The sequence below is a fragment of the Amphiura filiformis genome, chromosome 3 (assembly GCF_039555335.1).
Source record: "Amphiura filiformis chromosome 3, Afil_fr2py, whole genome shotgun sequence".
Classification (NCBI taxonomy): Eukaryota; Metazoa; Echinodermata; class Ophiuroidea; order Amphilepidida; family Amphiuridae; genus Amphiura; species Amphiura filiformis.
Window position 1 is genome coordinate 6,199,807 of NC_092630.1, and position 72,089 is coordinate 6,271,895.

General features: G+C 36.6%; 2 protein-coding genes across 2 annotated transcripts in view; both read left to right on the plus strand.

Annotated features, from left to right (window-relative positions):
- Positions 1-8,970: 8,970 nt before the first annotated feature.
- Positions 8,971-51,010, plus strand: LOC140147931 (sentrin-specific protease 8-like). Its single transcript, XM_072169725.1, has 6 exons — positions 8,971-9,120; positions 16,617-16,705; positions 32,893-33,001; positions 33,930-34,045; positions 34,860-34,910; positions 50,395-51,010. The coding sequence occupies exons 1-6, from the start codon at positions 8,990-8,992 to the stop codon at positions 50,574-50,576; spliced, it is 678 nt and encodes a 225-aa protein (XP_072025826.1). The 5' UTR covers positions 8,971-8,989; the 3' UTR covers positions 50,577-51,010.
- A 20,450-nt stretch (positions 51,011-71,460) lies between these two features.
- Positions 71,461-72,089, plus strand: part of LOC140147932 (solute carrier family 22 member 15-like) — a 30,201-nt gene continuing 29,572 nt past the window's right edge. Inside the window, exon 1 of the mRNA XM_072169726.1 lies at positions 71,461-71,984. Coding sequence (XP_072025827.1) covers positions 71,643-71,984 — 342 coding nt within the window. The 5' untranslated portion in view covers positions 71,461-71,642. The remainder of the gene's footprint in view (positions 71,985-72,089) is intronic.

The following is a 72,089-nucleotide window of genomic DNA, read 5'->3' on the forward strand; positions in this document are numbered from 1 at the left end:
GTTTAGAAAAGTGTTTAATTCCTAAACACACTTTTTGCAGTGTATTAGATCAGCTATATATACTAGCTACACTCTAAAATATTACCGTTATTTTACGGCACTTACCCGTGATTTACCGTGAAATTGAATTACTATTTCACTGAAAATGGGCATGTTAGTATACCGTTAGACTGTTTTATTTTGTGTTTTTTTTTAACCGTATTTTTTATACCGTATTTTATACAGGAAGGGCATATACCGTATACTTTACGGCAATAAGTAGAATGCTGACAATTGAAATTGCCAGGTAAAAATTACGGTTAAATTTTACAGTGTAGTGTTTCTTCTTTATCTCCTCCCCCTCCCCTTCCTCTTTTTGTTGTTGTTCTTCTTCTTCCTTCTTCATCATCTTCTTCTTCTCCTCCTCCCCCTCCTCCTCCCCCTCCTCTTCCCCTCCTCCTCCTCCTCCTCCTCCTCCTCCTTCTTCTTCTTCTTACAGTTGCATCATACAAGACATAGAGACTGTATGTGTTCGAGCTTCCAAAAAAGGCTTTATTGCGACGATGTGCGCGCGTAGCACGCAAAATTGGGTATTTTACACTATTTTCGCCCATTATCAGGATGAAATGGGCTTTATCAGTAAAAATTTTGTTTTTTACACTATTTTGACTTAATTTTGGTAGAAAAAGGGCTCCTTGCTCTTTTCCTTTGCCCTGCTGATTTTCTCTTTCATATTTTGTCAGAGGGGCACTTTTATCTTTCATTTTTGTCGGGGGGCACTCTGCCCCCTGGCTCTCCCCCCCCCCCTCCCGCTGGCTACGCTACTGCCTTCTCCTTCTTCGATCAAACCTAAATTGGGCGGTAGCGCACTCTTTCCACTTCCTGCCATACCTCATTGAAACAATTTACATTTTGTCACATCATTATGCTATTCATCACTTTATCTTCTTTCAATGCAATGGCCACGTCTAACATTTCTTAAAATTTCTTAAAAATTTAAAGTACAATGTAATTAGCTTTAATCAAGAACATAATCAATTTAATAAGGATGATGATGGGAGACACACGTCAAGAAGTTGAAAATACTACAAATCGCTCAAATAAGCTCAAATATACAGGCCTCAAGCTTCGAACGAACATTTATGAAGCCTTTCATAAGATGCCTCTGGGTCCGAATCATGGTGATCATGGCATCACTTTGCATTCCGTCATGTCCACTTACTTTTATCGGATTTTTAAAATATTCAACCTGTCACGGGGACCAGGAGAGGGAATTTGCCTGGAGGGATTTGGTTTCAGTGGATCTCATGATCCATCACATGAAAGTGACCCTTTCAAAAAAAAGGACCATTTTACCCGCCATTTTAATAGGCAATGAACTTCAATAGGCACTCGAACGTCACAAATCAATTGGATTAATGATTTCATCACATACAGCCTGTCTCAAAAAAAGTTGTGCAAGTAAAAAGCGCCCTCTTTGGCGATTAGGAAATACCGTTGTGACATGATGCTTACATCAACGTCAAGGGCACAGTCGTAGCTCTCAAATACCGTTTGTTCTGTTCAATTTGCTCTTTTTAATCTCGAGATATGTTTAGTTAAGAACGAAAGGGTAAAATCACAATTGTGCCACTTTTACTAGGGAATATGGCTGTACATGTAAATCAATGATAGCTGATGTTGATGCGCCTAATGCACCCCCCCCCCCCCCTGTGGCTCGTACATTAGACGCATCAACACCAGCGCGCGTGCATTATTTTGTCTAATTTCATTAATTTGTCAAATTTCATGAACTTGTCAAAGTTCATTAACCCATAAGTGTGTAATATTTGTCTTTTAACATGTCTTGAATGACAAAAAGAACAGTATTTACCATGGTAAAATCATTGACATGCACATGTCTTTAATTTTGCAGGAGTGAAATATTTATTTATCATCGTTTAATTTGTCGTAAGAGGAAAAAGAGAGTCATTATACCTTTATCATGATAAAACATTAAAAACAATTTTGTATTGTTGTGTAATTGGTGCATTCTTTTGATATCACGAAGGAACTCTTGATATACTTGATGCTATCATTGATTTACATGTACAGCCCTCTTCCCTAGTAAAAGTGGCACAATTGTGATTTTAGCCTTTCGTTGTTAAGTAAGCATATCTCGAGATTAAAACAAGCAAATTGAACAGACTAAAATGCATTTGAGAGCTAAGACTATGCCCTTGACGTCAATGTAAGCATTATGTCACAACGGTATTTTCTAATTGCCATAGAGGGCGCTTTTCACATGCACAATTTTTTTTTAGACAGGCTGTATAACAAGCAAAACATCTTTTCCCGGTGACGGTGTATTAAATAAAAGATGCTAATAAATTTATTTTTAGGATATTTAATTAAATCAGAATTTATATCAGTATGTAATTTTGGGATGATTACTTTTGTACAATAATTATAACTCTAAAATTGATGGAGAGTTCTTCACTTCAAGTTCAAGGAACATGAATTCGAGAATTCTAGGTTAGATTCTATCAGGAGTTTTTCGGAGGGGTGGTGGTGGCAATGTGAATTTAAAATCTTTCCAAGGCGAATATTTTGTCGAAATGGGCAAAAATGGGTAAACAAAGATTTTAATAATATATATATTTAAAAAAATAATAATAATACCCGTTCGGCGTCCAGTATCCCGTCCAGAGAGCAGGATGTTGGGGGGTAATATCCGCCGGTGGTAGTATCCCATACCCTCCCCCTCCCAACGACTACGCCACTGATAACGCAATTCAACCTCTTATCTCAACAGGCCTGCCTCTCATAGACCTTTCATTGCTCCCTCCCTGTTTCGTAATCCTCTTTTTATGACATTTTTCGAAAAAAATCCGATTTTGCGTTTGCGAGTTATGCATGATTATGTGACACTGTAGGCCACTATGTGTTGAATTTCGTTCTGTGATGTTACACCACCAGAACGTAATTCAAATTGGACGATATTTTTGCTAAACGAAAAACTCAACCGAATTTTTTTGTACATAAACATTATGTACCCAGAGTATAAAAATCTCAACAGGGATGAGGGTGTGAATAACGAAATGCCCTAAAGATTTTTCTAATTGAATAATAATAATGCACGCAGGGCGAGCTAAATGAGCTATTTGTATACTAATTTGGCTACTTTAAGGGATATAGAATGGGCGTTTATGGCGTTTCGACAGTATTTTTTTGTGGGACATGAGAGCACCTCAGACGTATCGAATTGCATTCTGAATACGAAGCATGTCTTTCTGATATCAAATAATTTTCATTTTTGAAATTCACGATATAATACAAATTTTATGACAAATTATTAAAATTTGATATTTTTCAAATTTTGATATATAACAGTCCTCGAAATAAATTTTATAAATCTAATGATATATTCTTAAAGTGTATGTAGCTGGGAGGAAAAGCCGACGATCAATTGAAAATTTTGACCTTTTATATTGAAGATATGGATTTTTCCCCAAAAAGACCTATTTTTTTTTTGGGGAAAAATCCATATCTTCAATACGAAAGGTCAAAATTTTCAATTGATCGTCGGCTTTTCATCCCACCTACATACACTTTAAGTATAAATCATCAGATTTATAAAGTTTACTTCAAGTACTGTTAAATATCAAAAGTATCAATTTTAATGATTTGCCATAAAATGTGTATTACATTGCGAATTTCAAAAATCAAAATTATTTGATATCAGAAGGACATTCTTCGTATTCAGAATGCAATTCGATATGTCTGATGTGCTCTAATGTCCCACAATAAATACTGTCCAAACGTTCATACCCCAGCCCTTAAACATGCTCTGAAAAAAGCGGCCAATACTAACTTGGCAATATTTACACTGATTTACCATAAGGTATTTTTGTCCCATCACTCCCTTCCATTAAAGCACTAAGTTTATTTGATCCTCTTTTGGGAAGTGAAACTTTTTCGAACCCCCTTCATGCCCTTTATTTGAATACAAACCCCACCAAGGTATTTAACACTCCTTAAGAATACGTTTTCCCAAATAATAATTGTTCATCATCGCACCTAGTGACATTATCTGTATGCCCCTAGTACTTAATAATGGTGTTTAATGAAGTTTTAAAAATGTTCACCATCATCACATGTCTAACATTTCTTGCATGTTTCTTCAATTATGAATTTATACAAAACGTGATGGTGGTAGACTGAGAGCTTGCAACAGAGGTCCGAGACTTGGGCCGGTCATGTCAAGAAGAAGAAGCTGAAGAAGGAAAAAAAATACATTGAAGCTCAAAAAGACAGGCCCGAAGCTTATAACGAACATAATTATGACCCGGGATTATGACATTAAACATGTTATTTATTATGATGTGCCTGTGAGTCAATTCGTGGTGATCATTGCATCAAAGTCAATCACAATGTCGACTTTAAAACATTTATTGAATTATTAAAATATTCAACCTGCCACGGGGCCTGGGAGCAGCTGTATTTTTACATTATACTAGTACATGTTATAGGCTTTTACATACCCGAATTTTTATCTCAACAAAAAAGCAATCCCCGGAGAAACAATCATATCATACTTAACAATTAACGTTTGAAAATAATTTCCAAACTTATTTAGGTAGGCCTATATTCAAGGCCGGGGGGCACTCACTAAAAATGTGTGCCCAGCAATTAAACAAACACAAAAACGTTTTAAAAACATTTTAAATAAGTTATATTTTGGCTTTTGGTTTAGGTAAAAACGTTTTAATAACATTAAAATGTCGGGTTATATAAAGGTCATGATAACGTTTTAAAACGTTTTGTATGAAAACACACTACAACAATATTTTAAATGTTTTCAAAAAATGTTTTTGCAAAACTATTTTTGCAAACATTTTTGCCAAATATTGTGTCAATACTTAAATGACATTATGTTAATATATTTGAACCCAGCAAACACAGAAATGTTCTTAAAATGTTTTTTCAAAACCTTTTAATAACATTTAAATGTCGGGTTATATAAAGGTCATGAAAACGTTTTTAAAACGTTATTGAAAATATTTTTGGCAAACGTTTTTCGCAAAATATTTGTTCAACCCCAAAATAACATTCTGTTTAGAATGTTTTGTATCAAGTTTTCAAGAATGTTTTTGGAATAATATTAAAACGTTTTTATACCTTTTATATAACCCCACATTTAAACGTTTTCTGTAAAACATTTTTGTTTGCTGAGCAGTAGATGATCAAAAAATGTTTTTTAAGATTATGAAAACGTTTTATACTCTTAATATACCCTTTATATAACCCGACATTTAAACGTTTTCTGACAACCTTTTATAACCTTTTGCGAATGATGTCGAAAACTTTTAAGTTTTTAAAAAAACATGTTGTGTTTGTGATGTAAGTGATTATTTAGCAGCAAACACATACGGTGTCTGATCTCCGCCAAACTCCCCCTTTTATAATTCATATCCCCAAATTTTTAGTTTTCCCCCTTTTTGCGAAATGCTTTCCCCTTTTTCAAATATTTCCCCTTTTAACTTTCCCCGTTTTCAAATAGTTTCCCCTTTTCGACTTTCCCCCCTTTTCGACTTACCCCCTTTTCAAATAGTGTCCCCCTTTTCGACTTTCCCCCTTTTCAAATAGTTTCCCCCTTTTCGGCTTTCCCCCTTTTCAAATAGTTTCCCCCTTTTCGACTTTCCCCCTTTTCAAATAGTTTCCCCCTTTTCAGAATCCCCCTTTTCAAATAGTTTCCCCTTTTTAATTTCCCTTTTCAAATAGTTTCCCCGTTTTCAATTACCCCTTTACAAATAATACCCTTTTTATTTTCACCCATTTTGTAAAATTAATAGTTCCCCTTTTACAAATAATCCCTTTTAACTTTCCTCCCGCTTTTCACAAATAGGTTCCCATTTTAAATAGTTTCTCCCGTTTTAAATAATACTCCCTTTTTGTTTTTAATACTCCCGTTTTTGTTTGGGTACTCCCCGTTTTCCGTGCGTAGGCTTTACCAGTAAGCCTGGACCCTGGAGAGTACCGTGCACTCACTAGAGCTCATTTCGCTACATCCATTATTGGAAAGGCGTTCTACATGAATTTGGATACCAACGTAGGTAGATTTATAGCCTGTTGTGCAAGCGCCGCTAAATTCAATGGGTTAGGGATCCGTCAACTTTTATGCACGTTTATAGAGGGGCTGTACAAAGAGCAAATCCGATATGATTGATAAACCAAATGATGTTCAGAATGTTAAACGGGTGAAATGGCATGCATAAATATTTATGCTGGTCAAATTCATAGCAATGATGTTTGAAAGTCTGTGAAGAACTTGTCTATAAACAGGGATATGTCAGAGACAACAAACAACTGGCTGCCATTGTTACAGAAGCCTAGATAATAAGAATTGTTTGTGCTATATAATTATTCAAAAGTGTTTTTTAAAGTTAGCACCAAAGTTTAAAACAAGCGGTCTTAACAGTGAAATGACAATAAAAGGATACATTTATAAAACGGGCCTGGACAAAATGGGCATTGCATATTTATAACAAGTGTGGCTGTGTGATTTTATGCAACTTTATTTTTAAGCCAGTTCCAAGTAATTTTCGCTATTCTTTGTTTGTCAACAATCCCGTTAACAATAAAAATGTGCTTTCTAATCAAAGGCTCTTTGGCGTATATTCAATTGACCAGACAAATGAACCAGGGACTTCGGTCAGTGGTGCACGCCTCAAAAATCCAAAAAGAATTAGTAGGCCCTATATGTTAGATGAAGAATTAAGTAGCAATGGGGTACTACACCTGCCCAATTTTGTGCCTATTTTTGCATTTTCTCAAAAATTATGGCGCATTAGGGACAAGTAAGATATGTATATTATAGGGCAAGGACTACAACTACTGCACTGGAAATTTTATTTCAGCACAGCTAACAGTTGTGGAGTTACAGTCAAAAATGAGGGAAACCAATATTTGATCAATAAATCAATAACTACTTGCTTTGTGTTGCTGTATTTTCAGTACAGTAGTTGTAGTCCTTGCCCCTATAATATACATATCTTACTTGTCACCAATGTGCTATAATTTTTGAGAAAATTGCAAAAATAGGCGCAAAATTGGACAGGGGTGTAGTATCCCTTAAGCCTAGTCTTTTTAAAAGTCGAGACAAGTCCAAAATAATAACGATTAATAAGCCAATCTAATTGATTCGAATTCCAATCTCCTGGCCTTTTCCTGGGTCTTTATTTAGTTGCATGATATAATTCAGATTATGATTTTTCTTAAATGTAGATCTATATCCGATAGAATTCATAAATTACATAATAAGTATCATTTTATTTATTTTATTTAGCTCAAGAATTTGTATCAGACAATCACGTGCTTTCAACGTGTAGGCCGGACCTATTTCAATATCGAAGTACATGGGACGTGAATGCACGGTACTATAGATGGTCCGTGCCTACTGGTAAAGCCTACGCATCGTGAAAAGGGAATAAAAAAAAAGGAGTAAAAAAAGGGAATAAAAAATAAGGGAGAAACTGTTTTAATGGGGGAAAAATCTGTAAAATGGTATTATGTAAAAGGTGAAAAGAAAATTCGAAAAGGGGGAAACTATATGAAAAGGGGGAAACTATATGAAAAGGGGAAATTCGAAAGGGGATACTATATGAAAAGGGGAAATTCGAAAAGGGGGAAACTAGGCCTATATGAAAAGGGGGAAATTCGAAAAGGGGGAAACTATATGAAAAGGGGGAAACTATATGAAAAGGGGAAACTATATGAAAAGGGGGAATTCGAATATATGAAAAGGGGGGAATTCGAAAAGGGGAACTATGTGAAAAGGGGAAATTCGAAAAGGGGAAACTATGTGAAAAGGGGGAAATTCGAAAAGGGGGAAACTATATGAAAAGGGGAAATTCGAAAAGGGGGGAAATTATATGAAAAGGGGGAAACTATATGAAAAGGGAAAACTATAAGAAATGGGGAAATTCGAAAAGGGGGAAACTATATGAAAAGGGGGAAATTCGAAAAGGGGACCTATGTGAAAAGGGGGAAATTCGAAAAGGGGAAACTATATGAAAAGGGGAAATTCGAAAAGGGGAACTATATGAAAAGGGGAAATTCGAAAAGGGGAAACTATATGAAAAGGGGGAAATTCGAAAATGGGGAAACTATATGAAAAGGGGGAAATTCGAAAAGGGGAACTATTTGAAAAGGGGAAAGTCGAAAAGGGGAACTATTTGAAAAGGGGAAAGTCGAAAAGGGGAACTATTTGAAAAGGGGAAAGTTAAAAGGGGAAATATTTGAAAAAGGGGAAAGCATTTCGCAAAAAGGGGGAAAACTGAAAATGTGGGGAGATGAATTATAAAAGGGGGAGTTTGGCGGAGATCAGACACCGTACAAACAACCATTAAACAACCCATTCTAGCATTAATACTAGGCCTACGATGCAAGATTCTAGTCATACTGCAGTAAAAGGTAAGACACAATTGTTCTTTAGTGGAAAACGAAAAAAAACAAAACAGAAATCGTCCAATTTGTAACACGGAATGCTCGGAGCCCTTGTCTACTCGGGGGGGGGGGCAGGGCACTCAACTTTACGGAAACTGAGTCAAAAAGGGCCTATCGCGTTTCGGGGGTCATTGAATACAAACAAAATGAAAGGGGTCATTGTGTATAATTTAGTGAAAAAAGGAGATTATTGGATATGTCAGAAAATGGGTCACCGGGTAGGGCCTATTATATAGGCCTATTGGGCCTTAGAAAATTTCGAGAAAAAAAAATGAGCAAAAAATTCTATTCTTGTCCCATAACTTTGTTGAAATAACATAATTTGAAAGTTTCTGCATTATTTTGTGGCATTTTGATGATACAATTTTAGAAAAAAAGGGGTCCGGTCATTGCAACACTAGGGTCAACCCGGGGTCAACATCCCGGTCAACATATATGCACAGTGGCTTCTGCGGAAATACAGTGTATGTGCTCCTGCTCAAATGAGGAATTTTCAAAGAAGAAGCCAAACGACCACGAAACAATGGCAGCGCCCGCAGAAGAAAAACAACGTTATGTTCTCAGTTATCACAATACTTTACTTCGAAAAGATGACGTATTACTTCTTAATAGTGGTCAGTGGTTGAACGATCAAATAATAGGGTTTGTCTTCGAGTAAGTTTCAGACATCACACGGAGGTGTAAAGTATATGCATGTATGTTTTTTAAGCTTAACTTATTCATTGTTGAACTGCTGAATTTGGCAACCTTTTAGTCCAGTGATGCCAACGCCGCGCCTTAGGCGCACAATTGGGCTACTTGGCGATCACTTGCCGCTACTCAAAAAAGCATGCCGCTACTTGTCTAAAATTGGGCTACTTTGCCAGTCTCAGGCATGGCACTAATTTGATGTATTTTCCTTTCAATTTAGCCGATTTATAAAGGTTTTGAGTCTTTGAAGCTCCAAATTGAAATTACAATGGGTTTTGTGACCATTTATCGGGCCATTTATTGATCGGTCAGTAACTTCCCAGTAAGTACCGGAAGTTTCAAAGTCAAGTGCTTTTCTGCCCAATTGGGTGTTTTGCGTTCTAAATTGGGTAAATCCGCCCAAATATCCGGTATTAGGCGCTTTTTGGAAGCTTAAAAATTGGGCTACTTGAGAATCCTTTACCGCGGCCTGGCGAGTCAATGCGCCGCGCCTTGACGCGAAAAGTTTTGGCAACACTGCCTTTTACGCTTAGATCAATTGTCATTGCAGTTGCACACACGTCTTGTCACACGTGTGTATACAAAAATAAGTATGAGAAAGGTCGATGTTTTTAATCGTGTCAGAAAGATGAGTATTATGACTGACTCATTGCACATTACACATACAAACACAAGCGGCTAGGGGACGCAGGGGTAACCTTGTCAATCAATGGTTATTCTATTGTCCACCAAAGTTAAGCTTATGCCATCACCAATATGTTTATAGCCATGATCAATCCAATCGATAGGCACTCCAGAGGACCACTGTGCGAAATATACCAAGTTTAACGTGTACGGGCCCGCTACTTTTGCTTGCATGGAATAAAAGTTAAATAAAATATTTAAAACATTTTCTGGCAACCTTTTCTAACCTTTTGCGAATGATGTCGAAAACTTGAAAACATGTTGTGTTTGCTGGGATAATTGAACATAATTCAAAATTGAATAACACAAAAATAATACTAATAAATATGTAGGCCTATTAGGCCTATTCTCAAAAGATGCGTTCCTATTTGTTTGAGAATTATTAAAGTGCTTAGTTTTAACCAAATAAAAAATCACAAAGCGCATTTTAATATAACATTTTTCTGCTAAATTGAATTGGTATAATTTGTATTCAAGTTAGGCCTACATTTTATGACAAGCTATAGTCATGCTGTTCGTGCGGATATTTATAATGCATAACGTTACAAATAATAATAAAAAAAAATCTTATATACCTTATATTCTTATAATTATATTGCTTATAATATTAATATTATTATCATTATTTTGTTTATATTTTTATTATTATTATTTTTTTAAATCGTAACCATAAAGAATAAATTAAGTCATTACAACTTGTTGTTGAGTGCTGCTGAATCCAGGTACCGGGCTGAATCACCTAAGTGTAAAGTATTAAAAGTGCGCCACCGTAGCTTAATTCCATGATCTTGATCCTACTGTTATCGATATACATCGATCACTTATCGGATTAAGTATTGGACACAATAGATGAAGTATTTGATTGACAAGGTTACCCCTGCGTCCCCTAGCCGCTTGTCATACAAACTACTAACTAGGCCTGGCATTTTCGGGTAATTTTGTACCCGGGTACCCGCCGCAATTTTCGGGCGGGTAACCGGGTACCAATAAAAAAAAAAAAAAATTTTTTTTTTTTAAGTTTTATTTTTTTCGGTTTTGTAGTGTCTCTGGACCTAGACCTAAATGCCAGGATCATTCATGGTTGACCTAAAAAAAATTCAAGATATTTTGTTATTTTTAAATGAAAATTGATAATTTGTATTCATGTCATAGTCTATTAATGATTTCAAAATGTATTGAATTTGAATGCATTTTGAAATTATTAATAGACTATGACATGAATACAAATTATCAATTTTCATATTAAAAATAACAAAATATCTTGAAATTTTTTTTTTTTTTTTTTTTAGGTCAACCATGAATGATCCTAGCATTTAGGTCTAGGTCCAGGGACACTACAAAACCGAAAAAATAAAAATAAAAATATTTTTAAAAAAAAAAATAAAAAATTTTTTTTTTTTTTTTTTTTTTTTTTTGAATTTCGGGTACCCGGGAGGGTATTTCCTACCCGGTAATGTAATCTCAGGCGGGTACCCGTTTACCCGACCGAAAATGCCAGCCTTACTACTAACACAACTATAAGGAATGCAAATTAGTTTGGCACTGCCACTGAATGCATGCACTCATCACATGTACAGAACTGACCAATCACATGCATGGGATCTGAAAATTTAGGGGGAAAATCCTTGCGCATATTGCTTCCGGGCAACATGAAGATGGGACTGGGCAGCACAAATTCACACACAGGCATTTACAATAAACTTTCATCTACTAGATTCAAAATAGCTGGACCCCCAGTTTAATTTTTAACTCGAGTTCTAGAAGAATGAAACTTGCATGTCTTCTGTTTTGAAAATTTTGTATGCATTGAGCCAATGCAGAGGTGCATGGAATGTCATGTGATGTCATTTTAATGAGGGGCGCTATTTATGCTGGTTGATCTGGCTAGCATCTGTGGTTGTTTGGCATAATATAATTCACATGTAAATGGTGGCACACAGCTACCACAGCTCCTTTATTCTTAGAGTTGTACAGTGCCAATGGGACAAGTTTGTTTGTGCATTGCTGATCTCAAGACATCAGCAGCAAGAAAATAACAACAAAAAGCGGAAAGCGCAACACCACATCCTGTCCGCGCATCCGGTTGACTCCTTTGAAATAGAAGGGGTGTTGGACAGTATACGTAAAGAAGAAGAAAATTAAAATGTGAACAATCGATCATCACATCAAACTCCTACATCAGCCTGTCCAACGTCAATCACAGCATCTCAATTCAAACGCATATCACAATATCGGCAAGTAACGACTGTATGAAGTGATCATTTTTCCATCTTTGGAAAAATACTGCATAATTTTGTGAAAATGTAGAGCCAATTTTGAGGTGGATTTTGTGTGAACATGGTGAAGTGGGAACCTGTGCGATGGTATATCATCAAGGTTGTAGCTAGGATATTTTTAATGCTGAGTGGCATTTGATGAAAATCTGTCTACCTACCTACCTATCCTCTTCGGGCCCTGTGGCCCATAAGGCTGCAAGTCTCCTCCTCCAGCTGTCCCTTTCTCTAGCTACTGGCTTGGCTTCACTCCATGACCTCCACCCTAATTTCTTCCTTTCTTTTTCCACTGTCCGCCTCCATGTTGTCTTAGGGCGACCAACTTTCCTTCTGCCTTCTGGAGCCCAGGAAAGTGCTGTCATACAGTGGCTATTATCTTCCATCCTTAGCACATGGCCAATCCATTTCCACCTCCTTCTTTTTACTTCTTCACTTGTCCTGTTCATTTTGGTTTTCTTTAGTAAGTCATTATTTGAAATGACATATGGCCATCTAATCTTCAGTATTCTCCTGAGACATTTGAATTGAAAAGTGTCCATCTTCCTGTTATCACTATCATTGATCTTCCAGGTTTCACAGCCGTATAATAATACTGACATTACCAGAGATTTGAACAGCTTCAGTTTGGTTCCTAAAGTGAGTTTGCTTGCATTCCATATTTGTTTGAGCTTCATGAATGATCCCATTGCCTTGCAAATTCTGTTCCTCATGTCTTCACCCCTCCACCTTGGTTGCTGACATTTGCACCTAGGTATGTATACTTTTCTACCTCGTTTAGTTGCTGGCCTGCTAAGACTATCCTGGTGTTGGATTTGCTGTTTATTCTAAGCACTTCAGTTTTCTTGGTATTAATTTTTAAACCAGTTCTTGCTGCAAATTCACATAGCTTTGTTGCCTTATCCTGCATGTGTTGGATGGTAGATGATAGAAGAGCTATATCATCCGCAAAGTCCAAATCCTCTAATTTTGTCATAAATTTCCATCTGATTCCTGTGTTATTTCCTCTGTTGCATGTTTCATAATCCAATCAACCACAATCAAGAAAATAAAGCCAGACATTACATCTCCTTGCTTCACACGGTTTTCACCTTAAACCATTCTGACTCCTCCCTTCATCTAATACTGCGCTTTTCGCTATCTTCATACAAGATCTGGACCATTCTTATTATCTTTGATGGAATTCCATAGCTAGCCATAATTTTCCACAGGCTTTCTCGGTGTACGGAGTCAAACGCTTTTCAAAGTCCACAAACGTAATGTATAAGGTTGACTGCCACTCTACGACTTGCTCAATAATATTCCGCAAAACAAAAATCTGCTCCACTGTACTTTTTCCACTTCTAAATCCAGCCTGTTCATCTCTCAACTTGTTGTCTACCCCATCTCTAATTCTATCAATAAGTACTCTTCCAAATACTTTACTTGGGACAGAAGTCAACGTAATGCCTCGCCAATTTCCGCATTCTGTGAGATCCCCTTTCTTTGGTAACTTGACTATGAGCCCCTGCTTCCATGTTTTGGGTACTTCTTCTTTATCCCAGATTGTGTTAAAAAGGCCTGCAAGCCAGTCTACAGTTGTGTCTATGTCTACTTTCAACAATTCAGCCGTAATTTCATCTTTGCCACCTGATTTTCCGTTTTTCATCTTTCTAATTGCTGCTCTAATTTCTGCTTTTGAGATGTGTTGATCACTTATGTCCTCGATTACCGTTTCATGTTCATTTAACTCCTCTGATACTGGGTTGGTTGGTAGTGGTCTATTTAAAACTTCTTCAAAATGTTCTCACCATCTTGTTCTCCTTGCTGATTGTTCTGTTAATGGCCCATTTCACGGTTAGGCGCCACTTTTTGATTTTCAACATATCTGGCCTGGTGTGTAAAAAATAATGGGGTTACAGAATTTACTGTTGGTGATTTTTCATTGTCTCTGTATGGCCTACCTCCATTAGCTTAATCGGCCTTTCTAGTTTTATCTTTCAGGGCGCACAGGGGTCAGAAGTGGTCAAAAAACACATTTCACTAGCAACCTGGAAACAGACATTTATTTTCCAATGCTGCCACTTTTAACTATGTTGAGCCTACCAGCTGCTTTTGTTGTTTTTATGTAGTGAACAAGTTGCACTATACAGCCATACATGAACAAAGTATTAGTTGTCAGTTAAACTAGCATGAGAACCATTTAAATTTCTGAATTGGATGTGACATTTTCCGTTCACATCTATGTACCTTATTCAATGTGGAATAGATCGACTAATACTTTACATGAATGGCAAACTAGTGTGTTTTAGTAAAGTTCAGAGTCTTGTTACTATTTGTTGAACAAATTACACTTGTTGCTCTTAATATGTAGATACAGCGATATTTTGAATTTTTGCCAACAAATTCCGTTCACAATTTTGTCACATCCGATTAATTTTCCAAATAGTATAATTTATTAACAAAATGTGGCAGAATTTTTCCTCCTTGATTTTTAAAAATCTCCTGCTATGAGCTATCTAATGACACCATTTAATGAAAACTCCTTCATCAACTTAGCTTGCAGATGTCATTTCAAAGTTTCCGTTCACATGTGTCACATCCATGGTACCTGTCACATCCAAAATAGTTTCTTCAAAGAACTAAGACAGGAATGGGACTAGGATGCCAGTTTGAAGTTATTTCATTACAGGTTTGTGGGGGATCAAAAGGCACAACAAATCTTTTAATTCAGTATGCCTTCTTTAATTGTGACAGGAGATTCAAAAAGCTTCAATTTCCGTTCACATGTCACATCCTCAAAATTAGTAGTTTTTAGGCCAAAATACTTAAACAACATAATATTTGACTTTCTAAAAAAGGTTTATTATTTTGTACATGTCATATATGATTATTTCAAAGCTTTGTCTTTGTCTTTAGAGGACAGTTTTGTATACAATTTACAGAAGCGGATGTGACATTTTCAATTGTGAACGGAACATTTAGGTAAATTATAAACATTTTGCTTGTCAAAAATATAAAGGGTCAGGAAAAACGTTTTAGCATTGCTCAATTCAATAGAATCTCACAAAATATATGTGTTAGAAGTGCCCAAAGCTTATATTTTTGACAAGCAAACTGTTTATCATAATGAAACATTCCGTTCACAATTGAAAATGTCACATCCGCTTCTATAAATTGTAAACAATGTTTTAAAATGAACACTAACACAGGTTGATATGTTTCAATATATCCCATTTAATTCACTGAGTGTGTGAAAACTCTTTGAATCATTGTTTTCTGAAACATACTCTGCTTTACAGTGTGTGGTTTCCGTTCACATTGACATCAGTCACATCCAAAATTGCACAAACATCAGAATCTTGAATTTGACCTGTGTTTTCAAACTGGCTGATATTATTTGTGAACATTACCCATATTATGACCTTCAAAGCTGTGCAATATCAGAGTCATTCATTGATTATTAAAATTGTTGAGTAAACCTTTTCATGTCAATTTCCTTTTTACCACAAAATTACATTAAAGTGGCCATAAATTTGTCATTACACAACAAAATTTGCCCAAATTTGGTCAGAAGGGAGCCTATGACATACTCGTTTATTTTAAATATCTATGATATATGTATTGGACAGTCAAAGTATAAATATACACTACTCAATATTGATCAAATTTGTTAAAAAATTACATAACATAAGATAATAAATCATAATTTTCTTCAAGAAGTAGCGAGATTTAAGCTGGGAAATGATATTTTTATGAAAATCTGGTCTTATTTGGAAAAGAAAACCCCTATTAAATTAAATTTAATCCATTTTGAAAATTTCTAGTCTTTTTCACTAAAAGTGGCGCCTAACGTGAAATGGGCCTAATATGTTCCCAGATTTGTCCTTTACAGCGTTGCTTGTTCTGCTTTTATCATTGCTTAAAGTCTTTGTAATGTCATACAATTCCTTCATTCGCCCATTTCCTGCTGCTTGTTCTGCCCGAGCTGCGAGATCATCAGCCCATTCCCGCTTGTCCCTTCTCATACTTTTCTTGACTTCCTTGTCTTTGCTCCGGTATTCGACTTTTAAGTTCTGTTTGATTCTGCTTGACTTTGTCTGTTCAATGTCACTCTTCAGCTTTATCCTCTCCTCTACTAAATCCCATGATTCCTTGCTGATCCATGGTTTCTGGCCCTTCTTTTTGTACCCGAGAACCTTCTGTGCAGTTTCTTTGTAAGCATTCTGATGAAAATCTGTGATATTTGGCAATTGTTGTCAAAATTGATCAAATTCTGGACTAATTGAACAATTTTGAGCAATTTTGGACCCTGAGTGGTTGGCTCCAATGCTAAAATTACAGCCAAGTGGATGTGGTCTCCAAAACTTGAGTGGCCAGTGCTGCCCACCATCGCCCACTGTAGCTACAAGTTACAACCCTGTATATCACAAATGCTAGCTAACATAACAATGGATATAAGCTAGCTACTGGGAGTGTGAATAGTTTCAATGACAAATAATAGTTGTTTTTGTTTTACCATTGCAGGTATTTTGAATTTGATCTATTCAAGACGTTCAGCGACATTGTCACTTTTGTAAGCCCAGAAGTTGTGCAATTTATCAAATTTAGTGAAGGTGAGTTGGTGATGGAGCTTATTATTCAGGCTTTTCAATACATGTGATCATTACTGTGAGTGCACTGTTGAAAAATATATTTTTATACAGAGGAGAATGTTTTAGGAGTATATGTCAATAACATTTCAAATTGTTGTGCAAAGCTCTATAATAAGTCATACTGATGTGCTAGACTGCTGCCCTCATTCGTCAACCTTCTGGATTGACAACTGAGAAAACTATGTGAGGTTTACTTTGAATATAATTTACAGGTGGATGTATGTATAAATACAAGACAGCTTATATAACAGGATATGTGACAACAAGTTTGACAGTTCAATGTGTATTTTTAACTTTTTTCTACTGGACAACAGCACATCTGTTGAATGTGACAGTAATTAATACAGCTTCTTGATGGACTTTTGCAACCAGATTCTGGTTGCACATGAATATTAACTCTCTTCACGAAGATGTCGACTGCAGACGACAAGTTTTTAAAAAAATTCAATAGCTCTTGATATTTTGAGAAAATATTTCAAAACTTTAACTTTTTTTCCCGTTGAAGTGAATGGCTAGCATGCAGAGCATTAAGCAGGTGACAACCTTACACTGAGACTGCGCAGTTGTGTCCAAGACCGAGTTTGTTGTTTTTAGAACTTCAGAGCATGATCTTGTCATGAACGGCGCAGTGCACACAGCGCGGTACACAGGCGTCACTAGCCAGTCGCGCTATGGCGCATTAAGTCGCAAGCATGGGTCCGCCACAATTTGAACTGTAACATAATCAGTCATCACAACGAAGCATAACACAGTACATGCGCAGTGTAGACGGCTGGTGGAATAAGTCTACTGATGTGCCTTTATTTAGAAAAGGTTGTGGCAAGTACTGCTAGAAACCTTTTTGTGACGCCCTGTAAGGCACTTGAAACTTGATTCCGAGTTTAGCGTCCGCCGCCCGCGTTATGAATTTTGTGCCACTTTTGAGATGTAAAATCTGAAAATAATTCATTATTTTGCAATTAAATTACTACTAAACTAGAAAGAAAATTTGTTCTGCAAAATTTTTAAACCCTTTTTTTTCTATTTGAACCCATTCGAAAACTATAGAAAGCCTTGAGAACTATTAGATGAATCCATCTAAATATTTTAGCATTAAAAATATACAGGTTTTTGACCCTTGCTCTATCCAATTATTTCAATTATACCTTTGGGATAATAGACTAGAAAAGAAATCAACCTAGCCAAAATGTTTTTACCACATGGACATTGTTGATGTTGTAAATAATTTAACTAGGAAAGACCTAGTTTTGACAAATTGGTGCCAAAAATTTATTTCATAATGTTCTGCATGATTGTTATTTTGTATTTAATGAGTCAACCCCCCATTTCCCCTATCCTCAAATGTATACGGGAGAGGTTAGTACAAATTGGAGTGAAGAAGACTGGCATGGTATACTTCGGAATACATTTAGTTTCTTTTAAAACTTGAATTTAAACAAAAAGCAAGATAATTATACTTTTATAAATGTTTATGTGTGTTTGTGACATTATATTGCGACTGGCGATACCCAATTAGAATGAACAAAAGCGCATAAGCATTGGTTAAAGGCCGCTGATAATGAAACCTTGAAAATAATGAATAATGAATAATGAAATAGTTGCCTCATTATGAGCTGAAAAAAATGGGACGCTAAACTCAACATCAAGTTTCAATAGCCTAATAGTGGGTCTAACTATAATTCTTTAATTTGCTACATTTTTGTAGGCCTAAGTCTTTCCACCATTCGTTCCTGTGTTGAAGTTTCAATAAATTTACTCCATATGGCTTTGAGCATTCTACTAAAGGGGCATTTTGTCATTTTCAGCCTCATCCTCCACACTTCTCTAAAAAAAGTTGACATTTTTATACTACAGGAAATCTCTAGCTACATAATGTTTATGTACAAAAAATGGTATGGACGCACTTAATGTTGGCTTACCGCGCGTAGGCCTACGCATAGACATACCATTTGTCTGGGGGCCTACATGTGTACGCGACAGACTTCTGAGACAGTGGCGGATCCAGGAATTTGGGGAAGGGGGTGGGGACACACTCGAAGTTTTTGCCGCCACCTTTTTGAATGGCCACGAAGCACCATTGTGTCACGCGCCATGCAGGGAGTTGTGTCCCCTCAGAATTGGAAACTTGGTCAAAGTAAAGAAGCCATTTCGTGGAGATCATTGCATGTAAGCTGATGAAAAAGGGGTTCATTGGGTGACAGATTTGCAAAAAAAGTTCATTTTTTCAGAGGGAATGTTAAAATGTAGCCAACAGGGACAGAACGGTCGTTCAACTGTTCAGTATACCACGAAAAGGTTAAATGTTAGGGGGTGGGTGAAAGTCCACATTTAGGAAAATCTGCGGCCCACCAAGCAATTAAATCCTGGCAATAATATAGGCCTAGCTATTAAAAACACGGAATCGCTTAAAATGTTTTGCAGCTGCTTTTAAACATGTTGCTTACATGTTTTATTCTATAGGCCTAACCCGAAATTGAAAATGTTTTCTAGCAACCTCTTCTAACCTTAATGTTTTATGTTTGTTGGGATAAAGTTAAAATAAATCATTTTGTCACGAGCTGTTTCAAAAGTAATCTAAGGGATTGAGTGGGCAACAACATTATCACAGGTCTGGATATTTATGATTATCAAGCTAACATGATCATTACTATACTGGATGAATAAGATGATCTACACCAAGACACCATGATTATCATCACCGTTTACCATGTTTACTAACCTCTCCCTTTACTAACCGCTCCCATTTACTCAACTAGCGGGGACCAGCTTGCGCTGAATCTCCCGCTAGTACATAATAAAAAGAGGGTGCTTGGATCACAAAATACTCAAAAGGTGGTATTCATGGATTGATTTTTTATAAGGTTGGCAAGATAAGACAGTGAAAACAGAGTTGTGCACATTAATGGATGAAGTCCATTAATGTACACATTGCTTTGAGAAATAGTAAGTAATAAATTTGACAGGAAAACTATTATTTTCACTATTTTTCATTTTATATTGGATATTTGATGTATTGAATATTCAGGTTCAAAATGAGTGTTTTATTTAAATACAAAATATCCAACAGTTTTGCATTGTTATGTAAGTGCAAGGATAATTAAGAGATATATGCAGGTGAATTAACAGCTGCTTCATTCCAAATACATATGGTACATATGGTTCATATCACTAATCGTGATATTACAGTTTTCAACGTAAGGCTGACGAAAAAAAGAAACCCTGTTCTATTGGTCAGCCTTTTTTTTTTTTTTTTTTTTTTTGAAAATGACCCAAAAAATCACCAAAATCTGTAAATAATTTGCAATTTGAGAAAGTACAAAAAAAAATTTGTTCCTGAAATTTCCGAAATTTGGGTCGACATTCATTTGTACAGGAAAAAAATGTTTCCCAATTTGTTCAAAATCTGGATTTTCTTTTTTCGTCGCCTAATGGAAAAATTGCTAATTTTTCATACCCATGCAATCCACTCAAAATGAGTGTTTTATTTAAATACAAAATATCCAACAGTTTTCCATTGTTGTGTAAGTGCAAGGACCGTTAAGGGGGATACAGGTGAATTTACAGCTGCTTAATTTCAAATATATTTTTATGCAGCATATGGTTCATATCACTAATCGCATATAACAGTTTTAAACGTAATGGAAAAATTGCTCATTTTGGGTGGAAACTGACAGTTAACATCAACAATACGATGAAACTAGATGATTTTGATGCCAAATGATCAAAGACTTAACATAGGTTGATAGGTTGACCTGAGATGTTTCTTGTGTTCATGCACTGAACCCTAAACACCAAAAAAATTCAGTGCACCCTCAAAGATGAAAGCTACAATTAGGTAGGGTGAATGTTGACTAAAAACCTGTGCTGTCGGATGAAATTTGGTAATATTTCAACAAGAAATTGTCATAAACACCTCAAAAGAAATAAGTCCCCCTCTGAACATGTCGTCATAACATCGTAAGGTTTCATTTTGTACCAACAAAACTAACTTTGAAATAATTATATGACTGTTTACTAAGTGCTATGTGAAAATGAGAGATTTCCATGACTTCAGGGCTGAATGAGCCTAAATTGAAGGCAAAAACTGCCCTTTTCAAAAGTCACAAAGTAGGCCTATATATGCTTGTCACAAAAGTTGATTCATGGCTTGTTACTAATGGAAAACTCCATGTGTTTGAGCGCAGTTTAAAATCCTCATAGGTCTGTCACACTACGACGGACTGGATCAACGTACATCACCGAATACAAAAATATTTTATTCGGTGGAAAAATCACCAGTCCGGGCGGCAGAAGATTCGGTGGGATTTTGGGTCCGATTCCCGTTCGTCTCTCTATGCGTTGTGGCCGCTAATAATCCTGCAGGCGTCTTATATCCGATCGTTCAATGTCCGACAAATGACCGGATTTGGGGGTCCGATTCCCGTTCGTCTCTCTATGCGTTGTGGCCGCTAATAATCCTGCAGGCATCTTATATTCGATCGTTCAACGTCCGACAAATGACCGGATTTGGGGGTCAACGTTCGACAAATGACCGGATTTGGGGGTCCAATTCCCGTTCGTCTCTCTATGCGTTATGGCCGCTAATAATCCTGCAGGCGTTTTATATTCAATCGTTCAACGTCCGACAAATGACCGGCGAATCCGTCGCAGAAAAGTGAAGGAGGAGAGGGTGTTTGAGAGGGTTTTTGACCCCTTAGAGGCAGTGACGTAGCAAGCACTTTTTCAGAGGGTGAACAAAGTGGGGAAAGACAACTTTAAGGGGAAAACTTTGACGAAAATGGTCAAATATTGGCTAATAAGTACAAAAGGGCTACAAATCTGATATATCAGGGCAACCAGCGTCCGGGGCAATAGAGGTGAGAAACCTTTGGACAATGAAGGCCCAATTGAAGCCATTTGTCATTTTTGGATCAATTTTAGCACTATTATTGGGTACTATTTTAGTTTGAAACAGCCGCAAATTGGTGAAACGAAAGCCTAATTGAAGCCATTGAAAAGTTTTCACCATTATTGTATATTCTATTACCCCCCACGACCCATTATTCAAAATCGCGCACTGTGATTTGTTGAAACGCGTCACGTGACAGACCATTAATTAGCGATAATGTGTCATGGGCAACGAACTCTATTATATGTTCTTCTATCATCACAGCGCACAGCAGAGCGCACAGCACACCTGCTTATGTAGGGGAGAATGGAATGTCAGGGGTGTGTTAGGGACGCACCATTAGATATCAAGGGGGGGGGGCTGGGTAGTTGGGGTCGTGACAAATTTTTTTTTTTTTTTAGCACCTCGGTGAAGCAAATTTTTTTTTTAGCCCCTGGATGAAGCAAATTTTTTTTTCAACACCTCGGAGAGGCAAATTTTTTTTTTTTGCAATCGTAAAGTCTTATAATTTTCAACAATTTGTTTGTCGAGTTGTAAAAATTTGTCCATATTTTTAATCATTTTTACATTTTGTAGCAACTAAATTTCGAGTGCCACAAAAAAAATCATTATTTTTATGTGTAAAAATTTTCTTGAAGTATAATGAACCTCTTTTGGCGCGAAATATTTTGGCATATTAAAGCTAAGGGGTGGTGCACCCTTGATATCAAATTTTTTTTTTTTTTCTGGTTAGAGGTGGATCAAATTTTTTTTTTTTAGTCTGAAGTGGAGCAAATTTTTTTTTTTTTTGCTCAGATGGCGCGACAAAATTTTTTTTTTCAAAAAACTACCCAGCCCCCCCCTTGGTATCTAATGGTGCGTCCCTTATTGTATGTGCATACCTGCTTATAGGGGAGAATGGAATGTTAGGTTGTGTTATTGGAATGTGCATACGCTTTGGCTACGCGTATGCGCTCCACCTTGAGGTAAACAACTTGAAATATTTGGGCAAAAAAATTGATATTTTCTCTTTATATCACACTATTTTGTGGTAATAGAATAGAAATAAAGGGTGCAGCATTATCCTTTACAAAATAATGTGTCCTCGGCAGTAAAAGCGTTTAAATAATGGGTTCGGCTGCGCCTCACCCATTATTTACGCTTTTACTGTCTCGACACATTATTTTCGTAAAGGATCATGCATTACCCTTTATTTCTTAAATATAAACAATTGTTTTAAAAATAACACATGGATGTCCATAGCAGAAGCAAAAGGAAGACTTGTCCATTTTTGAAAATGAAGGTCCAATTGAAGCCATTTGCATGGGGACTGTAGGGCCTATTTACATTATTAGGCATAGGCCTATTGTGTATAAATTTAGTTTTAAAAATGGAAAAGGCCCGATTTGAATTTGCAAAATTTAAAATGTTACACTGATCCACTGACACTTAGATATAAGACTTCAGAATCGTAATTTCAGGTAAAGCATGCATGGATTGATATGTTAAAGTCAGGAATAGACCTATAAGTCCGTCTTAAATACTGACTTTGGTGACAAAATATCACGGGCCCTGCATATGGACTGGCCGGCAGTAATTTTCAAAGGCTTTTGGGCCAAGGAACCACATTTAAGCACTGTCTATAATAATCACAGGCCTATACTTAGGCTTACTAGTACTACTATCCTGGGCCTACTCAATAACGTATACAATAAACCTTTTCCATGTTTTCTCTTCTTTTTCTTTCTTGTCAATCACTAAAACTGGTAGAAATTTGATATTGCGCCTCTACCCTTCAGAAAGTGCCCTCCCTCAATACTACTTACATGCATAGGCCTACTACTAAATTACGTGCAATTTAACTTTTCTCTTCTCTCTCTCTTCAATTTTTCTCACTTTCTTTTCTTTTTTCTCTCTCCTTTCCCCTTTTTTTCTACTTGTCAGTCACTAAAGTACTGGGGAAATATGATATTGCGTCACACACCCTTCAGAAAGCCCCCCATGATCGATGCACATGTTCGCCATAGGCCTACATCCGCACAAGCGCCTATGAAACCTTGTAAACACCTGCGGTATATAAACGAAAGTATAACGAACAAACCCAGGGTATATATACAGAACAGTACGAACACACATCGGACAACTTCCGAACATGCGTATTCGGCACACTCCGTTTCAAGTTTTGTGCATGCACAAAACTTGAAACATCACCTAACACGAAACGCATTTGGCGGATAATAACAGGACATATGAAGAACATAAAACGAACATTGACGAACACTAACGGATTTGCTAAAATACCATCCGTTTCTTATAACGAAGACCGATCCGTGTAGTGTGACACTAACACGCTTTGGGTCAACGTACATCACCGAATGCAAAAATATGCTATCCGGTGGTGAAGGCATCACAGGAACGTAATTGCAACGAACACGGGCCGAGTGCAACGAACAAAGAACATGAACGAAAGGAGAGCGAACAAACTCCGCAATATACAGCACCATACGAACACACATCGGATAAATACCGAACATGTGTATTCGGTACACTCCGTTCAAGTTTTGTGCATGCACAAACTTGCCGACGGACTTAGCGAACATCACCTAACACGAAACGCATTTGGCGGATGATAGCAGGACATAAAAAGAACATAAAACGATCATTGACGAACAACAACAGATTTACTAAAATGCCATCCGTTTCTTGTACGGAAGACCTATTCGGTGTAGTGTGACAGACCTATCACCAAGTGAACATTTACTGTAATGTGTATCGATTCTTGATCATTCAGCCATGCAAATCCCCTTGGTGCAGAGTTCAGCACAGTGAGTTGTAAGATGGTCAGTTCCATTCCTTGTCCCAATACACCTTGCAGTTAACAAGCATAGGCCTACTTTGTGACTTTTGGAAAGGGCACTTTTTGTCTTCAATTTAGGCTCATTCAGCCCTGAAGTCATGGAAATCTCTCATTTTCACACAGCACTTAGTAAACAGTCATATAATTATTTCAAAGTTAGTTTCATGTTTGTTGGTACAAAACGAAACCATACGATGTTATGACGACATGTTCAGAGGGGGACTTATTTCTTTTGAGGTGTTTATAATGAGAGAAAGCATACAAAAATGTACCATTTCAAAGCATCAAAACCCAAAATGTCCTTCTTTTGATATATAACTTGGTCAATTTCAGTAATTTTAAAGCAGGCTTTTCAGATGGCCCGCGGACAAATAGCCCCAGGTTGTATTTTGATGCATCAACCAGGCCTATTAGTGGTATATAGCCAAACTAGCCATATGTGACCGTACAGCACGAATCAGCAGCGATAAAGTCGGATCCCGGTCAATTTTGTTTTATTTCGTGTTTAGAAAATATATATCATAAGCTTTAAAAATGTCAATCAAAAGGTTCTTATTTCTGATCCAATAAATTGCACTTAATTTGCTGTGTACGTTTCGATAACCACTCGGTTATCTTTATCAACACTGAATGAAGACTGCTACTGTGAACTGGTCATCCAATCACCTATTGATTTTTTGGTGATTGACTTGTTGACTGTGTTGCCAGTTGATTTTTTTCCTGTTGGATGTTTTGATGGATTTTTCACAGGATGTAGCAGTTCATCAAAAATGTGAGAAAGCTGATATTGACCTTCATCTCTGTTCATGGTGGCGCCCCTTCTCTTCCTGATCTCTATAGCCTCCTTGACCCAACGTTTATATCTGTCTTGCTCCGTGCCTATGACCTCTGCCTCCCCCCAACCGATGACATGGTTCCTCTCTGCAACATGGTCTGTGATGGCCATTGGGTACAGCACTTCTAGATGGCTGGCTGATATCTTGGGTGGTTTGGTTGGAAATACACAGCATCATGTGAAAAATTCAAAGTATCTAGCAGAAGAACTGGCTGAGTTGGTCATTGAAGAAGACGAGATACTCAATTCCCATGATGTTGTCAGTTTGTTTACAAACACTCCTATTGATCAGGTTCTGGACATAGTGAAACACAGACTGGAAAAAGAAAGCTTGTTGAGAGTATATAACAAAGAAACAGGTTTCAACTTGACTAGTGAGGATGTGGTGAAACTTCTGGATTTTATTCTGACCACCACCTATTTCACCTTCAGAGGGAAGATTTACCGTCAGTTGTTTGGGACTGCGATGGGAAGCCCAGTATCACCGATTATGCTAATATCTTTATGGAAGCTCTAGAACAACAAGCAATTACTACGGCTCCCTGGATTGCAAGCCAAAATTGTGGCTAAGATATGTCGATGACATCCTCGAGGTGGTGAAGAGAAACACGGTACAACAGCTAACAGACCACATCAACAAAACGGATAAATCAGACTCCAGAAAGTTCACCTATGAGGAAGAGTCGGAAGGAACCATCCCATTTCTGGATACCCTCATAGTCAGAAAGGAAGACGGCACGGTTAAGCTTCTCGCTTACCGCAAGCCAACCCATACTGACCAGTACCTGAGTTTCCAGTCCCACCACCCACTGCACCAAAAAATGGGTGTCATAAGAACTCTGTTTGACAGGAAAGATTGCATTATAACTGAAGAGGAAGATAAGATCGCAGAAGAAGAGAAGGTCCAGGAAGCGCTGAAAGTATGTGGTTATCCTGATTGGACATTTAAACGGGTGAAAGACCAGATGCAGGCAGTCAAGCCTAAGAAATCCACCAAGAGTACAGAAGAACAGACAAAGAGCAAAGGGATGGTTGTCCTGCCATATGTCAAAGGCGTCAGTGAAAGAGTGTCGAGAGTAGGCCTGGCATTTTCGGGTAATTTTGTACCCGGGTACGCGCCGCAATTTTCGGGCGGGTAACCGGGTACCCGAAATTGCAAAAAAAAAAAAAAAATTTTTATTTTTTTTAAAGTTTTTATTTTTTTCGGTTTTGTAGTGTCTCTGGACCTAGACCTAAATGCCAGCATCATTCATGGTTGACCTAAAAAAAAAAAAAAAAAAAATTTCAAGATATTTTGTTATTTTTTATATGAAAATTGATAATTTGTATTCATGTCATAGTCTATTAATGATTTCAATGTATTGAATTTGAATGCATTTTTTTTTTTTTTTTTTTTTTTGAATTTGGTACCCGGGAGGGTATTTCCTACCGGGTAATGTAATCTCGGCGGGTACCCGTTTACCCGACCGAAAATGCCAGCCTTAGTCGAGAGTCATGAAATCCTACAACATCTCCACTGCTATGCGTCCACACAACACCCTTAGGAAACAGCTGGTGCACCCGAAGGATAAACACGATCCGCTTAATACAACTCAAGCCATATACAACATTCCTTGCTTGAACTGCGATCTCTCATACGTGGGAGAGACGGGAAGGAAATTTGGTACTCGACTAGATGAGCACCGCACGGAAGCAGAAAAAGAACTTGAAAAAACAGTCACCAGAGCAAGTAGGAAAGCATGTCCATAAATCGCCATCACAGACCATGTTGCAGAGAGGAACCATGTCATCGGTTGGGGGGAGGCAGAGGTCATAGGCACGGAGCAAGACAGATATAAACATTGGGTCAAGGAGGCTATAGAGATCAGGAAGAGAAGGGGTGCCACCATGAACAGAGATGAAGGTCAATTTCAGCTTTCTCACATTTTTGATGAACTGCTACATCCTGTGAAAAATCCATCAAAACATCCAACAGGAAAAAAATCAACTGGCAACACAGTCAACAAGTCAATCACCAAAAAATCAATAGGTGATTGGATGACCAGTTCACAGTAGCAATCTTCATTCAGTGTTGATAAAGATAACCGAGTGGTTATCGAAACGTACACAGTAAGTGCAATTTATTCGCCACTTGCACGGTTCCGCCATTATGCACTATGTGCGGGGAGAGCCTCGAACTGGCAGCATACATGAATGGAAATTGAACCAGTCATATAACATTCTGTGTAAGGTTACGTAATTCTTCCTTTCATGTATGCTGCCAGTTCGAGGCTCTCCCGCATATAGTGCATAATGGCGAACCGCAAGTGGCTAATTGATCAGAAATAAGAACCTTTTGATTGACTTTACTCTACCGATCCTGATGAATTTGTTCAACCAAGCTTTAAAAATGGTATATCATTTGACTTAAATGATATCCAGAAGCGGGGTTACGGTTTGTTGAACTTAGCTCCTTCTACAAAATGGTACCTTTTTTCGGTTCTACATGTGTCTCTTTTTCAACATTGCTGGTAATAAATATCAAACAGTTATAATTGCGGGTCATTTCAAATCATCCCCAAGTCAACGAGGTTCAGGAATGTCCTCTCATCGCTAATTGTTGGTTATACATACCTAGACAAAATACAATGCTTTGTAACCTACCACTTGAACCGGATTTTAAATAGCCAAAGCAAACAAAACTAGCGCTATTTAAGGATTCTATAGAAATAGGTAGAAGCTTAAAATCCTCTTCAGCAATAGGATTATTGAATGGTACAAAAGGTATTTGACTGGCGCTATCAAATGAGATACATGTCGCACCAAATTGAGGTACCTATGAATACGACCTTCACACACATTTTACACTCTAACTCAGAATACAATATTCTGTCTTTACGGCTCATTCGTGGTGTACGACCACATATGTACATGTACTTTATGCAACCATAAATTGTTGAAATTCTCTAGATATTACATTCCTGGTGGTCAGTAACCTGTTCCAAATTACTATTATATTTTACTTGGACCATATCAGAGTTTTGATCTCAAAAATCTGATTCAGACATTTGTTTGTGAAATTTAAAATTAAACAATATGGTATGATCGGGGGGGGTGCATAAATATGGGTAGCATTTTCAGCCTTTTGGTATATCAATATCCCCGTTTTCAAAGCCTATTTTGGTATATGAATGGGTCCTTTTTTTTTAAATGTTCTCAATTTTTTTCTGAAAATAGCCCAGTTTTTCCTTTATCTAGCCAAAATTGTCAACATTTTCGCAAGATTTTGGGAAAATTTGTAAAAACTAAGACAATTTGGGTTAAATTCTGCCGACAATTTTGTCTTTTGGTATATCAATGGGTCCAAATTTCTTGAAAAATTGGTATATTTATGGGTTCACTTTCAAATTCTCAGCGGCACGTCCCTAACAAAACCAAACATAAGTACCCCCCGGTTGTCTCCACTGATCAAGAAGCTACATTACATGTATCAACTGTCACATTCAACTGATGTTGTCAAGTAGAAAACAGTTAAAAATACACATTGAACTGTCAATAATTTCCTATTATATATAAGCTGTCTATGTATTTATACATACATCCACCTGTAAATTGTATTCAAAGTAAACCTCAATGTAAGTTGAAATGATAGAAGATAAATTCCTTAAGTCCATCATCATGAAAAAATAGACTGTCACAAGAGTGATATGTTTAAGTTAAAGAATACATTTTCAACATAAAAAAAGAAGCACAATCTGCCTGGCTGTAATGTATAATCTGTATAGTATTTTCTTGGTGCTATATTTGTCCATGCCTAAAGGTGTCTGAGTCTGCTAAATAATAATAGCAACCTGCCAACTTGATTCACCTTGTGCATGCTAATACGAGGGGGTATCAAAAAGTTTTAGAAATTGCCCAGAAGTGAAAGAGCTATATCAATGAAATTTTGTCAGTGCAATCACTGGTCCTTATGTACATTATGGTGCAAAAATGGTCTCATAAGTATGTTTACTTTTTTTACAGGAGCTAGATGTCACTACCTGCCTATGTAACCGCATAACCAGCAAAATGGAGAAAATTGAGGCATGCAGCATGATTAAGTTCCATTTTAATGGTTACAGTGCCCAGAAAATCTGTGATGAAATAAAAATTCCTTTTCCAAAAAGCAACAGTGACATATCACAATCACCACCGAAGATAACTTTCATTTCATCATCAATTTTCTAGGCACTGCAACCCTTCAAAAACAGGATCTTAATAATGCTGCTTGCCTCCATTTTCTCAATCTTGCAGTTTATGCGCAGTAACTGGGGCAGCGGGTTATTGGCATCTAGTACCACCTGTAAAAAAAGTAAACGTACCTATGAGACCATTTTTGGACCATAATGTACATAAGGACCACTGATTGCACTGACAAAATTTCATTGATATAGCTCTTTCACTTATGGGCGATTTCTAAAACTTTTTGATACCCCCTCGTACATGTCTATTATTGTTTGTAGTAGTGTGTTATAGCTGTCCTCTGTCTTTCCATTCTGTCACCTTAATCTTGGGGTTTGACCCTGCAGGGGATTTCAGGGCTGGGTATGACTTGGGAGGGGGGCAGGGGCAGGTACCCTCCCACCAAACACAAAATGTTCTTAAAATGTTTATTCAAAATGTCTTAAAAACATATATAAATGTTGGGTATATAAAGGTCATGAAAACATTTTTAAAACATTACATTTTTTGGAGTAAGATTTGATCTTTCCCTAGAGAAGTCCTTTTGAGAGGGCCGAGCTTTCGGAACTCTAGCTCAGCCCTCTCAAAAGGACTTCTCTAGGGAAAGATCAAATCTTACTCATGTTTACCGACCTGGAGTACCAAGTAATTTCAAATCATTACATTTTTTACTGTAAAATATTGTAGGCAAACATTTTTGCAAAATATTTTGCAAAATAACATACTGTTTTAGAATGTTTTGCATCAAGTTTTCAACAATGTTTTGTGAACATGTTATTAAAACGTTGTACCTTTTATGTAACCCACCATTTAAACATTTAAAATAAACGTTTTGTGTTCGCAAGGCTCCCCATGGAAATACCCCTTTCTTGGGTTATTCCTTCATGTAATTTTACACGAAATTAGGGTTAGGGTTAAGGTTAGGGTTAGTTTAGGGTTAGGATTAGGGTTAGGATTAGGGTTATGATGACCCTTTCTTTCTTGGTCTGCCCCTGTTGTCCACTATTAAAATAAGAAATCTCAGAAAACTCGCTGAAAGTTTCTCCCCCACAAAAAAAAGCTTGCTTGTAGTTGAAATAACTTTTTTGGAAGTGAAATTTCTGGTGTATAGACTGTCACTCCTTATCAAAATATTGGGGGAGGGAGGGGTATATCCCCATGCTGAGATTTACGCTTTCGGCTATTTTACATAATGTCAAGAGATAATTATAGCCTATAAGTTTGGTCGATCCTTCATGTAATTATTTCGTGTAAGCTAATCCTAACTCTAACCCTAATCCTAACCCTAACCCTAAGCCTAATCCTAATCCTAACCCTAACCCTAACCCTAACCCTAATCCTAACCCTAATCCTAACCCTAAACTAACCCTAACCTTAACCCTAACCCTAATTTCGTGTAAAATTACATGAAGGAATAACCATAAGTTTACTGTTTTCTGCAAGAAGCATTATTGTGATGATCCAAAAGTAAAAAAGTGGCCTTTGACAATATAGCACAATATAAATGATGTCTAAAAGGAACTTGAGAGAGAAGGTCATTGTATGGTTACTATTCAAAATAGCTGTAGGGATGTGAAATATAATTGAAGGTATTCTGCAGGGAAATGAAGCCATAAGCCACAAGAGTTGTTCAAATTACAGGCATGAATGAACACCCAATGCATAGGCTTATATCTAGAGTGGAATGATGTTGATATAGGGAATATATCCATTACATTGTTGAGAATGAAACTTCATCACCATAGATAGTGATGTGAATCAACATGACCATGGATCAATTTCATGTTGTAAGTGTTGGGTCTGTATGCTGGCATGTTGCTGCAGGTCATTAAGTGTTTAAATTGTTAAGCATTTGAGAGATGTGACGAGAATGTATTCAAAGTGGTGGACCCCTATGAAAGATTTTGTGGTGAAATTGGATGATTTAAACTTCAAAGGGATTCAAAAATGATGAGGCTCTTTTGGTGTTTGAATGCAGGAAGGTTGTAAGTGCTTAGTTATATTACCGTGCATTAAATTAATGTTTTGATTTCTTGTTTGTCCGGAGAATTATCTTGAATTGATGAGGGCTGGATCGCCCCTATTGCAGAATTAGCATTGCTAGCAGTTGTAATTCATTTTTGGTTTTATTCTTGGAAAACGATACTTCTTTATTTTAAGATATTAGGGATAGAGTCCTACAAAAACATCTTCAAAAGGATCCATATTATACTTGAAAAAGAAAAAGAAAAGAAAATAATGACCCAGCTCCTAAAGCATTGGTGGGCACCAGGGTTCAAATTTCAAGGAGGCCACCGAAGGCCCAGTGCCTGCCCTTTTTCAGTTTTTCAAGTAGCGCAAACTGATAATGTTATGCATAAAAATGTCTTACATCCAACGCTGCATGCATTTAGCGGTCAAAAGTATACAACTTGAAATAGCTTTTGTCATAACTTGTATGGGCAGCAATAATTTTAAGCCATTTTTGCAACATAGGTACATTTTATACACAATGCATTTTCAAAGTTGTAGTCACAATATCGGTCAGGTTGGATAGGATTTTACCTTTCAATAAATTTAAATTTAAAAAAGTTTTTTTACTACCTGTATGGGTCAAAAGTTACTAAACTTGAACAGTCATAAAAAGTTTTTATGACTTGCAGTGCAAATGAATGCTTACTCATACAATGTGTCCTTAAGCATGTAAAGTGTGCTGAGGCTTGTGGATCAACGTCTAGGCATTGTGCCTGTGCGTAGCGCACTATTAATCACAGTGATTTTTTTGTATTGCCATAGCAAACTGCTGATGCACACTTAAAGCTACATAGCTTGAAATTTCATTATTTGCTTTATTTTGAGCGGAATTGTATAGGAATTGTCATTGAATTGTGAGTTTATATAAGGTCATCACGTGCACCTGGTGCTTTCATTATGCCATATAGTGTGTTATTGAAGTGGGGAAGATTGAGGGCTTCAACAGATCTGCTGTCAGACAACTTGTCTTAGAGCGATCCCATTGAAAACCTCAGTATAGTTTTGTATACCTGTTGTAAAAGCCTATCACTCAGGCAATTTGAAGCAGTAAAGTCCGGAGGTGCGGGGGGGGCACGGAGCGCTGAAATTTTGGGAACAAATAATTGATTTTCAGGCAAAATAGGAGCTTGATGAACTGAAATTAGGGCTAAATTATAGGCTGTGGAGCTAATCATTTTTTAATTTTTTCTAAATTTGAGCTTAAAGAACTACAATTGTCAGAATTTGAGGCTCAAAGAACTGGAGCAGATCCAAATGTGGGCCTTAAGAAACTGCAATAGAGCCTAAAAGGGGACCCTTGACAACCGCACATACCCGTCCCCCTTCCAGTAAAGTTAGCTTATCAATGTATTTTTTGATTTTATTTGAATCTACAGGAGCTGAGCTGAGTATATTTCTAGAGCCTCTAAATCTTGAATCCAAGAACTTTGTTTTTCTAGTCATCAATGATAAATCGGACTCATCAACTGCAGGAGGGTCACACTGGTAAGAAGACCATATTTTGCTAAAACAGCTAACTTCATTTGTTATAATTTACTTTTATGACTTGTGACAATAAATTTAATCATAAATGTTTAACTGTTCTCTCTCATACAAAAAATGAACCCTGATTTTAGAGCTGAAAAGGGTATTAACTAATTTCTAAAAAAGAAATTACATGAAAGTGGATGTGACAGATTAAATCACAACTTGAATTTTGATGCGCAATCAACCTTGTTTGTAGGTCAGAATGTTTTGTCTCACTCGCATCACACATGCATCACTTTAAACATTTTAGCACCTTTCTTTCCTTCAAGTTTGCTATGCATTTTATTTGTGTGTTGCAGAAAAAAGGGTAAATATTACAATTGGACAACTTTCTCTTCTCAAAATCAGTTTTAGCACGTCCATGTCAGCTGAAACAACATTCATTTTTTATTTCCTTATTTTTTATCTTTTTGCTGTAAATTTATGAAATTCTGAGATGAATTTGGAAGAAAAGTTATTTGATTTGATACTCGCATTGTTTAGGTATTAAAAACAATTTATATTTGTACTACAATTGTGTAAATCAACCACAATTTTAGGCTGTGTACTTTTGAACACTTGATAAAATAACATCTTAATTCAAAAGTAAGTTTAAAAATAATTGTTGACAAAATAAAATGTTTTACAAAAAAAGCATTCCGCATTCTTTTTTGAACCTTCCATGGGCTTTGAGACATAAATATTTTTTGGTGTAGCCTAATGGTCAAATAAAATATAATTTTGATTTGTTGTAAATTGTACAATAAATCACATTAAAGGTATCCATGTATTGAGGTTTGCCTATTGAGTTATTCTGAGATTTCCAATATCTTTGTTTTGCCATTTTCTTGTTCTCTTTGTTGCTGATGTCGAATGTAAAACAAACATTTGTATTTGTACTTTGTAGGAGTCTCTTGGTGTTTCAGCGTCATCTCAACCAATTCAGCCATTTTGATTCAATGGGAGGCAGCAATGCATGGATGGCAAAGGACATATCAAAAAAAATAAAACCTTTCCTAAAAGGTATTATTTTCTTTTTTCACTTATTTCTTCAACATTGATGTTATTTGATAGCAAAAAATGACATGCGCATTCTGGCCACGGTGGCAATATTGCAAGACACATACATTGTTGCTTGTATGTTTGTATGTAATTCCAAAAGTCAATTATCAAAACCGCTTATGTAACAAGGGGGCATCTGCTGTATGAACCTCATATCATCGCTGTAATGACAAAACCTTGTATCTCAAAAAAGTGAAATGTTCGGGAGGGCAAAAAAAATTGCTGTCTTGAAATTTTAACACCAATGACTGCCTTCTTTTGTCAAGAAACGATGTTTTGTATGCGATTTGCTACAGTCCTGACTATAATAACTCAAAGAACAACAGAAATATGGAGTTTTGTGGTTTTGACTTTTGGAAAATACTTTTAATAACACTCCTTTCGATATTGGCTGAAATGTGTAATGACAAAACCTAGTAACTAGTGTATCTTAACTTATCTTCAGACCTATATAAATTGAGGAGAGCTAGTAGATTTTCAGTCCTAACGCTGATAGCATGCATGAATAGAATAAATCGGGGGCAATTCCTTAATGATCTCAGACCGGGTTACCAACTTTTTTTTAGCATATAACCTCAATTTTTGAAAGTCAGACTACTCACAAACCCATGTCAAAATTATGTCACATTTCCCACCTTACACCTGGTTCGCAACCTCAAATGGACCCAGTGGCTGGATGTTAATGGGCATCCTTGATCTATCATGAAACAAGGCCAGGTGCTACAGCTATATAGCATACTTCACAATAAATGTTTTATGCTTTTTTGTCTTACAGTTGATGTGGATTGTACATTTATTAAAGAGGATGCACCGCAGCAAACTAATTGTAAGTAGTCTGTTGACTTCAATATAGAAGATAATAAATCAGGGCTGGTATAATGACGTCATAAAGAAGTCTTGCAGTGTTAAAGGCACAGTGACAGATTTCATGGGAATGGTCGACTGAATTTCTTAAAGCCATAATGTGTGATTTGCACAAAGAAAAGATTCCTACATGTATTTAAATGCTAGTTTTCACTGATCACATTATCCCCTTTTAATTTCGAGCCAAACAAGTGAGGTAAAACCACCGGGTAGAACGAAGAAAATTGTGATTTCATTCCAGCCCCTACAAAGCGTGTATCGCTCGCTGATCGTATTACAGGTAATACTGTATACGTAAGGAGCATCACGCTCGACGTTTCAACAACAGGACTTTTGTGCTGATAATTTTTCATCAGCTCTTTTACACTACTCAAACTTGGGGTCTGTAATAGGATTTAGGCTTGTTTGTGTGTTGTTGCAAGCTCTTTCAGATGTTAGTACATTATATAGTTGGAATCCCAATTAAAAGGTAACTTACAGTTGCGATGGCAACAAGGGGTCTTGGAAGGCACATAAAAATTATCCATGTGACATACCATATTATTTTCCACACTTTGATTTTGAAAATGAAAATGTGTATACATACATATAGTGTTTCATAAGGCAAAATCTCTGAATGTCTCCTTAAAGTTGAACAAAGATTGGATTTTTAAAATAAATTTTGACCCAATTGTGTACTACATTGACTGAAAGCAGGCACCGAAACAAATGTACATCATGTGTTGTAATTAGAGAAGGGGGCTATTTTTGTTGTATACACTAGGATCAACATGCTCATCTATCAGGGGCACAGTTCTTAAACCCAAATACATTTGTACATTCATTGAATGACCTTTGAAAAATATGGGTACAAAAACTCATACTCTGCAACTTGAGGTCATATTTTGCAGTTTTTTGCACTATGATTATGTAGTTGAGGTTATTGGACTATGCCATAGGGATGAGGCTATTGTGGTCCTTAGTGATAATACTCCATATGCTTCGTCACCTGATAATGTCAAAATTAATTTGAATTAATGATGTTAACATGATTGGGACATGACTTGAATTCATTATTTTCAATGTTGCACTATGCATTCAGAATGGCATTCTTGCATTAAAAAAAAGAGCACAATCTCCTTGTATGAAATGTGCCTGAAGCATTTGATGCAATTAAAGTCAATTACAATGTGTTGTGTTATAAGCTTGCTGTCAAAGTTACTGTTATCTGCTCACTTAATTAGGTATGTTACCCCAAGGGTTCTGATTTTATATGAAATTGCGGAAATTCTGAAATCGTTAGAACTGTTTTTGTTGCTGCCCAAATTAATATTGCACCAACAGTTAGTGAATGGGCGTGTGCTGTGCATATGGAAGAGTGTGCTTTCTGTGTGGGTGTGAATAGGGGTGCAGCAGTGTTGCCCTGCTGATAAGTACGGACACACACAGGACTATCATGGATCTACCTGCAAATGAGCAATGAGAGGTCTGCAGTAGGTGGCAGTTGCATGGCAAATGCATTTGAGAGATCAGATTTAAGGGGTCACTGATTGGATGAGCTTGAATAGGGGTTTTCACTGTAATTAGCAGCAGGCGCGCATGTTCCCCACACATGCAGCCAGGGCCGGATTTACCTTTTTGGGGGCCCTGGGCCAGGCCAAAATCTGGAGGCCCCAAATGCACTGTGAGGAAGGCATGTGCACTATTTTAGCCCAAATTAAAGCTGATTTTTACTATATAACAGGCTATTTTTGGCCCAAAACATGGTGTTTTTTGGCTAAAATGCCAAGACAGGGCAATTTTTGGGGCCCCTAAATTTGGGGGCCTGGGGCGAGCCCATCTTGCCAGATGGTAAATCCGCCTCACATGCAACCATATATAGTGTACACCTCATGTCTCTATTATTCTATGTCTGATTACCTTGATTTTAATAGAGTCTTCAGTTCTTAAGAAAATAAAATCCCATAAGAAATCAGTTTGCTTTACACTCCACATGTATGTCAGGGTCATAGTCCACAGAGATTTAGTATGTCTGCGATATAATATTTGTTGCACTTTAGTCATTTGTCACTGATTTTGAGACATGAGTGGTGTTCACATGGGACACCAAAACCTTGAGGAAACTTGTCAGCATTGTTGTACATTGTATGTTTAGGCATGGGTTTAGCGTGTGTGGACACACATAGCGGTTGATACTCAAGGGAAACTTTTTGAGGTTTTACCCACCTCAAACCACCAAGATATTTAGGGGGTGGTGCAATAATTTTTGTACCCCCGGGGTGGTGAATTCTCAAAATGGTCTGCCAAAAATCGCTTGCCCCACCCCCTTTGGCCATGCCAAAAAACCTTTGCCCCCCTTACACATGCAAGATTTTGGGGAACCGAGCGCAGCGAGCAGGGAATTTGTTTTCTACGTTTTCCTACACCTTTTAGGGTGTAATATAGAAATAGTGCCCTAAATATCTGTGCCAAAAATCACTTGCCCCCCCCCCCCTTTCAACCTGCCAAAAATCTTTGCCCCGCCCCCCCTATAATTCACCAGACCGGGGGTACACATAATTATTGCACCACCCCTAGGGGTTTTGTTAAACTTCAAGGTGCATGCACTTAGAGGAAACTAATTAGTGCAGACAAATCTGAGGGTTTCATTCAGAACTTAATCTCTGCATTTGCCAAACCACCATGTGGACACACAGAATTATTTAGAATTTCATTTCTTTACATTAGGGGTTCAAACCCCTACAGGATAATGGCTAAAAGAAATGTTTAAAAGTCACATTAATATTTTATGTATTTGTTCAATATGAAAATGATCAATTTTCATGGTCTATGTTTAAGTCCAATTTTGGAAGGATTTTCCAAATTGAGTGAGCAAAAATATAAAAAAAATGAAGAAAACTAAATTGGTTGTCAAACAATTGATTTCCTTGATGGCATCACAGAGCTGGAGGACAAGTTTTGATTGAAATGTGCAAAGTCAATATAACGGTATCCATGGTAAATGCATCTCAACGTCAAGGCCAGTGCATTATTACATTATGTTTAATCCTCAATCTTAATGTTGTCATGTTTTTCAAGAAATGAAAATAATTGTTTCCCATGGAAATACATATATGTCAAATCCTTTAAGGGGGTACTACACCCCTCGATAAAGTTGTGTCTATTTTTGCATTTTTCTCAAAAACTAAAAACACAGTGGTAACAAAAGTTAGGTATATTATAGGGGCAAGGAATCCAATTACTACACTGGAATTTCAGTGACCCAAGACAAGCGGTTCGTTATTTATGTTTTAGAAAAGAGGTACCGCTAGAATGTACCTCATTTCCTATCATATTCTGAACCGCTTGTCTTGAGTCACTGAAATGTCAGTGTAGTAATTGGATTCCTTGCCCCAATAATATACATATAACTTTTGTTATCAGTGTGTTATTATTTTTTGAGAAAAATGCAAAAATAGTCACAAATTTACCACAGGGGTGTAGTACCCCCTTAAAAGATTAGTGACAATATCAAAAAAGACTTTAGTTCAAATTTTCCAGTTGTATATTGGCAATAATGTTATAATTGAAATTGGAAAAGTGCATAGCATAAAATGCATTGAATTTTTGGGGAGAACTGTCATTAAAAGAAGGACTCTTGAGAAATGTGCAGATTGATTAATGCTCATTTGGTAGTTTACTATGACATTTTACAGGCATATGAAATAAGCAGCATTGTCAGAAATTCTCATCACTTAAGGTGCCGTTATTGCCATTTTTAACTACGAAATAAACCTCTAGAGGGAGCTGATGTTTCTATGAGTTAAAAAAGCTCTAAATCCTTGATGTCTGGAGCATTTTGTGATTGCACTTTCTTACAAGTAATTAATTCCTAGTCCTAAGGTTTTTTGTATGAGGCCTTTGGTGAATACAAAAAAGGTGTAAATCCCCATCCACCAATATATATTAAATTGTTCAATTTTGCCATACCTTTCAAAACAAGCAATACCTTCCCACACAAATGGTCTCAATAGAAAAGTCCATAAGAGCTTGGACAATGAGAAACCTATCAATGGTTGGTAAAATACTCATAGTAAAAAATTTGATGGCATCAAAATTTTCATATATAGGTTCAATAATAGACTTACCACAATGTTTTGTAAATAAAGTAAATAGTATGTTTTTTAAGTTTGTATGGGGAGGTTCGGAAAAGGTTAAAAGAACAACACTAGTAAACGAGTACGACAACGGTGGCCTAAAAATGTTCAATTTTAAAATATTTCTGGACTCATTGAAGTTGTTATGGATAAAAAGTTGGCATCGTCAGAAATCAGCACGTGGAAAAATATTCCTTTATATATTATTAATAAAACCCAGTTAGGCGTACATATTTTTAAGTGCAACTGTAATTTTGAAAATATCAATGCAGTTGTAAGATATATAATAAATGAGATGCCCATGTTTTACCGAAATCTAATCAAGGTATGGTTGTCAACAAAAAGTACTCAAGACAAAAACCAAGTGCAAAACTGGGGAGATGAAGTTATTTGGAACAATATTTGTATAATTAGCAGAGGTAAGACATTTTATTACAAGGAATGGGCTAAAAGAGGTATAATATGTATTTCAGACTTGTATGATCAAAACGGTGTCTTTCATTCACTAGACGCGAAATCAAAAGTAGGTTTCCACAGCCAGCCAGTGTTTGTATACAATATTTAGCTCTAAAACAAGCAATTTTAAAGACATGCAAAAATAAACAGCAGAATGCTATTAACAAGGACATATACTTTTATGATGGAAAAACTTTTGTTGCATTAATGAATTGCACCACACAATTATATAGGAAAGCTATGTTATCAAAGATTTCGACTAAACCAATATGTCAAACCTTTTGGGAAAATAAATTCAAAAATATGAAATTCAATTGGAGCAAAATTTGGAAAAATATTCTGGCAACAAAAGAACCTAGGCTAATGACATTGAATTGGAAAATAACCAGTAATATTTATGCAACAAAAGTCTTTCTTAACAAAATAGGAAAAGAACAAAGTAATGTATGTGAAATTTGTAACAAAGTAGATTATATTGAACACTTTTTTTTTGGTTGCAAAAAAAATAAAAAGATATGGAGCGAAGTGGACAAAATAATTTTGCAACACTACAATGTTAAAATTAAAACCACACAAGCAGATGTTATCTTTGGTTACTACCATGCAGGAAAATGTAATACTACAATCAATAAAATAATAAGTGTTAGTAAACTGTCAATTAGTAAATATCGTTACGGGAAATATCCAGATTTGATCAGTCTATTACATTCTGAACTAAGAATCAGAAAGCTTATGTAGTAAAAATTGTAGAAATTAGCAAAGTCAGAAATTAGTTAAGTGAGAACAAATGAGTTATGTAAATATATAATGTGATGAAATCAACGAAGCAAATAAAATAAAAGATAAAAAAAAAACCTTCCCACACATACTCCTAGCATGCACACAGACACCCCCTTCCCACACATACCCCAAGCATGCACACAGACACCCTCTTCCCACACATACCCCTAGCATACACACAGACACCCCTCCCCCCACACCCCTACACATTTTCACCAACAAACGTGGAGCCTATGAGCCTCCTATGTAGTTAACAACGTAACAGCGTCCCTACGCACTGACATTTCACTATTGAAAGTGTGGACTTTTGTGGTAAGGATGTATGACATTTAACCAACAATCCGTGGACCTGATATTACACCTATGATACAGGACCTATACACAATCGACTTGACACATTCCTACACCTCACTGGCGGCCATAACTGGGGGCCATCCATCCATTTTACGCGACACCAGTTTCACAGGCATGCAGCGTTTACCGCTCCCGTGATGCGGCGCAAGTGCTACGCGCTCCGATGCGCTTGCGATAGTTGGCATCTTGGATCGCAATCCAAACGAAATATTGGCGCGGATGGCCCCATCTATGGCCGACTTAATCATGACCATCACTTGGCTCGTCGGATTCTTCTATACCCTATATGCATTATTACAGCATCTAGCTCCGCTCTCTTACGACTTTATGAGTCGAATGTCGTAGCAGGGTTCACATTTGTCAGTGAAAACAAATGCACCACACACTCCCTTAATCGCTTTCACCGACAACCGTGGACTTGTATCGTGTGTATTGTTGTTAACAGTGAAACCATGGACCCAAACACACACCTATCATATATCATAAGAATACAAAATTACAAACATACAATGCTTTAAAAATTAAATTCAAGAATCAACATATTTTAAATATAGAAGGTGTGTCACCATGATTGCTACCATTCATTATCAGCAGATCTTTTGTAATCTTTGAAAAACTGAATATTTGTTATGGTGTTTTTGCTTATTCTGAAAAAGCTTGGTTTCTGTACGGTATGTTGGTAGCCCAAATTGGGAGTTAAAGTGCAGTAACGGCAACCACACAGAATATGAAACTAAAATACCACAATCAATCAATCACATGAAATATTATATAAATCAGATATGATTAATAAAATGGTTTGTCAATTGCCTCTATATTCTTATGTGATATATTCCTTTTACATGAGGTAAATCATAAATGTTCAAGGTTGAAATGATGGAACAATGCACAGCTAATTAACTGATGTTCACTTTTATAACCACATTGGTTTTGAATAATTTTCTCTTGCTGAAATGTGACATTTTTTGCTTGTTCATTTAAGGGATGGATAACAACGTTGTGCACAGTATTTTTTGTGGGACATGAGTCTGAGAGTACATCAGGGCATCAGACACACCAAATTGTATTCTAAATACGAGGAATGTCCTTCTGATATCAAATAATTTAGATTTTTTGAAATTCGCCATATTTACAAAGTTTAAGGCAAATGATTAAAAATTGATATTTTTGACATTTAACAGTCCTCAAAGTGAACTTTATAATTCTGATGATATGTACATGTAGCTGGGAGGTAAAGCTGTCCATCATTTGAAAATTTTGACCTTTCATATTGAAGATATACTTTTTTTTCCCGAAAGAGAATTTTAGTTCTTTGGCTGTGGAAGAGAATAAATGGACAAAGTCATTATAATATGCCAATGAGATAATGTCAGTGGGTACATATAGGTAATGCCTTAGGCACTAGAAACAATTAGGCACCAAGAACAAATTTGTTTGATCTCTGGTTCGAGCATCGATGCTGCTTCGATGCTTGTTATTAATGAACTGACAACTAATTAATCAGAATTAATGCTAAATTTATATTGGTCAATATCAATACAAGCAAAGATTCATATGTTTTCACAATTAAAAACTGTCAATTAATTGATAAGGATTGACCAAGCATTGGTGGCCGATCAAAAGATCAAACTAATTTGTTGCCTTAATGAAGATACCTTTAATATTTAAGTATAGATGTAATGTAAGAAGAAAGTTAAAGAGAATAATGTAGGGTAACAGTTTTATATGGTAATGTACAGTAATGCTAGCCAGTGTAATATATGGAGCAAGGATTTCTTTGATATTTATAGGATTCTGAAACAGTTAACAGAGCTTGATACGGCAACGCCCGACACAGATTGCGGATCTAATCGAAATGTCTCTCATTATTTATACATGGATATGTAAAACTTACTTAATCATACAACATGTTGTTATGACATCCCAAATAATAGGATGCCTTAAATAGTATTGGGGAGAAATGAGACGACATTGGTGATTGATGTTGTATATAATGCAAGATATTGTTTTATATGGAATATACAGTATAATGTCAGCCAGTGTGATATATAGACCAAGGATTTCTTGTCATATTTCAATGTTGGATTAATTGAACAATGACTATATATATATACTGATGTGAATAATCAGTTTACAGAGCTAGAGATGACAATGGCAGACACAGGTTGGTGATTTAATCAAAATGTGTGCCACCGCTTATATATTTAAACATTACAAAAAAGTAACTACCCCCTTAATCATTATTCCAAAATGGTTTATTGTATATCAAATTTGGGATTATGCATTCAAAGCAGAATTTATGGCTGTGCATTATGACACCTTTATTTGTTGCAATAGTCCCAATGTTGATGTCACAGTAAACGTTGTTGTGTACATTTAAATGAACATAACCCAAGAATTGAATGTTGCAGCAAAATCCTTTTGCCTTGTCTGCTCAGCTCTTATTGGATTATTCATGTGATAATCAATAAAAAGTTGTCATTATTCACATCAGTGATCATTGTTCACTTAATATAACATTGAACCATGACAAGTTCATATTTTCTGTGACTAATAAGGTCACGAGAAGTGGAAGGGATTCTTATGTTGGCAACACCTGACAAGGAAATAGAAATTTGTTGCAACTTTCAAATCTGGGGTTACTTTCATTTAAATGAAAGCTGCAATATCAATATTGGGACCATTGCAACAAATGAGATGTCATAATGTGCAGAAATAAATTCTAATTCCAATGCATATCCCAAATTTGACATACGATAAACCGTTTTGGAATAATGGCCATTCATTAAGGGGGGCTAAGTTACCTTTTTGATGTGTTTAGATAAGGCACAAGAAACAAATATGTTCGGTCTTTGGATCGACCGTCGATGCTGCTTCGATGCTTGTTATTATAATGAACTATCAACTAATTAATCAAAATTAACGCTAAATTTGCATTGGTCAATATCCCTACATGCAAAAATTACTATTTTATCACAATTAACAACAGTAAATTAATTGATTTCATAAATAACAAGGATCGACCAAGCATCGATGGTCGATCGAAAGATCGAACTAATTTGTTTCTATTGCCTAAGTTAACTTAACCATACAACATGTTGTTATGTCATCCCAATAAAAGTATGCCATAAATACTAAACAGTAGTTTGGAGAGATGAGATGACATTGGTTATTGATACCTTACAATGCATAGGTACTGCTTTGATCAAATGTTTTTTACGTCTACAATAAATAGGCCGGGTCAATATCCAATGGGTTAAGGGAAGAGAACAAAGACATTGCATTGAAGAGAAGACCAGGTTTTACTTAAATGGGGGGAGTATAACTGTATATCATCAGTCCAGAATTATGCAGACAGTACTTTGCATAGGCCATTGATGATCTATGCTTTGCATCAATCGTGTAATGCATTCTGTGTTATTTAGTCACATCATGTTATTACCAGCTTTTAAAGAATCAAACAGATACAGATTCTAACACACAAATATAATTTCACCTAAGAAACCAGTTCCATTTTGAAGATGTCAAGTTATTCTGAAGATTACTTTAATGTATAGGTAGATGTAACGTAAGAAGACAGGTTGTAAGAGGATAATGTAGGGCAACAGTTTTATATGGTAATATACAGTAATGCCAGCCAGTGTGATATATAGAGCAAGGATTTCTTTGATATTTATAGGAATCTGTATCAGTTTACAAAGCTAGAGACGGCAACGCCAGACACAGATTGCGGATCTATATCGAAATGTCTCTCATTTCTTAAACATAGTTAAACATAGAGATATAAACTTATGTAATTATACAACATGTTGTTATGTCTTCCCTAGGATGCCTTGAAAAGCATTGTGGATCTCGAGAGATGAGGCGTGATTGCGGATTTATACATAGCTTGATGCTACATATATTACAATCCAGCTCTATATATTGTTTTGCTTTGATCAAATGTCTTTTAATGTCTACAAGAAATAGGTTGGGGTAATACCCCATTGGGTTAAGGGAAGAAGGCAAAGACATTGTAGAGAGGGAATGAGTGTGATGTTTTAATAATTGGAGGAGTATGATGCAGTCTTTGGAAATGTTGTGGAAAGGTTATAGTCACTGATACTAATCAGTGGTTCACCCACATTGGATTATGCTTCAGCAGCTTGGCATCCCTTAAGGAAATGGATAGCAACGTTTGCACAGTATTTTTTGTGGGACATGAGAGCACATCAGACACATCAAGTTGCATTCTGAATACAAGGAATGTCCTGATGATATCAAATAATTTTAATTTTTTGGAAATTTGCAATATAATACAAATTTTATGACATTTAACAGTCCTTTTTCTCAAAAAGTATGTCTTTTTGGGAAACAAATGTATATCTTCAATACGAAGGGTCAAAATTGTCAAATGATGGACAGCTATACACTTAAGTACATATCATTAGATTGATAAAGTTTATTTCGAGGACTGTTAAATATCAAAAATATCAATTTTTAATAATCCCACAAAATATACTGTGCAAACATTGCTATCCGATTTCTTCAGCAGAAGACCATCAATTACAAGGCAATTCATCGGCAAGCAGCATATTTTTGCACCTAAAATATTGACAAATAAAAAGGAGCAGTATAATCAAATTGCTATTCTTTTTTCTGTTAACCATCAAAGACCGGAATAAATTAACCCGGGTCCAGTCACAAGCAGTTCATCTAGACCGCAACTACAATTATTTTTTTTTGTTCAAGGGCCTTGCCCTTGCATCTCAAGGTCAAAGTTTACTGATAATAATATACATCCAGGGCAACAACAGTTTATAATTGAACCAGAACCAGAACCATCAAATTGCATTAACAATTAACTATACATTTCATATGAAATATATAAACTCCTACCAAAAAGTAATTACCCCCCCCCCTTTATTACAAGACTAAACTCAAAATCTAAGCATTAAATTTAAAAACTGAAATAGCAAAAACAAACCCAAGGTTAATTCTGCAAATTTTGATACCTCATTTTGTCTGAATACAACATTTGTAGCCATGGTGACTCCTTGAATGAAAAAGATGCATTTTCAAATGTTGCACTAAAAAGCTACTCAAGTCAGTGTACCATTACATTCTCTACATGACTGGTCAAGGATGACCTGCAGTGACTAGAGATGACCAGGCAGTCAAGCAAGAAAAGCAACATTTTCAATGGGTTTAGGTACAACTTTTGAATAGGCATCCTTTTCATTTAAAGGGTCACCATAGCAACCAATGTTGGGCTATTAAGACAAATGAGGCATCAAAATTTGCAAAACAAAATTGGGTTTCCTTATTTGCTTTTTCAGTTTTAAATTGTGATGCATAGATTTTGAGTTATTATCTCATATTAAAGGGGGTAATTACTATTTGGTAGAAGTTTATAAATTATTTAGCTATACATTTAAGCCTATAAAAAGAAAAAAAATCAACCCGTCGTGCAAAATATTTGAAAGGTATATATGCAAAGATTGTAACTTTACACATTCCTTATAGTTCAAGCACAATAATGTCCTTGGGTATTTTCATCAACAGTTTCTGCCTACCTGCACATTATTGTTTATTCTTTCATCAGAAGTTGACATGTTGCTTACACAATTTAAAACAAAAATCATTTCCACTACATGTCTTCTGCAGGATTGAAAAATTTGATTAAATTTTATCAATCAATGTAAAAAGAACAAATTGACACTTTTTGTACGTTATTGAGCAGTGGAAAGCTTTAAGAAACCTGATCCCCTTGAGAAATTCCTGTGGCGGGATGCAGTGATGCAGAAATAAGGGAACCATTTGGAGTTCCATGTCTGCTGCTGGTGGTTTGTGCTGGCTACATAGGGAAATCCCTATAAGTATAGTCATTAAACATGATTAGACTTTTAAATTAAAGAAAAGTGCAGTCAGTATTCTCTTGTAAAGGTTAATCCAATACAGTTTATTGAATGTTAAGAAATTAAGGTGTTTTTTGTTGAAAATCTTTTTTAACCTTGGGAATGTATTTCAATATAATTTGATCAGATGGATTTGAATACAAGTGGGAAAGCCAAAGTGCCTCATTATAAGAGAAGTGTGGATGTTAATTTAAAAATGTTCTCTCATATTGCACATTTTGCTTTGAAAGTTCAGTGGTACTCTATATGGATTGAGTCTGTAAATTGAGTCTGTATAGCAAATTTGAAATGGAAAAATATAAAACAAGCAAAAAATAATTGAAATTGTTTTTTGAGAAAAATTAATCATGTAGAAATGTAATATCTGTCTAACTATTCACATGATATCCAGTTCCAGTCAGTGGCAGCAGCACAAGAGGGATGAGGAAAGTTTAAAAAAACCAGCACTGGTCCACTCAGCTCAGTCCCAAGGTGACATCCCCTCCTTGGTGTGCCTGGTACTATGCAAATTTGACTCTGTCATCACTGGTGTGCCCATCCACCAGTGACTTGTCCACTTTGTGGCCAGTCCCCCTCGTGAGGAAACAAACAAATTCTAACAAACATGCCAAACTCTTGAAATTACCAAATTTATGTCCAAATATGTGTTTTGTTCTATTCTGAGAGGATTGATTTTTTCTTTGTTATTAAAATCAAAAATTTAATTAGCATATACACATACCATTGCATTGTCTTCTGGCAAAAGAATCCCAAGTTAAATAGTCATTAAACATTATTAGACAAATAAATTAGACAATAATTAATCCAATAAAGTTTATTGAATGTTAAGAAATTAAGGTGTTTTTGTTGAAAATCTTTTTTAACCTTGGAAATGTATTTGAATATAATTTGATCAGATGGATATGAAAGCAAGTTGGAAAGCCAAAGTACCTCATTATAAGAGAAGTGTGGATATTAATTAGAAAATTTTCTCTCATATTGCACATATCTGAAATTCAACATTTTGCCTATAAAGTTCAATGGTACTATAGAAGTGGAATTTTTGTAGTACATTTAATTTTCATGCTTTTCAAGTATGAAGGTAAGTTAATTCTGCATAGCAAATTTGAAAAATATAATACAAGCGAAAAATATGTGAAATTGTTATTGTGAGAAAAATTCATCATGTACAAATGTAATATCTGTCAAGCTATTAACATGATATCCAGTTCCAGTCAGTGGCAGCACAAGTGGGATGAGGAAAGTTTGAAAAAACACATTGCGCTGGTCCACTCAGTACTGAGGTGACAAACCCTCCCTGGCGTGCCTGGTACTAGGCAAATTTGATTCTGTCATCACTGGTGCAGCCACCAGCGGCTTATTTTATCCGCTTTACGGCTGTCTCTCTAGAGGAAACAAACCAATCCAGTCTTAATTTCCACCATGGAATAACCAGAAAATCTTTGTACCTGGCAGTGTGTGGATGCATGATATTGCATTCTTAAATTTCATTGTTGGTGTAAATATTAGTGCTGCGCATGCTGTACATCAGGAGGATACTTTACCCATCAATTTCTTGGAAGCTCCATAGCAGACTTGACTTCCTGTTGATATTGTATGTTTTAAAACAAGTAGATGACACTAAGGAGGTGTTGGCTATAATCTCATTGCCTATGACACAGTTTGTTAATCCCATTCAACAGTCATAGCTCAAAATTTGACTTCCAAGTTGTTGGGTTTGAGTTTGTGTGCCCAGTACATTGAAGCATCTTTCTGTAAATGTACAAATTCATTGAGTGTGAAGAACTGTGGCCTAACAGATGAGGATGTTTGAGACCTTTTCTGATTTAGTATTACTGATCATACTTCAATAAACTAGAACAAATGACAAATATTTGTGATGCAGCACAGCAACAAGTGGGACTTTGCAGGTGAAGTCAATTTTCAGTTCAATATTTCTGCTTTGAAAGCATTTTTTGTCTATTTGAATCTATATCTTGAAAAGCACTTTGCCGCAACCACCCTTTTGATGTGCTGTATCACATTTATCATCATCATCATCATTATCATCATCATCATCATCATCATCATCATCATCATCATCATCATTGTATGTATTTGTAGCAATCTTTATACTTTCAGCATTAAATGTCTTGTAAATTGGAATTGAGCCAACCATTACAGCCATTTAATACCATGATATGATGTGAAGAATTGTTTGTATTTAACAGCTAAAGAGAGGGCAGTATACAAGTCCATGAGTGGTTACATATGGGGTGGATAAAATTAAAGGTTTTTCCTTCTGTAATTTTTAAAACTTAGATGACCGGTAGCACACGGTTTTACTCATTGGTATTCATGTACAATTCAAAGCAGTATAGCTATAGACTTACTTTATTCTTATTCACCAAGGTATGATTATAGTTCTTTGAAATTGCCTACTATCATCTTTAACGAAGGTGACAGACAAAGTAACGCAAATTACCAGGTCCTACAAATGCTATTTCCATCTTTATTAGTCAGTGAACAATTGCATCTTAAATAAGGACCACTATTAAAATGAGTAGGCTATTTGATAATGTGTCATTGAGCCAGCAGCTTTCCAAGTTTTAATTGAATAGTGGTTCAATTACTGTTCTAATGTAATCTATTCTTTATTGGAGGAACAAAAGCCAGGTATCCTTGAGATATGGCAAATGTAATTGTTTTCATAAACAATGGTCTTGTGGTTGTGTTCAAGGTTTTTAAATGATTATTTGGTTATGATCACAGGTTATGATAGTGATCAGAAACACTTTCTAAATGATATCCTTGTGCTGTAACATTTCCTAATTATTAATACAAAATAGTTGGAATGTGCAGTTAAGCTGATGAATGACATTGGTTTGATCATGCATAAACACATCTTTCTAGTTTCTTTATTTTTTATTCTATAACATAACAGCTTCAAGAAACAGTGCTAAAGAATTGATGACTTTGAGAAATACTTCATGCAAGCTTAACCCCTTAAGTCCAATTCTCCATGGTTGGTTAGTGGTCAGGCCTCCTAAGCCAGCAGGCTTGCTCTGTCAATGTGGATCCCTTTGATTGATTTATCTTTCTAGGTGACGTACGATGTGGAATTGCAATACCACTGGTATATAGGACTAATTGCGCTGAAGCCTAATGGCTCAGGAAACCTGACCACTAGCCCTGTTTTAAGAGACCGGTCCTTATTGACCTGTGCCTTGAGAAGATGGGAACAACCCATTTGTCTGAAGGATCATTTGTCCAAAAAGGGTTAAAGTTAGGGTTAGGGCATTTTATATTTTAGGTTATAGGTAAGGTTTAGGTCAAAGTTAACCCTATTCTATTACACCCCCCCCCCTCCCCCCATCAATTTCGTGCCATATGGCACGAAATGGCTTAATATGCATGTAAAAAAATTCTTTTGAACAGTTTTGATAATTTATCACTTCTCTATCAACAAAAAACCTTTTTTCCTAATATAACTACCATTTACACATCATAAAAAAATTTGATTGGAAACATTGCAGATAAGCCTCCTCGATCTAACCCCTCGATTTGTTTGGGCTCCTGGAACAGGGAACATTACAATTCTGTGGCCCCATGCATGAACCTGATATCCCAGGTATTTGAGTTATAGTCATGGACGTGCAGAGTTTGCTAAAATCCCAACAGCCTGGATAACCAAATATTTTTAGGAGGGCAGTATTATTTATTATATTATGGGTTCATGAACAGTTCAAATTGATTTTTTCAATTTAGTGTCTGTGAGGGATGTCCAGTTCATGCATGGGGATTGGTATCTGAACTCAAATTAATGTCAATCTTTCACCTGTTTACTTTTTGTGTGTCAATATAGGCTATGATTGTGGTGTCTTTGTGGTGTGCACAGCTGAACAACTCTGTAACCAGTTCTTTCACGGGTCAACCATACCCCTGAAGACAGCAGTTACCCAGCAAGCTGTTACTAGTAAAAGAAATGAACTGAAAGCTTTAATTGTTGAACTTTCCAAGAAAGATAGTGCTGCTGAAACGAGGTAACACAATCTTTTGGCACAGAGACATCGTGTGAATATTATATCTATGTAACGTCATGCAAAAACATTGAGACTGCAAGCAGATCTTCCACAAGTCAACCGTACGTCGCAAGGCAGCAGTTATGCAGTTAGGTGTGAATTTTAAAAGAAATGAACTGAAAGTTGTAATTGTTGAACTTTCCAGTCCAGTGTATTTGTAAGAGAAGTATTTCAAAGCTTTATATCGGGTGGAACCAGACATTTATTTGCATATTTGCAGGGGTAAGGGATCTGAAAAATTGCCTAAAGTCAGCAATTATTGAACAGGAAGTTGAATTTTAATTATTCTTTCTGCGATACTGATAGAAGATGATAGAAGTAGGTAATGTTAATCTTATCAAGGTGAGCAACCTATGATGAAAGCACTGCACAAGAACATGGCATTGGATGCAACACTGTAAAATTTATTAAATTGTACACATTAATAACCAAATTATCCCCAGCCAAACCAATTGGAGAGGTTATTGATTATTATTATAGAACAGAATTTCAACAAAGAGGATGACCACCTGGTAGTATGGGTCACAGCGATGATAAGGTGGTTTAATTTTCATCACACATGAACTGAAGTATTACATGAAATAGTGACAAAGTTCAAGCATATGCACAGCAAAAGTCCCACTAAATCATGTAGAAAATCAGGACAGGTGTGAAGGCATAATTGTCCAAGGCTCACGGTTGTTTGATGTATATAGAATTGGCTTCATTTTTAACTAAATGCAAAATATAGGTGGCGCTATTTATCCTAAATGATATTTCTTAATTTGCAAGGGGTAGGTGATTAATAGTGCCATTAAAACAGATGAAATAAATGAAACAAGCAACAAAGAAATTATATAAACATATTTTATCCAACAATAAAAGGAATTATTTATATTAAAAGCTTGAAAGAGGAATTTCCAGTAACTAAATAGCGCCACCAATTTTGCAATTAATAGATACATTTTATATCGGAAAAAGCTTTAAAAAATAGTGTAAAAGCGAATAATTTGGTAAAAGAGGGGAAATTAAAGTGGAAAATGACTCGATAGCATCTGTATACATTAGCATGATATCGCTTTGAGTTGTTTAAGCCCTACAATTTGGTGGTACATAATGTTTTGTTTGAAAAACTAATAAATGATCCCATCAAACAACCGTGGGCTAGACCAGTTTTGCCTGAACAAAGCTGAAAAAGAAAAATTCCACTGATAAAAAAGTATATAAAAACTATATATAATGAAACACCGAGTGATAAGTACAATGACGAGATGTCCACATAACAAATTAGTGAACATGATGATGATGACACTAATACCAAATGTGCAGCAATCCTAATGAATTATTGAAAAGATGAAGACTTTTTCACTGAAGAGCAAATTGCTAAGAAGCAAGGAGAAGATAAAGCAAAGGAACTGCTCTGTGATACAAAGCAGTACTTAGGGGTGGTACAAGACATTTTTGGCAGGGGTGTGGTTCTGAAAATTTACCTAAAATTTGCAATTATTTTACAGAAAGTGAAATTTGAACTGTGATACTGATAAAAGATCGATAATAGAATCTTATCAAGGTAAGCAACCTAAGAACTGCACAAGAACATGCCAATGGATGCGACACACGCTGTAAAATTATTATGATCCTATAGCTGCATGAATGTTCTAACATGGGTGCAAACATTAAACCAATGTCACCAGCCAAACCAAGTGGAGATGTTATTGATTATTATTATGGAGCAGAATTTCAACACCACATTGTAGTATGGATCACAGCAATGATGAGGTGGTTCAATTTACATCCCATGTGAATGGAAGAATTATATGAAATTGTAACAAAGTTCAAGCAAAAGTCATACTAAATCATGAAGAAAAAATCAGGACAGGTGTGAAGGCATAATAGTCCATGGCTAGACCAGTTTTGCCTGAACAGAGCTGAAAAAGAAAACAAATTCCACCACTGAAGAGGATGATATGATGAAACAGTGAGTGATAACTGATAAGAACAATGACGAGATGTCCACATAGGAACAAAGGTGAACATTTTAATCAAATAATTTTTATTTTGTAGCCAAGATTTAAGAGTATAATCATGGATAATTTCGATATTCTGGCACGTAAGATAACAGAGATTTGATGATGGAGGTAGAATGTTTTGAATGACCCTTGTATTACTACATTTACATTATTATATATAGCATTTAGGTTATTATTTACTGATTTCCTTTATGAAATAGCAATATCCAGCAGAATGAAATGCCCACTTAATAGCGCCCTCACATTTTGTGACACCATCTCAGGGATTCTATACCAATTATTAGCTAATTCGCAAGCTCAACCGCGAATAAAGCATTTTCAATCCCGCCATCATCTACCTTTTTGCATAGGCCTACCTGAAAAACAAACAACATAAATACACATATTTTGGGGAGCACCAAGCTTTGAGTGCCAGACACGATCCCCATAATCAGATCTAAAGAACGGGCATGACTGAATGAAAGGCATATAGATCTACAAAATTAATATAGGCCTACTTGGCTCAACTTTCTATCTTCTCAGTCCCAACTTCTCCATATCAGACCCGATTTATCTATATCAATCGAGATTTGTCCATATCAGTTTCATGAGAAATTCAATAAATGGCCGGCAATACCTATACTGTGAATATACCAGCCGTCTTTATCATATAGTAGGCCTACATTCGTTGACATGTAGGTCGTATAGGCTTGTTCTATGGGCCTATCTAGCCCATCATCTCTCGGTTGTATCAGCTCAAATTACTAGTAGGTCTATTGGCATGCTTAAGATAACAAATATCCCAACCAATCTTTCAACTGCTTTAAATCTAAGCAAATACTACGAATAAATAACAAACTATCCTAGGCCTCTTACTTAATAGGCCTACAATAATACTACGTAAGACTAGTAAAATACTTGAAAAACATATTCTAGATCTACAATATCAATCCCCGGTCACAATTATGTATAGGGCCTAATTGGCTACAACTGAAATCGTAAACTTCGAAATATATAGGCCTACCTAGGCCTGTGTGTAGGCCTACGAGCCTATTCGAAAATAATTTGGAACATCAATGCACTGAAATATGCAACGTCCATAACGTCGTGTCGAACATACATTGATAAAATATAGGCCCTACTCACTGCTCTCTATATTCCCTGTTCTCCTATTCTCTGTTCAAACATATAGGCCACAATAATTTATTCAACTTATGCAAAACTAATACATGATTAATCATTTCTATTGGATGCCAGATGTCTTCTCTGTCTCTTCATCAACGTCCGAAATATTAATTCGGTATTCAGTCCATACAGTATCATTCTTTCTCATCGTATTAGGCTTCCGTGATCTAATCTATAATCTCCCTTATATGATAAATACCTGTTCGAAAGAATCGTCAGCACAAATAATTTGCACTTATCACACGGACATATTTCTTCCTATACCACCTGATAGGTAATCTCTCATAGGCTACACACGTGCAAAATATAGAAGGCCCTATACCGGGGCCCTATGTCATATTTATCAATACAAGCGATATAATGGTTTATTGCATATCGATATCATCTTGTTTTCGCCTTCAGAACTACCCCTGAGTGTGACATATGTAAACATGGTAACCTACTGATGTTATATGTATGCCTATACTCATTCGCCCAACAGCTATAATCCACTCCGAACTCGTTTATGACCATGCGGTCTAGCTAGCTCAGGTTGACTAGTAGGCCTATGAATCCAATATCTTGTCATGGTTATACCACCATTGTCTACGCAACGGTAAACATGGCCCATTCAGTGTAGATACAACATTGCTATCGAAAACCATTTCGGCTTCTGAATGCTCATGAGGCTTGTATGCATATTCATGCATTCTATAGCTATGCAGCTAAACACCGCGTGTCACATAAGTGTTACTTATTCAGCATTTCTCAGCCAATCTTGCTATGCAGCTACAATGCGGGTTCAAATCAGCCCATGCAGTCTATCCGCCTATATTCCTTACAGCTAGACCCTATCGGTCTAGTTACATTCCACTTCAGAACTACAAATAGCTATACAGCTACTATCCACTTCAGAATTATACTAGCTATCCAGCTATTTAGTATATTTTCCGCTTCAGAACTATTTCTAGGCCTATGCCGTAAATCAGTACGGTACATGGGTCTAGGCCTAACATCTAAGCAGCGTTGCGACTTGAACAAACTGCCCATGAAATCTAGAATCAGCTAGAGCCTATGGCTGCTTGAGAACTGCACATCATGCGTCATGTTTAAGAATATTTAGCTAGACATATATATTAGCCAAATTACGTGTTCAGATTAGGCCTATGTGACATACATAAGGCCTACCTATAACTACCGGCATACAATAGTTACGCAGTTAAAATTGCATGCACCCTGGCAATGCACCTCGTCAGCACTGCACTGGTCAATAAGCCAGCACGATTCATATATGTATCGCCATTATAGGCACTGATGCACTGATCCATATTGAACTGTCCACCATATTTTGCACCGATACCATGCATGCTTTGATTAGGCCTACCTATTGTCCATAATCTCATCAAGCTATATTTATTAGCAGAACAATATCTACTGCAACATTATCATAATGAATTAAACTGTCACCATCACCATGTCATGCACAGGCCTACCATAACATTATTGTTGCGAGATAAACATAAACACAAAATGCCTATAAATCTTGAATCTGAAATTTCATCTGATATTCCTGATTAAACTATGCTCAATAGAATCGTCTCTGGAGTCTAAAAACTTTAAAATATTAACATGCCGGTAGAAATAAGCACGAAAGAAATACAGAACAGCAGCGAAAATGAACTGTACACTGTATAGGCCTGTATAGGCCTAAATTAATTGCCTCCGTAGCTGAAAACTGCAACTCTCGCAGATCACGCTCTCCAGTCAGTTCACGCTTAATTGTGCGCAAACACTTGTGTTCCCAAAAACTAATCAGTGCTAATCGTTTTAATAATAAGCATCTAGAATCTGGAAATTAATCCATACAGTTATCTAATCTCTAATCCAACCCAAGGTCAGGTTATTACTACATCAGGTTACTTCTTCCTGTAATCCGAAACTCCATTAATTATCTAGTCTATGCCATACTGATCTTAAATTCTTCCGTCTCTATAAATTTGAACATCGTCATAAGTCAATCTCAAATTTCTGACCAGGTACCGTATGCCTACCTTTAAGACTATTATGGACCACCGTAGGCCTACCTTTAGGCCTATCTGAGAATCTCTACGTTGACTTAAACTATATTCATCATACTATATTCTCAATTAAACACTTGCACCATCTGCATTGAATTGATCGATCCGGAGGATTATAATAATCTTCCTTCCCCAAAAAGTACATGTCATAAACCAAATAAAACAAAAATACCCGAGTCTGCAGGACCAACAAGTGTGCCTCCTCACGAGTCGACCGAAAAAACAACAAACAAAACAAAAAGTTACGATAATGCTAAACCATGTCCTGTTTAAAGAAAATTCTTGTAAAAACTAAAAATACTACTGTGTAACCAGATAGTAATTATGTTGAGCTTATTCTGTATATCTTTGCTGAAACACTTGACAATAAATATAATATTGAGAGAATATACTATAGTAAAACTTCTCCATCCTCATTAACTGCCTCAGCGTGCTCAAGCAGTACTCGATCGATATGCACTAATTTGTAACACACTATGTATTTATGCATGATCACCATTTCTGCAAGACATGATTATATCCTTATACAATAGCCTTCATACGATACCTGACCATGATGGCATATACATCATGCCTGCACATTGTCATGATTAATGATCTAATTTCATCTAAAGCTTTGTTCAGATATATAGGTTCCAATGAATTGGAAAGCTCCCTAGATATCGATTGAGACTCAATCTCCTAACTTAATCACATTGTTAGCAACAATAATCTATAAGCTGTTATCCATTATCTCGGTCACTGCACATAACCTTATTTAAGATTCTTGTTGTAGGCCTTTGTAGGCCTACCATCCGTAATTCGTTCTATATCGAATTGTAATGGTCTCTATTAAAAATTAGACAAACGACCTTAAATATTACTAGGTAAATAACCTTTTTTAACAACTTAGGAAATGAGCTTACAATTTGCGTAGCCTATATATAGGCCTATACATTTCATAACCAATGCAGCATGCCTGGACATAGGCCTCGGCCTAGATAAAGAAAATATTAATCGAAATAGGCCAACGCCTACAGCAATATCTTGGACCAATAGAAATATCACTTCACGATTATTCCATATACCATTTCAGTATTAAAATAACCCAAATTTGCTTCATCATCCTGTTATGTTTCTGATTTTGAACTGAACTGGCCTTAGTGTAGGCCAATATAAATTTTGACCAAGGCAGCTGCGCAATGATCATCCGTATGACAATATATTACCACGGGCCTTTATTATCGCCCATTCTTCACTACATTCAGACACCGCTATTTATGTAAAAGTATACCCAACGGTTTACAAGAACTGCTGTTCTACTGTGTGTAAAAACGGTATCAATAATTACCACATCCTGTATGATGTAAATCACGATGCATAACTAAACCAGCAACTCTCATAAAAGAAAGTTTATTACGTCCACCACTTAACACATCATTGAATCGATAATGCGCGCGTAATTTGTGTACCCTGCACATGCATGTGATTTATTATATAAATCGAATAATCTTCTCACTATATACACATGGGTTTCACCTTAACATGTTGGAACATCAATAAGAAAAAACAACATGATCGAAACACCTCCAACAAGAACAATTCCTATCATACTCTAAATCTGAATAGGCCTACATCTCACGCATGCAGCCAGTTTGACGATATCTATCAATCTTGAGCAGTTTTCTCAGCGAATTGCTCGCATAATTAATAGGCATACCTTTTTTCCATCATCCTTGACCATGTTTACGAATTGAGTTGAATCATCTGATTTCATACTGCCGTAGGCTTACTTAAATTCCCGGTGAAATCAGTTATCTATAGCGCTGTCCGGAATCTGAATCCTAATTTCATGCAGAAAACCAAACATCAGTGGCATTCAGTATCATGCATCATGTATTGAGCGCAGCTGTAAAGTTGCACGCCCGTGTCTTTGGCTATCAAACTTAGTCAGTGATCGAATCATCCCATGGATGTATTCGCCCAATACACTCCTTGCTCACCAGAGCATATCCTGCACATTATTATGCAAATACGCTAGCTTTAGCTACTATTGAAAATATATTTCTAGCTCCAGTGACACCTAATCTAATTAATTTACTTGGACCGTTGGATGCATTCCCGGGGATGCATTGTGTTAGCATTTTGAAAAATCAATATAACGGGGCTGTAGGTAGTGCCATTTGCGTACCCTCCAGTGAACATGCCCAATCCTACACAGGACAATGTGCATGACGTGTCACTGGATTTGGAACATGTAATTGATACCAAAGTTCTCCTTAATTATGACATTACCATCACAATATTTTGCAGCAAGTTTTTGCCTAAATATGAAAGAAAATCAATAATTTATGCAAAAAATTAAGCATCATCTCCATATCCCGGCTCCATTTTTCACTTAGAAATCTTTTTGCAAGAACACAGGTATCAGTGGATTTTACCACCACATCCTCAAGTTTTAACCGCCCATTCTACCCCGGGTATGTGGTAGGTCAACAAACTTTTCCTAAAATGAGCATACTGGATGGCCCTAAGATTAGTCAAAGTCATTTGGTCGGACTGGTAGTAAAGCCCACTTGCGAAACTATTTCAAAGTGATATGGAGCTATGATATGGAGATATTTTAGCTAAGATGTAGGGGGGGGGGGGGGATACAAATAATCAATACGCAGACACTTGGGATGATGTTTGTGGCAGCTGTTACGCGAACGACCATATTATTGTATGTCTTCGACCTGGCGTTTTGCTTCAATATGGGTTTGTGATCGTTTGTCTAGATTTCCATGTTTGTTTTGTTCAAAAATACATGTTCAGAATAAATAAATGAAATTTATTACTGTTTACTAATAGTAATAATACTAACTGTATAGAATATTATGTTACTACATTTACCTTATTTTACATCTACATTTACTTATTATTAGTTGATTTCCTTAATGAAACGTCAATATCCAGCTGAATCAAATGCCCACTTTGCTACAACAATCTCCTCGTGGGTTGTACCAACTCCGTTGTTAGCGCCCTCATATTTTTGTTCATCAGTATCTGCGCTTATAGGTCTGTCACACTACGACGGACTGGATCAACGTACATCACCGAATACAAAAATATTTTATTCGGTGGAAAAATCACCAGTCCGGCAGAAGATTCGGTGGGATCTTGGGTCCGATTCCCGTTCGTCGCACTATGCGTTGTGGCCGCTAATAATCCTGCAGGCGTCTTATATCCGATCGTTCAACGTCCGACAAATGACCGGATTTGGGGGTCCGATTCCCGTTCGTTTCTCTATGCGTTGTGGCCGCTAATAATCCTGCAGGCGTCTTATTTTCGAGCGTTCAACGTCCGACAAATGACCGGATTTGGGGGTCAACGTCCGACAAATGTCCGGATTTGGGGGTCCGATTCCCGTTCGTCTCTCTATGCGTTGTGGCCGCTAATAATCCTGCAGGCGTTTTATATTCAATCGTTCAACGTCCGACAAATGACCGGCGAATCCGTCGCATGTGGCACCAACAGGGACGTCCACCCTATCAGAAAAGTGGGGGAGGAGAGGGTGTTTGAGAGGGTTTTTGACCCCTTAGAGGCAGTGACGTAGCAAGCACTTTTTCAGAGGGTAAACAAAGTGGGGAAAGACAACTTTTAAGGGGGTAAATTTTGACGAAAATGGGCAAATATTGGCTAATAAGTACAAAGGGCTACAAATCTGATATATCAGGGCAACCAGCGTCCGGGGGCAATAGAGGTGAGAAACCTTTGGACAATGAAGGCCCAATTGAAGCCATTTGTCATTTTTTGGATCAATTTTAGCACTATTATTGGGTACTAGTTAAGTTTGAAACAGCTGCAAATTGGTGAAACGAAAGCCTAATTGAAGCCATTAAAAAGTTTTCACCATTATTGTATAATATAAACAATTGTTTTAAAAATAACACGTGGATGTCCATAGCAGAAGCAAAAAGGAAGACTTGTCCATTTTTGAAAATGAAGGTCCAATTGAAGCCATTTGCATGGGGACTGTAGGGCCTATTTACATTATTAGGCCTAGGCCTATTGTGTATAAATTTAGTTTTAAAAATGGAAAATTTGCAAAATTGTTTTTAGTGCATCATGTTTACACTATTATTGCCTTAAACAAAAAACAAAGAAGGCCCGATTTGAATTTGCAAAATTTAAAAAGCATGCATGGATTGATATGTTAAAGTCAGGAATAGACCTATAAGTCCGTCTTAAATACTGACTTTGGTGACAAAATATCACGGGCCCTGCATATGGACTGGCCGGCAGTAATTTTCACAGGCTTTTGGGCCAAGGAACCACATTTAAGCACTGTCTATAATAATCACAGGCCTATACTTAGGCTTACTAGTACTACTATCCTGGGCCTATATACTCAATAACGTATACAATTTAACCTTTTCCATGTTTTCTCTTCTTTTTTCTTTCTTGTCAATCACTAAAACTGGTAGGAATTTGATATTGCGTCCTCTACCCTTCAGAAAGTGCCCTCCTCAATACTACTTACATGCATAGGCCTACTACTAAATTACGTGCAATTTAACTTTTCTCTTCTCTTCTCTCTTCAATTTTCTCACTTTCTTTTCTTTTGTTCTCTCCTTTCCCCCTTTTTTCTACTTGTCAGTCACTAAAGTACTGGGGGAAATATGATATTGCGTCACACACCCTTCAGAAAGTCCCCCCCATGATCGATGCACATGTTCGCCATAGGCCTACATCCGGCACAAGCGCCTGCGAAACCTTGCAAACACCCGCGGTATATAAACGAAAGAATAACGAACAAACCCAGGGTATATATACAGAACAGTACGAACACACATCGGACAACTTCCGAACATGTGTATTCGGCACACTCCGTTTCAAGTTTTGTGCATGCACAAAACTTGAAACGTATTGTTGACGGACTAAACAAACATCACCTAACACGAAACGCATTTGGCGGATAATAACAGGACATATGAAGAACATAAAACGAACATTGACGAACACTAACGGATTTGCTAAAATACCATCCGTTTCTTATACGGAAGACCGATCCGGTGTAGTGTGACACTAAGACGGTCTGGGTCAACGTACATCACCGAATGCAAAAATATGCTATCCGGTGGTGAAGGCCTCACAGGAACGTATTTGCAACGAACACGGGCCGAGTGCAACGAACAAAGAACGAACATGAACGAAAGGAGAGCGAACAAACTCCGGCAATATGCAGCACCATACGAACACACATCGGATAAATACCGAACATGTGTATTCGGTACACTCCGTTTCAAGTTTTGTGTGCATGCACAAACTTGCCGACGGACTTAACGAACATCACCTAACACGAAACGCATTTGGCGGATGATAGCAGGACATAAAAAGAACATAAAACGATAATTGACGAACAACAACGGATTTACTAAAATGCCATCCGTTTCTTGTACGGAAGACCTATTCGGTGTAGTGTGACAGACCTATTACCACTATTGATGATGAGCAGTGAGATTCTACTTTAGTTGGCGTGAAATATCCTGTAAAATTTACTCCAAACGGTGGTCGAATTTTAATGAAAATCAAGAAAGTTAAAATTTGACAGGGTAGTTTAAAAACCTGCTTCGCTTGCTTGCACAAAAACTCCTGTCACTTAAAACCCTGTATAACTATTCAAAAGGGTTCCCCATGTTTATCAAGAAGCAGTAAATGCTGCCTTTTGTTTATAACTTTCAAGAGATATGTGTATTTTGGAAAAATAATTCAAAGAAATCTTTGTAATAACTCACAAAATTTCAGAGAGTCATCAATGCCACACATTTTCAATATTTTTACACCTTTTTTGTAAACGTAACCCCCGGGACGTAACCAGACCCAGTTAACAAGTGTAGCAGAACCCCCAGAAATTTACTTGGTGAGTTCGAATTTTAACTGGGTCTGGATATTCCATCATCGATGGAAAAAAGGCTTCTCTTTCGCTCACAAATACAGACTTGACATTTAGTATGGAATATTTTTTCGAAAAATATCGAGACTGGTCTGGAAGGGGTTTGGATAAACCGTACGAGCTAAATATTAATTGGGGTGTGTCGGGAGATGGTGTAAAATAATTGTTTGATAGAAAATGTGCTTTCCATGAAGTTAATATTGTGGTCCTCATAATGTAGCGAATCTGCCTAAAATGGCGGATTTAGGGAGGCTGAATTTGAGCTTTGTGGGGGACACAATTCCGGACTTTATGCAACATTATTCTGTTATTATCAAATTTATTTGAGGTGATATTTCCTAAACTTCGTCAGCAATTGGCATTCATCACTGCTGAAATATACTTGCAATGTATCATTTTTTTGAACAGGGGAGGAGCTTAAAATATGGCTTTTAAAAGTGGTACGTACTCTGAAAGTTTGAATGGCCTCTCTGAGATCAAATATTATAAACTTAAGGTACAAATTAACTGCACGGATTCTTGGTTGTCCAATGAACTCTCGCTCTTTATTTTGTGTACAATAAGTTTATAACATTTGGCCCCAGGGGGACATTCAAAATGTCTGAGTGCGTACCACTTTTTAAAGCTCCTTCCCAGCAATATTGTTATATATAGCATTATTGTTAATGTGTATTTGCCATTGGAAATTATGTTTATTTGTACAATCCCGATTATTTCAGCGACGCGTGAACGGGTTTTGATGATTTTTTGCATCATTTTTGTCGCAGACATATGTCATGAAGAAAATGTTCATTTTACCGCCGACATTTTAAAGTTATGAACCCCATTCCACAAGTCATATTTGTATTGAGACGTTCAAAGAAAAGAAAATGTAGTCCAATTTTGTGTGGGTATTAGTATCATTCATTCAAATTTCCCTTTTTCGGCTATTCATAGTACATAAGTAACGTATTTAGTGTTACATTGTCGAAGAGTGCATTGTGCAGTAATTAAGTATAACCTAAAATAAGTGTGGTCTTTGTAAAAATCGTTTTGGGGTCCAATTATTTTACATGTTCAGTGGCAAGGGGCAGAAATTTAAAAAAAGATCCCGTTGGGAGACACTGTTTAAAGAATAAGGAGCACAATCAATGATAACAATCTATACAAACATCAGTGAAATTGGGCGATCAAGTAGTAGACCAGTAGTGTAAACTGAAAATTAGCCTTTATCTGATAAGCTATTAGCTAGATATTAAGGTGACATTTTGTTTTTAACTAACTGTTTATAACAGGCTAAGTTTCAATTTTACACTACTATTTTACACTAGTGGCAAAAGTTGTCTACAATTGAAACACCCAGTCAGTTACCGATGTAATGCCAAAACTTTTATGCGTTACATAATTAGAACACATTGTCTCTCCGCTCCGCTCCATGCATAAGTGCCGACGTATAATAATCTACTATAGTTAATCTTGTCCCATTCTATTTCCAGTAATGTTTAAGTTCTAACGAATGCTTGATGACGTAAAATCGATAATATGTTACGTATAATAATTGGTAGAAATATATGATCGAATATTTTACTTCGAATAAAAAGTCTTTAGGGTCACCGATCGACATGAAATTTGAATTTGTTTTATAAGCTTGGTACCTCCCTTATCCTGCACGTAAATTTGTAAACAATGATAACAATCTATGAATAGTAAGTATTTTTTTCCATGACCTTATTGTATTTATTTAATCAATAAATAGTTCGAGGTACAGAAATTGTTGTTGTAACAATCATCCGACAATAATAATGTAGCTTCGGTTCATCCAAATTTGATCAATCAAGTTTACGAGCTTCTTGGAATATTAGGATAAAGTGAGTATCTGTAAGCCTGTTTCATAGTTGGTTGTGTAAACAATAGTAGCTTGTGCTAGGACATGGCTCACATATACAAACTGTATCAAAATGATTGGAATCAGGATATTAGCTAAAATATCTGAGGGATTAGCTGAAAATGTGTCGTCGTCGGACATAAACCTAGACAAAATATTACCGGTAATAACTATGTGTGGACGCAGCTTGTGTCTGTGAGCTTTTGTCATTCAAATGAAGATCGACGAGTATTCATAGTTATACCAGGGAACTTTGAATTATGGCTAGGGTATCTGGAATTCGAGGGGGGGGCACTTCAATATGAAATGGATATAGGTGTAGGGCTGGCACTTTCGCAGTAAGGGGCATTCGGTGAGAGCAAAATATCAAAAATATGGGGTCATTGGGTGAGAGCATGTTTTTTGGCATTCGGTGAGAGCAAAATGTACAAAATATGGGGTCATTGGGTGAGAGACGGACCATGTGGATCTAAATTTAGGGAGGCGTTGGGTGAGAATATGACCTTTTTTAAATGGGGTCTTTGGGTGAGAGCCAAAAGAAGCCTCGACAATTTTTAGTTCTAATTAAATGGCTTCAAAAAGTAACAAAATCAGTGATAGATGACTCGTTCCTGTTCAAATGGAAATAAAAGGGTCTTTGGGTGACAGATCGAAAGGAAAAATATGGGGTCTTTGGAGAAAGCATGTGCTCATACAAAATATGGGGTCTTTGGGTGAGAGCGATGCTTATATGATGTACAGGTAATATTCATAATGTTCTTTTATAAATCACGGTTGTTTGATGGCATGTAGAACTGATTCAAGAGAGGAGCCAGATATACTGAAGGAGGTGATTACCAGCGCCATAAAAAAAAGCTAACTGATGACAAAGCACCTGGATAAGACAACGTGACGGCTGAAGAGCTTAAGGCTTCAGGTGAAGCAGGAGTCAAAATCCTACACCGGCTGTGTAACAAAATATGGAAGAACAACTAGGGAAAAAACAAGTTAGACTGCACAAACTACAGGGGCATCAGCCTGCTGAGCCAAGCAGGGAAACTATTCACCAACATTCTGCAACGTAGAATCATGAAAAAACCAGAGCAGGTCATCTCGGAATCTCACGCTGGCTTCCGACCTGGAAGATCAACATTTGACCAACTTTTCACCCTGCGTCAAATCACAGAAAAACTTCTTGAGAAAGGCAAAGAACTGTATTGTTGCTACATCGACTTTGAAAAGGCCTTCGACACAGTATGACAGGACGGTCTATGGAAAGCAATGGGATTCTTCGGCTTCCCAGGCAAGATCATCAGGCTTCTCAAAGCACTATACAATATATCAAACAGTGATGTGCGTGTGAATGGCGACCTAACTGACTGGTTTCACACAACAGTGGGAGTGCGATAAGGCTGTGTGATATCACCGTAACTATTCAACATAATTCTTGAACTTATTATGACACTGACATAGGAATAACGATCCAGGGACAACTGATCTCAAATCACCGCTTCGCTGATGACATTGTCTTGCTAGCTGATTCTGCTAGTACTCTACAGACTGCAGTGGATAACGTCTTTCGTAGCTCGAACCTCGGACTAAAGATCAACATTGGTAAAACCGAAGTACAAGTACTCAGTAGCCAAAAGGTCGACGTTAACATCAACATCAATAGCAATCTGCTTAAGCAAGTGGATGAGTTTGTGTACCTGGGAGGCACCATATCTCAAAAGGGTACAAACAGAAGACATCAAGCACAGAATAGGAAAAGCATATGGCGCTCTAAACAATGAGCACAGCGCCTTACAAAATAAACAGGCAAAAATGAAGCAAGAAAGCAAGAAACAAATACAACCAACATTAATACAAATGTGTTTTAAGCAAACGCTGCGCTTCAAAGCAGGCACAGACACCGCCTCCCTCAAGCTCAACTGGATAGGCAACTCATTCCAGAGCCGTGGAGAGGCAACAACAAACGAATGATCACCATCTCTCTTATTTAATCGTGGAATCAAGAGCCTTGTTGTGTCTGAAGAGGAGCGGAGTCTGGGCGTGCGTTACGAATGTATATGGAATGCCAAGGACATTCAACGGGCCACCAAGATCGAGCTATACAGGGTCCTAGCACTTTTTCCATCCTAATGTATGGAGCTGAGACCTGGACCAGTAAGAAAGAAGATGAAAATCACCTCCTAGTCTTTGAAATGATGTGCTTGAGGAAGATCATGGGCGTATCACGTCTGGACAAAATACGTAACACCATAATACGGGACACACTTGGGCTGAAGCACACAGTCACTGATAAAATCACACAAAAAAGGATCCGATTCTTTGGTCACGTACAGCGAATGGGCAACGACAAACCCCAAAAATTTTGCTAGAGGGCAATGTACACGGAAAACGACCACGTGGAAGACCTCCCAAAAGTTGGATGGACACTATTAAATCAGACTGCCTAGCTCGAAACATCACCTCCGTATCAGCAGCAGGAAGGCTGGCCAAAGAGCGAGTCGCATGGCATGAAATTACCATGGATCAGATGGCAATGCAGAGTGCACCAGCATCCGTGCCGACGCCTTAGGTCAATGTAAGTCAAGAACTGATTCATTTTTAAGCAAAGTTAAAAACTGATGGTGATATTTATCTTAGATCATATTTACATCTTTACAAGGGTAGACATCGACACCGTATAATGACATTAAAACATCAGAAAAATTAGTAACAAATAGCAAAGACATTTTCTGAACAAAATTCATCATGGAATAACTCATAAAGTGGGCTAAATTAAACTTAAAATATATGTAAATTGCGCCCTCAATTTACACACAAATATACAACTTTTAGAATCAAAATTACCACTAAAAGGCAGAAAAAGATGAAAAAGTTTGATAAAGAAACGACAACCTATATCTTATCATATATGTACCCAGTGGGCACAGGTTAGGATTTCGACGTTGAATCAACGTTGATACAACGTCGAAGTTTCAACTAACCTGATTTCAACCTGATTTCAACCTAGAGGTTAGTTGAAATCAGGTTGAAATTTCGACGTTGATACAACGTTGAAATTTCAACCCGATTTCAACTAACCTCTTGGTTGAAATCAGGTTGAAATCAGGTTGAAGTCCATCAGGTTGAAGTCCATTTGCAAATACAACGTGATTTCAACCTGATTTCAACGTCGAAATTGATTTTGACGTCGAAATTTCAACGTGATTTCAACGTGATTTCAACGTCAGGTGTGCCCACTGGGTAGCTATATGTCCACGTAACTTCTGAACGGAATGTGTTATCTTCATGACCTAAACTGGAGAAGATAAATAAACTACTATAATTTCAAATAATTAAAACATTGAGCCTAAACTGGTACATACTACCTAATGTAGTGAAAACTAATTATGCAAAAATGACAAGTCCTTGGTTCCAATCATCCTGATACAGTTTATATTGATCCTCGGAAATTATAAATACGCTTGTAACGAGAACAGCACAATGTTTCATTTCCAATCATATTAATTTTGGATTACTGAACTGCCTAAAAAACTCTTGGTTTTCGTTTCATTGTGTTGGCCTTGTGTAATACGAGGGTCATTCAAAAAGTTCCTCACATATATCACTATATCATCACATCTCTGTTATGTCACCAGGATATTGAAATTACCCATGATTTTACTCTTAAATCTTGGCTACAAAATTGTAGTCAGTGGATGTGAGAACTTGACAGAATAAAATGAATTTGATGAAAATGTGATTTTCGGTTGTTTAGATGTGGTTAAAGCGTTAAAATAGGTTAAAATCAAATAAGTCGAATACGCATTTGTTGTATTTTGTAAGTACATACAAGGTGTATGTTTAAGGGTAATTCGTAATAGCGTCCTTATTTTAAGCAATGGATGCGTCCTGACGGGAAAATAAGATGAGCAGTTTGTTATTGTAATAAACCTTGTATAAAAAAAATTATACTTAATACAAAATACAAACTAATATGCACACGACGTATTTGATTTTAACTTATGACCCAATTAATACGACTCGAGCCAACAAGTGCTGACCCGATCGATGTCAACAACTTATGGAAAGGGGACAATATGAAGGCTTTTCTGAACATGAATCGGATTTGTTGTGCAAAAGACATACCAGGCTAGCGGTACCCTGTACAAATTGCCTATACCGATTCTGAGGACAAGACCTGTGTAACAGTCGCATCCCCTGCTTTGTACGCGTCGACCCAGGTCACGATCTGTCTATCTACGTGACAAACAGTGCAGGTCAGTCAGTTGCAATCTGTCTCCTGCCATTAACGTAATAGATCTGACAGTCACCTTTTTGTACCACCGATATGCAGTTGTCAATCATCATGTACAACGAGTGAGAATTTATCATGGGTTAAATCATGGTTAAATCGGTAATAAAATTATAAAAACAATTCTAAATAGGGTAAATATACCATACATTTTGCTTTAAAAGGTAATTAGATAATCTATGAAAGAGATAATTACTTACAACTTCAAAAAAGATGAGAAAACACGTTTTTATTGCGGCGTCGTCTGCCAATTAAAGGCAGCTTAAGAGTGAATGACGTCATCTGTAATCAATGACGTAGCCAAGAGTCACCTAGCTCTTACACAATGTCCCGGGCTCACACTGTCCTCACTTTTGCGATCGAAGTAGCGCCTCTCTAATTTAGTACTCTCAGATCATACCCAGTAAAACTGTATTAAGCATTATATATATTGATTCAATTATATGAACAATACAAAAGGCAATTTAATCATTTTGAGAAAGAAATCGGTAATGATTTCCATATATATAGACCTTTTTAATCAAAATTAGCCTTTCTTTTCAGACTATTTCCGACGTACCAAATATGTATTCGCTTTAACCAACATATCTTAACATCCAAACATTACATTTTAATCAAGTAACTTTTACTTTGTAGCCAAGATTTAAGAGTATAATCATGGCACGTAAGATTTTTGAATGAACCTCGTCCATCGTATCAATAGATGGGGTTTTCAGTTTCTGAAAGTTCTGAATATCCTCTTTAGAAACGCAAACTCATTTTCGACCAGGGTCGACATGTGACTCATTCCCCTTGTTACGAAAGCTCTTATAATAACCTTTGGTGTGTGGTGTGAAAGTAAAACGCACAAGAAGGTTATGGTTAGTGCAGTTACTGTAGTTTAGTTTAGTTTAGTAGTAGGAAAATTAGTTCATTTCATTAATAATTACGCCATTTAATTTTGTGCTTGCTACTTAGGGCTGTGCAATAATTATGAGCCCTCGTGGGAGGGTAAAATTGGGGGCGGGGGAAAGACATTTTTGGCGAGCCGAAGGGGGAGCTATTTTTGGCAAGCCGATAGGGGGGGGGGGGCGTTTTTTTACACACATTCATGGGGGATGGGCGCCTTTTAAATAAAACGCTCTAAAAAGGCTTGGAAAAACAGTACAGAAACGTTTAAATGTGTACATTTTCATGCTCGCTGCGCTCGCAACATGTATCTAGATAGACTATGCCATAGTCGAATTTTGATAAAAATATGTTATTATTTATCATGATGAACGCATTCCGTTGAAAGGTTTGACTACAAAACGATTCTGTTATAAATTCATTTACGCACAGATTTTTCCAAGCACATCGAGTCTAGCCTCTACACACTGTACACAGTCTGTGTTTATACTACACGGTTTAGTGCATAGCATCATAAGAGCTGCGTGAGATCTAGCTGATGGTGACTAGTGGAAAATACGGCGTCTGTGATTGTTTTTTGTCAAAACCCCAGAAATGCTTTTATATCAAACGAAAGCTATTCATTCCGTCAACAGATGGCATAATTCAATGTTTGTAGCAACGCGAATGTAAAAAATCTGTTGAAAACGACCTATTCATGCACAATTTTTAACCAAGATGTAGGTTTTAAAAGTCAAAACCTCAAGTGTTCCTTACAATATTTGTCAAATTTTATGTCATAAATGAAAGAGCGCACTTTATTTTTTATATATTGTCCATATATTAGTTTCATTTCAATGAGCAATGGCCAATTCTCTTTTAATTATAAATATTGTGCAAAGCCTATTTTGTCATACGGTTGTAGATTCAATGAACTTTGTTAAAGAGTGCTTACAAATATATATATCCCCGGGGGCTCATAATTAGTTCACAGCCCCTTAGAAATAGATGATAAGGATAATGAACTGAGTGCAATGCATTCGTTAAGATAATCGCACGCGCCGTGGAGTTATTGCATTTAGCTCGAGAGCCGATAGGCTCGAGAGCTAAATGCAATAACTCCATGGCAAGTGCAATTATCTTGACGAATGCATTTGCACGAGTACATTATCCGTCATACACTTTGAGTGTATTAAAACAATAGGCAATATTAATTGCTGCATTCATTATATTAGTTTTAATATTAGGGAAAATATCTTACATTTTAAAAACACCGTCAGGACATTGACCAGCTTGGTAGCATTTAACTGGTAAAGAAAATCAATCCCTGTATAAGTTAGCTATCAATGGTATCGATTGCGCCATACGTCATACTTTAGTAACTTATTCACGCCTGTTTTGTAACCAATTGACTTTATGTTGTGATCATTTAATATCGTGGTTTCGAATACAGAGAGCACTGAACCAGTTCACCTGGAAACGATCGATTTAGATGTCCGACAAGTACTACGGTGAATTGAAATGAGAGAAAAAAAAACATCAATATCAACTGGACTTTATAGCTCTATAATTTGAACTTTAAAATCTACTTATATTAAAACACACGATATTGGGATTTATTTTAAAATTTGTTCAGTATTATATAAAGCATGATCATGATATTATGCGCTAATGTGTGTTTCCCGGGCCCGGCCATGTTATTTTAGATATAGACATGTATTTCATTTGTAAAATGCTGAATATTTTGCAATGGTGTCATCTTGTATAATTATGATCCACCTGTTTTTGGCCCTTTTTAATTAATAGAAGCTCGATTATTCTCATTTGATGTTTGATTTATTTGAGGTCATTAATCGTAATTTATGACAATGATATTTTCAAAATAGAACACCGTTTGTAACTATACCGTTTTAACACCACAGAATGTATATTCGTACTTTTTTGATGGTATATATGTGACGCGATCAAGCAAAATCAGTCGGAACTCGGAAATATTAAATTTGTAGTTTCTTTAGGATAGTAAATATCATTTGCGAAGCTGTATTTTGCAGAAAACACCATTGAAATTTAACAACCAGTTCCAAAGATATGAGCAATTAAAGAGTTTCCAAAACAATAGGAAACAAAAGGAAATATTGCCTTTGTTTGGCGATATCTCAAAATCAATATTTCCGAATTCCGACTGCTTTTGCTTGATCGCATCACATATATCGAACAGACAATTATATAGTTATGTGAGATAATGTGACCTCTTTGTCGAAAGCGCCACCTAACTCTACTATATAGTTAAAATATAGTTATGTGAAAGTAGTATTTCTAGTATTTGAGCGTGCACGTATTATCTAGAATCAATTGTTTAGCGTGCGGGTTTAGATAATGCATTGTTTAGCGTGCAGGTTTATATAATTTGGGCTATGAAGGGTATTCGCGAAAATAATGCACGGGAGAAGAATACATAACCATGAATAGAAACGGGCACTAGAAGTGTATTGGTGTTTAACTGCTGCTTTAAATCTAAATCAACGTATAACGATAAATAACGGAAGGTGATGAACTATGGTTCAGTCACAAATCACTGATGCATTTTACAAAAAGTTCACATTCACATATTTCACGGATTTGGGTTCGTGATTGATTTCCAGATAAGGGAATTTATTCTTTAACGTGAATTCATGCTTTACCTTTAGGTACTTTATATTCAGGTACGAACCCCATGAGAACATGTTATTATGCCAGCATGAATGAACTTGTATCACGTATCAAGGGCTTCCAAAACGTTGACCTATGACCAGAGGAAGACAACATTACATTAATGTCGCAGGGCTTGTAGCAGTCACGTTGAACAATATTGTGGTAGCGCGAGAGTAAGGAAGTATGGAGTTAGACGACGCTTTTCGATATATTGGTAAATTTGGTCGTTACCAAATGTTTGTCTACGCTTTGATGAGTTTTTACTGCTGCTGGCTCAGTGGTTTCCAACTAACAGGGATGATTTTCGTGGGATATGCTCCCAAAACATATTACTGCACTCCCCCAAGTGGCTTTCTATCTAACGAGACAACACCCGTGACTGAAACTAATGATGGAACGAAAGAGATTGATAAATGTCATATGTATGACGTGACAGATGATGGTAACGTGACGAACAACTTGACAGATTGTGTTTATGGCTGGGATTATGTGAGTCAGAGCGGAGAAGCTAGCTTGGTTACTGATGTAAGTTTATATAGAATTTTTGCTGAACCATGAAATGGTGTAAGGTGTCATGTATACCCAGCAAACACAAAACGTTTTCGACATCATTCGCAAAAGGTTATAAAA

Excerpts from the sequence above, each read along its gene's own strand:
- LOC140147931 (XM_072169725.1), top strand. The coding sequence starts at position 8,990 with ATGGCAGCGCCCGCAGAAGAAAAACAACGTTATGTTCTCAGTTATCAC. Across the intron at positions 9,121-16,616 it reads ATAATAGGGTTTGTCTTCGA|GTATTTTGAATTTGATCTAT; the intron begins GTAAGTTTCAGA and ends TTACCATTGCAG. Across the intron at positions 16,706-32,892 it reads ATTTATCAAATTTAGTGAAG|GAGCTGAGCTGAGTATATTT; the intron begins GTGAGTTGGTGA and ends TTGAATCTACAG.